We start from the raw sequence: 65,000 nt of genomic DNA, 5'->3' as shown, positions 1-65,000 counted from the left end.
ACAGTAAGCAGTGTTCCAGGGTCCCAGTGGTCCAATGGCATCTATTAGCTGGACCATGGAGTCTGATACTTACTGTAGGAAAGGGTTCCTGAAAGATAACCTATAGGATTATAGCCTGGAGAACTATAGCCTCCATTATGCAGTCCAGCTCTTGCACAGTCAGGATCAATGATTAATGGTGTCTACCTGCATGGGATGGGGCAAAACTCCCTGTAGAGAATGCAGCCCCATCCTGTTCCCTAGCTTCAGCCATAACCTCTACAAGAGTGGCACATTCTCTATGCGATATTGCTTCTCCTTTGGTGTCTCATTGAGACGAGAAGAAGGGAAACAGCATATGGGAACCAGACACCAGTGATGACTCATATGATGTGGTGTGGCAGATATACAGCAGGAAAGTAAAACAGATGCCACTAACACTACAGTACCTTGCTGTCTTGGAGCAAAACATTTGCATTTTCTACACATTCTGGCTATGCTGAAAGACAAAAAACATTGAACCATCACATAACAAAACTCGATGTGTGGATATGCAATTAAAAGTGCAACAGTATAGAATCTCTTTAACCCCACCACACACACACACATACACACACGCACACAAGCACACACACACACACACACACACACACACACACACACACACACACACACACACACACTTGTGCAGACACATACACACATACACACACACAAGCACGCATAGGCAAGCAAAAAGAAGCCTGAAATCATGCTACTTTAGTACTGTGTTAGCCTGTGGATGCCAGTTATACCAGGTCATACAAGCCACTATAGCAATTAGATCTGCACAAGCAAGGTAGGCCCTCCTAACAGCTTGTTAACTGAGGAGGCAGGTGAAGAAGAAGAGACGGAAAGCCATGTCTGATATTAAGGAGGCAACAATGTCTATGTCTCAAGTGACTGCAGAGCAGCTACCAATAAAACATGGTTGTTTCATTGTCAAGACTGTCATTCAAAATAAAGATGTTGAGTCACTATGCTCCACTGGTGACAACATAAAACACCTGTATTAAACATTCATTACTACAGACTCCATATGCAGACAAATGCATACAATTCTTGGCCTGTTGATGGATGCTTTTAACAGCATATTGAAGCCCTTATTCTACACACTGATGACCTCAGAAAGATACCACAACCTATTGATAACATTATCAGCCCTGAATGAAGCTGACTAGGAATAACATATAGAGCTGAGACCTGTTTTCATCATATTTCATTTAGAAAAATTGTCACCCAGTGTATGTGGTCAGCACTGACTAGCATGACTCCAAAAGTTTGCTAGCTATATGTTTTTCTGTGCCTAAGGAGACAACATCAGTGACATGGCTGGGTTGGGAAGTATGGTCAATATTTTGACATGCTAATTAAAATAAAACATGATGCAGTAATTAATATAAAAAAAAGATCATAGAACTGGCATGCATTTGAAAATGAATAATTTTCCAACCCATATAAATCTATTAACTGTCATTGTTAGGTCTGAGAAAAGATACATTCTAGGTATATGACAAAAATACAGGAAAAAGCAATCAGACAAATACCAAATCCTTCCATCGTATTCAATGTATAACTTTGGCCTTACCTGGTTTCAAAGTACATAGGTACCAAGGAAATGCAAGAGCACTGATGCAGGACTGCCAAACGGGGCTCTGAACAAGAATGAGCAAGTGACAGATATTTTCAAAATGATTTACTGTGTCTTGTACAACTTGAATGTTCTCATATGGATGTTCTTAAGGAAGGCGTAAGGAGTGGTCTAAGAAAGCTTCCAACACAAAGAGTGTACGCTGAGAGAGAAAGATGACTCCAAAGCATTGTAGAAACCAATACTTCTTACAATCCTACAGACTTTCTCAAAGACAAAGCTCATAACTTCTCCCTGTTATCCCAACAGCACTTAAAGAACAGCACTTCATCACAGAGAATAATTAAAAAAGTACATTTTACACACACTAGAACCTCTAAACACACTCCAAAGCACATTGTTTCATATCTCAGTCAAGAAAATAAAAACATTCCCTAAACACTATTGTATGCTTATGTAAGAGCATTTTTTCATGTATTATGCACTGTAGCCAGTTGCAATGTCTCCCATGCAGGCACACTTGTGATTGTGTGTGTGTGTGTGTGTGTGTGTGTGTGTGTGTGTGTGTGTGTGTGTGTGTGTGTGTGTGTGTGTGTGTGTGTGTGTGTGTGTGCTTTATGTATATACATATAGCAAGATGGTATAGAGGTAGATGGCAATGTTGAAAATATCTCCCCTTATGTCTCTGTTTCTCTCTTGTCTCTGTAAGTCTGTCTTCTTCAATGTTCCTTATTTAAAGAGTCTGCCACACAAGTCATTGCTAATATTATTTTTAACTGCCATTGTATATAATATTAAATCACTTTAATTCATCAAATTATGTTTTGTAAGAATAAAGTAACACATTTTAGTGATGTGAGCTTCCTGGCTAAATTTTCATGTAGGACATTACTCAGTGTTCTACATTTTGTCCATTTATTCCACATTATGAATCCCAGGGATTTATTAACAATCGTGTGGGCTTCACATTAAGCCTAAATGATGTAAGTATGTTAGTGCAACAAGCAGCAGTGCTAATCAAATTTGCATGCTGCTCATCACACCTACACATTTATTAGCCCTTTTTGAGGTCAGCCATAGTGTTCATGGCCATGGAAAGGTGCTAGCATACAGAAGCACAGAATGTAAACCAAATGGCTTTCTTATATGCAATGCAAAGATATGGGCATGTGCTCCAGCCTTGAAATGTTAAGGGCAAATACAGTAAAACAGTACTGAAGGAGTGGGAGTAAAATGGGGACTTGTACACAAATAATAATGGTTTGTGCTGCATAATAATGTATAGGGAAGGGGAAATGGGTAAACTGTAGTCATATACTACAGGCAAATGTGCTGAGGTGTCAAAGAAATATTTCTAACGTAAATTCCAACATTTTGATGTAATGATAATAAAAATGTCAATGATAATATCAGTGTTATGTAAATAAAAGTGGACATTACAACAGAGGATGTGTTAGGGTTATGAAGCTGCAGTGTAACAGAGAGGCCTCCACTGCACCCTAGTGGCAAGAGTGTGCAGTTAGAACTCATCTGATTGAAGGTTGCTGAAATGGGCTCAGTTTTGAGCTTTTTTATTGGTTAATTTATTTAAATCAGTTTGCTTTCATTTGCTATATAAGCAAATCCAAGTCATCTGTTTATCTCTGCAAAACTTAAGTAGAATTTTTCGGGTCTATATTACAAGATCGAATCACCTAAACATCGAACTTGTAATATCGAAAGCAGAAAATGGCAAACAGCTGATTTAATGCAGGGAAAGATTTCCCTTGGCCATTCACTGGATTTTTCCATTTTGTCTACTGTAAAGTGATCTCAGAGTTGGCATATTTAGTTAGGGGTTGTGTGGGTGGCATAGCCCCCCACTTAGTTTGGCTGTAAAGTTTTTTTTTTTTTTATTTTAGTGGCCAACAGACGTCTTTCCCTGGGACATTCAACGTTTTTAGGTTTCATATTACAAGTTCGATATTTAGGTATTCGAACACATAAATATTCGATTTTGCAATATAGACCCAACTTTGTCACTGTATATTGTACTTTTGAACTGCATTTTTAACATATCATTGCTTATTTTAAATTTTTTTTTTTGTTCTGAAATTGTTGTACTTTGTATGCTAGACTAGATTCATATCTGCTGAATTTAGCTCTGTTTGTATAACTTGAGCACTAAATAAGGCCAACTTTTGTTGGAGAGGTTTCCCCTGCACACTAGTGGCAGGAGTGTGCAGTTGCAACTCATCTGATTGAAGGCATCTGGAACAGTTTTGAGCTTTTTATTGGTTAAGTTGTTTAGATCAGATTGCACTTGTTTGCTTCATAGCACTGCATTTGTGCATCATGCACTGCCACACAGTGGAGGCAAAGTTGGTGGTTATAGACACAAACACTTTTGCCTGCAAATGTTCCCTTCATACTCTGCTGGTGCTCCATTGGTGAGTTCTAATGATTGTCCTCACTGACAGGAGATACCTTCAGCATAGTTCCTGAGGTACCAGCACACACCCTTCCACTAGCCCTTTGTATATTTTGTCTACTTCTCTTGTCCTCTACTTTACCTGCTTTTTTCTGTCTTCTCCCTGTTTTCTGACCACGTTGACTTACCTAGACAGAACAACTTGCCACCGTTTCTCCAGCCAGGCTGGTCAACATGGTCATCCTGAGGCAATGCAGCAATTGTCTCATGTACACTGGCAACCCACTTCTTCTAGTCCACACAGATTCATTATGTGAGAGATACATTTATATCAAGAGTCTAGAATCCAGACTCTCTCACTCACCAGTCAGTTCATCTGATAATAAGCAGGTTGTCAGCATGCACACCTCACCTCCTGCACATATTAAATCAACAACACATAACCCTACATATCTGGAGGTCCTTACAAGAAGCTTACCTAAGCATCAGAGACCTTGCAAACACAAACACAAGCAGACCACATAATGCAGCCTCTGCAAAACATAATACACATAATATATCACACACCAGTGTCTCAACAGTCAAGCTCCTAAGCCATAACACAAAAGCAAACATCTTAGTCATAGGAAACTCATTTGTGAGACACACAGACATCCCTCTCACCAGGATGGATGAGGAAAAGGTCATGGTCAGCTGTCTGTCAGGTGCCAGGATCCAGCACATCATACATGCACTCAAGTCTCTCAACAAATCCATCAAAATCTATGTTGGTGTGAATGACTTGAGACATACTTCCCTAAGCTATATGAAGAGAGACATGACTAACCTCTTGGATTATGTGTCTCAGGCAGGTATGACCCTAGCCTTAAGCAGCATTTTGCCTTTGCCGAGGATGATATCTCAATACAAACAAAAAAGGATTGACTTCAATAATTGGCTTAAAGTTTGGTGTCATTCAAAAGGGATCTAGTATCTGTCAGCATGGGATGACATGGTCGACAGACCTTGATGCTTTACCAGAGATGGTCTACATCTGTCACCCCTGGGATTTCAGCTCTTGCCATTCCCATAGTGCCTTTTTTAGGCAGTGCCACAAGAACAAAATTCCTGACATAAATACCCTCTAAAATCAACCTCAAGGTTATGTTGTTTAATGCTAGGAGTCTAAACCAGAAACTGCACTCACTGCAAGCAGTCCTCATGCTGGAAGATGCTGACATTTGTGCAGTCACTGAAACCTGGTTTAAGGCTGCGGAGATCACCCTATCTATACCATGTTACATTTCCTTCCATAAATTCAGACCACAAACTGAAGGCATCAGAACTAAAGGAGGTGGTGTATCAATATTCATTAAAGGTAAATATACCAGCATGATTCCCTTGAATTACTTCAGGTGCAATTGACTGTAGGTAAGAACCCTCTTCAGGTCATTGACAGCTTTTGGACCCCCTTCATGAATCAGGACATCCACTCAGCCTACTTGGATCTACTTGAGTCAATCAGGATACAACCAAACACCCTGGTTTTGGGTGACTTTAATTTCCCGTCCATAGCCTAGGGAAATTCTATGTGTTCTAACTCACTTGCCCAAAGATTCCTGGACTTTGTTAACTCGAGTGCACTTCACCAGCTGGTTGACACACCCACAAGGGGCTCAAACATCCTGGACCTGGTGCTCTCCTACAAGGTGGACCGCTGCACCACCCCCAGTGTGTTGCCATCCCTGGTGAGATCAGTACACAAATTGGTCATGCTAGAAGTAACTATAACACAAGCCCCCCCCCCCTTACCAGCAACTAGACTAAAACCCTTCTCCAAGGTCAATTACAACCTCTTATGTGTTGGCATAAATAGCTTCATAGCCCCTCCCCCCACTGATGGAACAGACACCTATGCTGAGTTATACATCAACGATTTATACAAGCACCTGTACAAATGTATTGACACTGCTGAACCTGATAGAACCAAAGCAAGATCGTCAAGGAAAAACAAACCTGACTGGTGGACAACTGACATTAATAGGCTATACAATAGGAGAAAGAAATTGCTGTCTAAGAATAAAAAGGAGCAGTCTTATAACTGGAAACACTCCCTCCTCAACTTAAACAAGCAAATAAGACTCCTAGTCAAGTCCGTCAAAGCTAAATATGAATGCAAATTAGCTTCCCTACCTAAGGACAACCAGAAGGCATTCATAAGTTACATTTTTATCCTCAAATGTAAGGCCCAGATATGTCTGAAATCGTAGTTAATGGTACTGTACATCTAGAACCTGGGGATGGATCTACCTCATAACACCGATGAACAAAAACACCGACAATGAGATCGCCAACACCACAACACCAACAGCTGAAAGACACGAAAGTTCACATGCCCGACAAACCATAATCCCGACAGTCAACAAAACAAAACAAATCCATTTCCAAAAAACACACACACAACACAAGCACACCAAAAATCTTACAAACCTACACTAAACCTTACATACACAACTATCTATGCACTAACCTTAACCCAAACTCTAACCCTAAGGTCCGTCACTATCGCACACTTACCTTACCCACACCATAACCCTAAAGTCCGTCACTATTGCACACTTACCTTACCCGCACCCTAACCCTACAGTCCTTCACTAATGCACACTTATCTTACCCGCACCCTAACCCTAAAGTTTGTCACTATCGCATACTTACACAGTCGGGCTCATTTCGCATGCCGGTGTTTTCAGCATCGGGATTCTGAACTGTCGATTATTTCCATTGTCGGTCTTCCAGTGTCTGTCTTTTCATTGTCAGTATTTTCAGCTTTCGTTGTTCTCAGGTAGATCCCTGGGGATATAGCAAACATGCTGGCTGACAAGTTCAGTGAAACCTTCACTCTCCTGTCCCTGCCACTTATACCTCAAAACATCCCTAACACCTGTCCCCTGCCTAAATTAAATGCCTTCTCCAAGGCTGTGACCAAAAACACAACCTCTATTGGACCAGACAACATCATGGGTTGTGTTCTCCATGGGGTAAAGCAGGAATTAGCATCACCATTGAGCTTGCTTTTCAATCATAGCCTAAGCACTGGCATTGTCCCAGCAGAACGGAAAACAGCTACCATCATCCCTTTGCATAAAAGGGGTACATCCATGGACCCCAGGAACTATAGACCCATTAGCCTGACCACCCTTATCTGCAAGGTCATGGACCTTATTAACACATATATAGTAAATCTCCAAATGCTTGACCCCACAATGTTTGGCTTTGTCAATGAGTGATGATGCCTGTTAAACCTGGTGGACTTCCTTGAGACACTCACTAAATCTCTAGACAAGTGAAAATATGTGCATATAGCCTATGTAGATTTAGCCAGGCCTTTGATACATTCCCTCACTCAGGCACCATTGATAAACTCACCCAGCTGGGTATCAACCCATATATTGTCAGGTGGGTTGCAAACTGGCTTACTGGCAGAACTCATATGGTCAAAATAGTAGACTCCACCTCATCCAGCAGACCTTTAACTAGTGGTGTTCCACAGGGATCGGTTCTGGGACCCATACTCTTTTGAATATACTTCCCTGAAGTACAGGCTAAAACTAAAATACTGTGGCTGTCAAAGTTTGCTGATGGCTGCAAACTGTGAGCGATCCTTGAACCTGCTAGTGATGTCAACATCTTGCAAGAAGATTAATGACTGGTGCCAATGTCATGGTCTTAAACTTAATGCAAAAAAATGCATTATCATCCCCTTCATCAAGGGTGATGTTCCTGCAAACTACCACATCAATTGCAATACACCAAGCACACAGTCAGTGGTGAGAGACATACCTACCAACCATACCAAATTCCTCAGTAAATACCAGTTTTTAGGGCAAATTGTTGGGGTGCCATAAATTCCTGAGTGACCCCTTTAATCTCCAAATGTCCCTGTTTTTTTTTATTTTTTATTTTTTAATTTGTTCCTGATGTATCACATGCACAGAGTGCATGATGATGTCGCTTCATGAGGCCTAGAATGACTAGCTGCCATATATTCAGTTTAACTTGCAAACTCAGACTGGTCAGATGTTGCCCAGGTACGGCAAAAAAGACTGTGCTCCAGCTTAGTCATTATTGCTGCTCTGTGTGTGTGAGAAATGTGCATCACTGCAGGCAGTCTGCATGAATTCTGTTAAGGAAATGGCAATGGTAAAGAAAAAAACTTGCTTAGAGAAATAGCATCCAGGACCATTTTGACTATGTACTTAATTCTGCGAGTCTTGCATTAAGAAGTGTGTGTACTCATTTTACTTGAGAAGTGCTCCAATTACTTTTTTTATGTGGAGAGAAATGGCCTTATGTGTGAACAGCAACAGCATCTTTGCATTGCTGATTTACTTGAAAAGTGTGTGCACTGCTACAGCTCCAGTGTATTGCCTATGAGAAACATGCATCATGGCAGACAGTCTGAGTACAAATTCTGTTAAGGAAACGGCAGTGGTAGGCATAACCTCTCAACCTGGAAACATCATCAATCTGGACCAAGGCCCATGAATAATAGGTACAAATCTGTACACTGATTAACATAACATTTGCATACATAATTATGTAACCTTACCCACTTTATTGGAATTGTTGGATACCAACGTTCAAATGCAAACCAAAGAACAGACAACTACACTATGACCCCAGACCCTGTAGTGAATGGTATGGTAACCATTTTTTTTATGTGTAGCAATGATGTTCACTGGGAAGGGAGAAGATGATGGACCTTTGGATTTTGTTTTTGGTGATTTGCAGTATGTGGGTTTTGTTGTAAAAGTAGGGCATTTAATGGTAGGCAATATTATAATCTTAGCAAAATAATATTATAGTTTGCTAGGACCACCAAACATCATTCTCCATGGCCTATTGATCAGTGGCATAGTTAGAGTTTGTGCCACCTGGGGCTGTCTTTGAGTTTGCTGCCCTTTCACCCTCACAAAATCATGGTCAAATGCCCCCCCCCCCCACATACACAGGCCCTCCCCCTGCAGCCATTCCAATGTCACATTACTTGGCTATTTCACCTCATTTACCATAAACACTGTAATGTATATACTGCTTTACTTCTACAATGATTATTTGGATTTCAGTTAAAACTTTTATTTTTAAATTTTATAGCACAAAGACTAATAGACATCTGCTAAACAAAGCAATACAGTCTCACAATGAAAATAGATTAACTTCTCTGCCCTTGAAACTCACCTTCATTGAGACAGCATTGAAACCCACATTAAAAAAATGCATCTGGCCGGTGTTGGATAAAGACTACCTTTGGGCTGTTTTCAAATCATATGCTCCTTGCACAGGAAACATACATATGTTCATTTGATACACTATCGTGACTGTATTAAATTATATTCCTTGTATAATACAGCACACTTGTTAGAGCATGTTTTAAATGTATTGTTTTGAGCATTTTTCCAGTAAGTAATGAAATAAAATTCATGAACCAATAATGACAAAACTACCCAATTCAGAACATTTCCATCATAAAAGTCTACTCAAATGTTTACAATCCACCAATATCACTAAATATGCACAATCTGTACAGAAGTAAAAGTCATCTAAAAATTTCTACATTAAAGAGATCTGTAACTGATGAAGATGTTTCTGCTAGCAAAAAACTTTATATTTCATTGTTTCAGCTTCAAATAAATAAAGTGCCTGTTGCCCTTGAGGAATAAACTGCCTATGTTAAATTAAAAAAATATAACCTAGTAATATTGCAATAGAGAATGGATGGCAAACTGATAACAGGTCCATAGTTACTAGGTGTCTCCACCAAAGTGGACATTCTCAGGACTGCAGCATCCACTCTTTTTAAAAAGTACAACACAGTACAGTATCAGGAATCCTTCTACATACCATGGCAGTAGAACCCACAGCCTTCTACTGCAAAAGCCTGTACTTTACCTGTTGTGCTACTAACAACTCAAACAGAGCTGGCATAAGCAGCACTAAACTTCTCTCCCCCTGAAGAAATATGCAGCACAAGAAATATGTAAAAAGGCAAAATTTATTGGGGCAGGGGACAAATGCCTAAAACCAGGGACAAATTTTAAACATTACTTGTATAATCTTAGAAAAGTTGCTAGAATAAAATTGTTTGTGTTACCATGCATTTCCTGAAAGATAGGAAGACTGAAACTTAAATGGCTATCATTACTTAGTGAATTCAGTTTTCACTGATTTGCCAGAAAATGATACATTTTAAGAGGAACAGACCAAACGTATGAGCCAAACATTCCAGACATTCTTTGAGTAGAACTATGGACTTAACTCCTTGAATCACAATTGGTGGTGGTACGGGTAGATAATTTAAGCTCTTGCTCCTTATCCCTAAGGTACAGGGTTTGAGTCTGAGTAACCCTAACTACCAGTTCTACCTAATTGGGGCATTTCACAAACACACACACACACACATACACACACACACACACACACACACACACACACACACACACACACACACACACACACACACACAAATGCAGTTTCTCTCCTTAACATAATTTGTAAGTAAGCACTTCTCCCACATACGCACAAGTGAATGCTGTTTCTCTCCTTACTAGAATTTGTAAGCACTTTTCACACAAACAATTAAGTCAAAGTGGATAGATTCTGTCCTTACCATAATTTGTAAGTAAGCACTTAAGTAACATGAGCACACACATCCTTCACAGAATCAATTCAAAGTGAAGGCTGGATGTTGTTTCTCTCCTTACCAGAATTCATACAGACTGCCTTAACAGAACTCAAGATGAATGCTGTTTCTCTCCTTACTTTACCACTGCCATTTCCTTAACAGAAAAGCTCACACACTTTCAAGTAAATCAGCAATGCAGAGATGCTGTTGCCATTCTCACATAAGGCCATCTTTCTACAAATAAGAAAAGTAATTGAGCATTTCTCAAGTAAAATGAGCACACACACTTCTCAATGCAAGGCACACACATGGCCTTAACAGAATTGTCAAGTGAATGCTGTATGCTGTTTCTCTAACCAAGATTTTCTCCTTACCTTACAATTGCCATTTCATCAAGAGAATTCATACAGACTGCCTTAACAGAAGTAAGTTAAGCTGGATGCTGATTCTCTCCTTACTTTACCACTGTTGTTTCCTTAACAGAATTGGTACAGACTGACTTAACAGGATTAGTACAGACTGCCTTTGTTTCTCTATGCAGGTATCTCTCCTTGCCTTATAATACAATTTACACTCAGTATATCAAGTATGTATACACACATACCCCATATGCATAAAATGGTTACCTATTACAACCTCAAAAACTTAGATGCGTGAATACAGAAACGTTGATACATAGTGTGCGAACCGCAAAAACACCGAATGTCCTGAAGCACAAAATTAAAAATGTCAAATTGTCATAGTTGGCTCTTCTCTGGTATAGCTTGTTAAGGTAAGTGTTCAATAGTTATGGACCTTATGGTTAGGGTGCAGGTTAAGGTAAGTGCATACATGGTAATATATGTAAGCTTTAGTTTAGGGTTAGAAGTAGGGTTTTGTTAAGTGTATGTATGTGGATTATTTATTTTGTTTGGTTAGGTAGTACATAGCGGGTGGTGGGGTTGGCCAATTAGCCCATTCAACATTTTGAATTTCGTAGTTCAGGACGTTCTGTGTTTTCACGGTTCACTCAATATGTGTCGACTTTTCCATATTCGCATATGTGAAGTTTTGCGGTTAGAATATAGACTCGCATAAAATACCCATAAAATGGTGCATGTGTGTGTGTGTGTGTGTGTGTGTGTGTGTGTGTGTGTGTGTGTGTGTTTTAGCACTGCATGGGTTTTAAAACTGTTTTCAGCAAGCACATTTTCACGACTATTAACACGCTTCAGAGTCAAAGCTATGAAATTTTTATTCATGATGTTTAAGGATGTACTGTGAAAGTAATGCGGTTCAAATAATAATGCTAAAATTCTGTAGCTGCTCCTGTAAATAGGTAAGTCTGCATGTTGTATTTTCCTTGATTAGATTATGATAACATGAAATTGTTTAGAATGCTGGATTGTGCTGTCTTCAAAAGCTGCATATCTGCTTCGCATTTATATGATAAAGCATGTGTATTTGCATGAAAAATTGCATCATTTTAAGTTTTAAATATGTTTCCTACACAGATATGTTTGTAGGACTGTCTTCTACCTGTCTGTATGATGCAAGTTTCTGAAATGTTTTAATATGACATGCAAAATCTCTTTTGTTTTTATACCATAAATAAGTGGGTTTAGTGTTGGGGGAACAATAATGTACATGATAGAAAATAGCACACGAGTGTGTTCTGGTACCTTATCAGAAAAATATGTCAGTAATGATAAACTACCAGTGATATAAAATAATAAAATCACAAATAAATGAGAACTGCAAGTGCTGAATGTCTTCTGGCGTGCTTCTTTTGATTTCAAATTTAATGCTGCATTCACAATCCTGCCATATGAAATGCCAATCAATGCTGCGTCTGGTATTCCAACGAAAGCAAGTAAGATGAACAAATAATTGTCAGTGATGAGAGTATGGACACATGCAGAATCGAGAACAGCAATGTATTCACAAAAAGCACTACGGACAGGGCCTGTCCCACAATATGGCAACTGTCTGGCAAGTATAGGAATTGGCAGGACAAAGCAGAGACATCTGGCTAAAAGTAACAGAATACCCTTCATTATAAATGTTCTGGTTAAAATAGATGAGTATCTCAAAGGCTGGCAGATTGCAATGTAGCGATCATAGGCCATGAAGAGTAAGAGGGATGATTCCATGACTGCAGAAAAATGAATGAAGAACATTTGCGCAAAACAACTATCAAACTGTATAACATTTGAGCCAAACCAGACAAGGGCTAATATCTTTGGCAAGAGAGCAACACTTGGAATTAGATCTACTCCTGCTAGTATAGCAATAAAAATGTACATGGGTTCATGGAGACTGGGTTCTGTCACCACAGTTATCAGTACTGTGAGGTTACCCACCAAGCCAGTTATAAACATACAGGTAAAAGGAACAGAAATCCAGTATTGTATTTCTTGAGTCCCAGGAAATCCATTGAGGATTAATCCAGTATCTTGAATTTCACTGTGATTAACTGAAAACATAGCAGTGGAGCTGGAATGGACTTCAGCAGTGATAAAACTTTCAGTGCTCTGAAAATGAAACAATAACATATCATTGAATGTTATATTTTAATATCAATGAAACAAGTATTATGCAGCTTCATCTCTATGTCTGTCTGCCTTCTCTAGGATGAAATTAAACTACTCATTTCTACTAACTCATGTAATGTCCTGAAAACTTACCATGACTTGTTTTCCATTCCACAGGGAAATACAGAGATTTTTTTCACTTCTGCTTCTTGATGCTTTCAATAAATTTTGACCTTCTGATCAAGTAAGCCATCTGATCTATTATGATTATCTTTTTTTTTGTTGATACTGTGCATATTTCCTACTCTATTTCCTAGTCAAGTTTTATAAAATGTTGTCCCCCCCACCTTAGATTTTAATTATTAAATGGAGCAGGCATGGCTGAGAGTGTTGTCTGTCTGCTTATGGTTGCATTTATAGGCATAAGTGTGTGTGTGTGTGTGTGTGTGTGTGTGTGTGTGTGTGTGTGTGTGTGTGTGTGTGTGTGTGTGCGTGTGTGTATGCGGGTCGGGGGTAATGCACAGCCAGATACTATGAAGTATGCATTGTGCATCTGACTGCATATACAGGGATGACTGTCAAAACTGTACAGAGATGAATGAATCTGCAATAAATATGTTTCATAGTATGTTTATGGTACATGACGACACAGCAGTCATATTCTTTGATACTGCTGTACACACTGATACACACACACACACACACACACACATACACACACACACACACACACACACACACACACACACACACACACACACACACACACACAACGCACACAATGCACACACACATACAAATGTGATGTTGATTTCAATATTTGTAGTAATTTATTTCATATTTGTTAGCAAATTTCAGACATTAAAGAGCTGTTCTAAACACATTTGCACTCTTTACTAGCACAACTGCAAGCATAAGGCAGGATAGGCCATAATGGTGTCCTGCATGTATTTCTTAAATTTATAGCATGCAATAACTTCTATCCATTTATATCTTTCCCCTTAAGCTTAAGATATTCAATATTATAGTTTAAATAATGCATACTATTATATATATTATTTTAGAGGAAAAATGTAATATACTTTTTAACAGTTTACATGCACATATGGAGATATAGCAATTAAATTATTTTCACAGATAATTACATACACTTAGTAGCAGTTCTATAATTAAGTCTTTACTATAACAGGTCACAAGATCAGTGAATTTGGATGACTTCTTGATTTATTTTCCATATTTTGATGAATTAGAGACTCTGACTGAAGATGCAGTCATGGCAGATTAAACACTCACTTCAGGTAAGGTACCATTTGGAAGTTTTTCAGTCACATTCATTAATTTAGAGAGAGTACTGACTGGAATATTTTCACTAACAGAGTAGTTGAATTTCAAGAGCAGTCACTTTAGTTGATATATGCCTCACTTTTTGTGTCTTACTGACATTTTCTTTGTCATTTCAGTAGCCTGAGCTAAGAACAGTCCTATTTGAGATGTCTTTGATTATTCTTAAATGTCAGTTCATCTCAGACCACAATGTAGAGCCTTAGTTTACCAGTTTATTCATTCACAGCTGTAACTGCTTGATGAATGGATTCTGAAGTCTAGCTATCAAACCTGAATTAAGGATAAAAGCTGTTTTAGCTGATCTGTCACAATATATGCTTTTGCAGACCTTTATGCCAAGCTGACTTCACATTCCATACTTTCTCTGATTAAAGTAATACCAAACAGGTAGGCAATTTGATCTTATTTCTTCTACTTTTCATCAACACCTGAACACGTGACAGTCAAATAATTTATAATGGAGTGTTTTCCTAACCAGGCAGAGCTGGAGAGCAATACTGCATTGAATTGGCAGCAGAATTTTCATTATAGGCTGATAGTTTGAATGATTAATTCTATTTACTCACTGGTTTACTGGTACCCTGATAAAGAAGTTATAACTGAAACTTCCAGTCATGTAAGAATGAGTGAGATGCATGATTACAGATTGCTTACCATTACTGGATATTTGGAAGTCAAGTATTTCCAGACCAAAAATATTGCTTTCGGACATGTAATGACTGAATAATAGTCAACACTGATGAGATACTGATCAATACTTTACTCTATGGCATGAATTATTTATTTATTTATTTATTTATTTATTTATTTATTTATTATTTTATTCTCCTACTCTTGTAAAGCTTTAATTGGAACCCATTGCTAGTCCCTACAGCATTTTCTAACTTAGGTTCTGACAGAAATGCTAAGCAGCTAAACCTCTTAGTGTGAGCTCTTATTATTTAAGCAGTTAGACCTGCAAGTTATCAACCTGACTCTGACTGATTGTTTCCAGCCAGTAAAGCATCTGGGGTATTTCTTCCCACTTAGTTCGCCCTGCAGGCTCACTCCACTCCCCTACCCTGCCCCCACTTCCCAGCTGCCCCAGCATGTCTACCTTTATTCTTCCCTTTCCCCACCTAGCTAGCCTAATTACCCAATAGGTACTCTTCCCTCATTACTCCACCTAATTACAGCAGTCCCACTTAAACACATCACTCTGTCTACCTCCCTAGCAATTAAAGTTCTCTCCTCTTTCTTATAATAGTAAGAAAAGCTTTATGTCTTTCTAAACCCTCTCTTCTTCATAGCCATATCTCATCTCCTAATCTATACCTATCATTCTCCCTTTGCACAGATATGCTTTCCTTAATTCACTGCACCTCCAGGCCCCTTGCATCCTCCTTGTGTTCCTAATTTCCTTATACTATGCCAGCTCATATTCCTCCAATGCTTGTTCAATATTACCTACAAAAATAACCACCATACAAACCCACCTTCATACTCAATCTTACTCTCATTTCCATTCTATCTCCTCTTCGCTCATTCAGACTAACCCTTTGCACTTATTGCACCCTATAATCTTCTCCACCACAGCTAAGATACTGACACCTAAACTAATCTTAGATCTACCTAAACTCTTACTTTGCAAACTTTAATGGCTAAAGGATATTTCCTTTAACAACTTAGTCTTAGCTGGAGATATCCACCACAACCCTGGTCCTAGTCCCTCTATTAATAACACCTACCCCTTATCCCCTTCCTCCCCCCATAACACCCTAAAAATCTTTACTATCAATGCCCAGAGTCTAAACAACAAAGTTCACCAATTTCAAGCTTGGCTAAGCCATAACCAAACAGACATCTTAGCCATCTCCAAAACTTGGCTCAAACCCTATATCTCCGACTCTGAGATCCTGCCTCCAGGATTTCATACTCTCAGAAATGACCAATTAAATAAAAAAGGTGGCAGCACTGCCTTAGTCTACTCTAACCTTCTTGCCTTAATTCCCCTCCAAATTCTAATTCCTCAATTCAACAACACTGAACTTACAGCTGGACTACTAAAAATGAATAAACACAAGAATATCTGCATCATTACCCTATATATCTCACCTGGTAACAATATCTCTACCCTCGAAGATATCCTCCTATGGGCATCAACTGAAATTAACTATGAAACTTAAATTCTAGGAGATGTAAATATTGACTGGAATAAAGTCAATAGTCTCTCTCCCTCCCTGTCCATCAACCCCTATAAATTTACTCAAATAATCCTCTCCATCACCAACCTAACAAAATAAATCCCCCTGGATCCACTATTGATTGGATCCTAGCCTCCAGTCCAAATAAAATAACTCTGGCACAATTCCTTACACCATTAGCGACCACCACCCAGTTTTCATTCATTGCTCAACTACCCCACACCAGCATCAATACATTTGCACTCGCAACCTCAAGTAGCTTCAACCCCACAACTTTCTCAAACATTTTCAAACAAATGAACTGGCAAATTCTAAACACCCTTCCTCTTGACAATGCTATAGACTACTTCAACTCTGTCTTCCTAGACACTCTAAACTCCCTAGCCCCACTAAGAAACAAAAGGATAAAAACTAATACAGCTCCTTCACTATCCAAAGATACAAAACAAATTATGCACCAAAGGGACAAATTCTGGAAGCTTTACCAAAGCAATAAACTGCCCAATACCTTGCTCCAATACAAACAGCTCCATAACCTTGCAAAACAGCTAATCACTAATGACAAAAAATCCTACTATATCAAGCTCCAGTCCAATAACAATAAAAACACCAAGCAATTCTGGAAATCAATAAACTCACTTCTCAATCCAAGCTCTAAGAATAACCCCTGTCCTGACCCAAGTAAATCCGACCTTGAACTAGGCTCTGAATTTAACTCATTTTTCATAGAAACTATTTCTGACCTGACCAAGACTTTCCCCAACAATAACTCACCAGTCCCTCATTCTCCTCCATCTAACTCCCCTAATAACCCCCCCTTATGTTTGAGCTCAAACCTGTTTCCACTAACTTTATAAAAATACTTATGTCTAAACTTAAACCTTGCTCTAATGCTGCTAAAAATATTCCCTCCTACTTCCTAAAATGTGCTGATGATGGTATAGTTATCCCAATCAGCATCATTATTAACAGATGTATAAAGGAATCATACGTCCACAAACTCTGACACTCAGCTTATATTCTTTCTCTTCACAAAGGAGACAAAAACACCAGCATCTCAAAATTCTGCCTCATTGCTCTGCTCTCACCAATCTCCAAAGTCCTAAAAAAGTACATCCACATCCAACTTATGCCTTTCCTGACCCAAAACCATCTTCTTGCATCTACCCAACATGGCTTCCACCCAGGCCATAGCACTATAACTGCTCTACTCTCTTTCCTAGAAATGGTCAATCAAGCCCAAGATTCAGGACACTTGGTTTCTACTGTTTTGCTCGATCTGTCTAAAGCATTTGAAACTATTTCCCACAAACACCTTCTCTACCATCTCTAAAATCTTCATCTCTCACCAAACACTTTATCCTGGTTCTCCAGTCACCTATCAGACAGATCACAGGCAGTCAAATGGAAGAACTCTACCTTTTCCTTCTTACCTACCCCAACTGGCATACCACAGGGATACATCCTTGGGCCTATGCTTTTTCACATCTTCATCAACAACTTTCATACTAATTTTCCTGATGCCAAATCATTCAATAAGCAGATGATTCACCCTTAGTCTGCTCTGCCTCAAACCTCTCTGAATTGCTGACTAAAACCCAAACTGCTTTTTAAACTAACGAAAATTGTATGTGCCAAAACCACCTCTCTCTCAATGCAAATAAATCAAATATTCTACTATTCCCTCCCACAAAGACCTAATCCTACAACAAACATGCTTTCAAAGTCCTTAGTCATGCCAACTCACCTATAGAAGTGGTTCCTTCCGCTAAACTACTTGGCATTACCATTGACGAACACCTCACGTTTGATACCCATATTCAACAAAATATTAAGAAAACCCACCAAAAGCTAGGTATGCTCTACAGGAGCAATCTCTTTCTCTTCAACTCTACTAGGCATACTCTGGCCACTACTTATCTTCTTCCTTCCTTATTATACGAAGCCCCTCTCCTAACCAACCTGTCCACCTCCATAATCTCCAAACTAGAAAACTGCTACAAAAAAATCTCTAAATCTGGCACTAAATCCAAAAATTCCACCCATCATTGCCTTACCCTACAGTCTCTGAATTGGCTAGAACTCACAAACTACCTAGACTACCTCCAACTCACCACTGCACACAGACTTGTATTTCACCCAACAAAATGTCCAGCTCTAACAAATATCCTTCCCCCTTACACCCCGAACAGAACTTTCAAATATGAACATCAAAACTTAATTGCTATCCACAAACCCAAACGTCCTGCTGGCCAACATCTCCTCTCTTTCTCACTAGGAAAGAAATGGAATTCTCTCACTTCCACTCTAAGAACTATACCAAACTCAGATAAATTCAGAACCCAGCTTTTCAAACACCTGTCCACTAAATGGAAATGTACCTGCCTTTACCCTACCTAAATCATTCTAAGTGTATGCCCCCAGGAGGTTTTCTCCCAGGTTCCTAAGCTTTCTATAACTCCCATAGCTATTTTCCTATGAGTGTATCTAAGCTCTCTGCAACTCCTATAGTTACTTATCACATGACTCAACTTTGTAAATGTTGTAAATAGCATCTTATTTAAAATGAGTGTATGTAAAGTGTTTCCACATTTACTTTAAATGTGTGTATGTAAAGTGTTTCCACACCTAATACATATAGTGTTTGCTCAAATGAATCTGTATAACCCTTAAGATCAACCACAATGAATTTTGTTGACTATGCATGACACTGAATGCACATATTTGTAAACTGTTCTATATAATGTATCTTTTATACTTTTGTATCTTTTGTATCTGCACCGTATAATGTATCTTGGGGCTTTTCTCCCCGGGCCTCCACTGAAAATGGGTCATTTAGGCCCAGTGGACTTCCCCGGCAATCAAACTGGAAATAAATAAATAAATAAATGTCAAGTATTGCCCAAAGAAGAGGTATTTGAGAAACAGGTATAGCTGCTAGAATCTGAGTATTAAACAGTATCAAGGAGTCAGTAATAAGTCAATTGTCTCACCACAAAGCCTGAGAAAAGTTTCTAAAATCACTCCAAAAAGAATTTATCATCTTACAATCCATTATTATGTGTAACCATTAAGAACTTCATTACCTCCAATATTTCATTTTCCTGTTTTATATATTTGTGTAATTTTATGAGATGTAAGAAAGACTCTATTCAGAAATTTCCATGTATATTTTTTTCAGTAAAGTGAGGACATTTACTTTTCTGCAGATTTTAACAATAACTTTTTATTTAGTTTTGGAAATGGTCCATTATTATTTTTTGTTGAGAGGTTCCAGATTGTCATATCTGGTGTAACAAATTCAGTTCTAATAATATAATTGATAGATATGAATTCTACTTGGGTGTCCCACTACAGAATAGGGCAGTGACTTTTGGAAGAGGTTTAGTTTGAAGATCTAGTGATATTTTGATTTTATCCTGCATATAGTCTTTACATGTGTGTATATCTAACCATTTTCCTTGCTCTGTGCTATATTATGCTATTAAATAGTCAACAGGATGTATTTTATTTCCATTAAGACATATTAGGTTACTATTTTTGAGAGCTGTCATTGTGTTTGCATTAAAAGATACTAACTTTAGTGAATGCAATGGGGAATACCAGGATTAGTAATTCCTTGACTAAGTTATTTGAATTAATAGACCTTTTAAAGATTGAAAGGATTTGGTTAATAAAAGTAAACTTGTGTTTTTCATTCAGAACAAAATCTTTTAGAGCACAGTAGAATATAGTGATACCCAGTTTCATATGGCACTCTATGATAAGTTTATTGTTGTCTATTGATATTTTCTCATGTAAATATTTCCAGCAAGAGATATATGAAGAATCTAACCACAATATTATTTTAATAATTACAGCATTAGTATGTAGCTCAGTGTTTGGAAACCCAATGACACCTTCTTCCCAACTTTTGACATGCCAGTCTAAAGATACTCTTTGTTGTTTTAGGGTACCATAAGAATTTAAGTAAGATAGAATTTATTTTTCTTACTGGGGGAGGATTAATGATTGACTATAGTACATGATTTTTGGTAAAATTATCATTTTAATCAGGGTGACTCTATATTCCATAGTAAAGAATATTTTGTTCCAATTGCCTGTCAACTTTATGATTTCATCCATTAAGTTTTTTATAGTTTATAAATATGAAATCTTTGTTCTTAGATTCAATAGTGATACCTAAATATTTAATTTGAGAATTTTCCCAGTTAAAAGTTTTATATAATTTTAACAAAGTAGTTATTTTTGTTTATCAGCAATGTTTTAGATTTATTATGACTACATTTCAAACCTGAAACATTTTCCTAGTAATCCAAGGGTTTGAGTATATGATCAAACAAGCATTCTATGTCAACAGTATATCATCAGCAAAAAAGCTGGATTTTTGATGAACAGTCTTCATTTATTTTGAAGCCTTTAATATTTATGTTAGCTCTTATATAGTTAGCTAGTGGTTCTATAGTTAGAGCAAATAATAAAGGGGAAAGAGGGCTCCCTTGTTTTGTACCTTTTCCTATATTAAAGGGTCTAGATAGAAAGGAATCTATCTTGACAAAAGATACTGAATTGCTATAAAGTGTTTTAATTAATGCTGTAAAACTAGAGAAAAATTATATTCATTTACTATTTTAAACAAATTGAAAGCTTTACTAGTATCTAGACTTATTATTTATAATTCATTTTTAGTTTTATTTACTATATCAGTTATTGAAAACACTCTTATAATATTATATTTTACTCTTCTGTTCATTATAAAGCCAGCTTGATCTTCATTTATTAATTCCGGGAGCATATGGTTTAGTCTTTTTGCTAGTATAGACATGAAAATGTTGTAGTCTATATTCAAAAGTGAAATAGGGAGATAAGAAAATTATGATAAGGATTTTTATCTGATTTTAGTGTAGGTGTAATTATATAATACAGGATCTTTATCTGATTTTATTATAGGTGTAATTATAGAGGATCTTCAAAAGGGAGGGAATAATAGAAGAGCTTTTGACTTCTTCAAAGATGTCCAATAAGGTTTTGAAAATATTATCGGGTAGGAGTTTATACAAGTCTAGGATGATACCATCTAATCCTGGACCCTTGTTGGTTTTGAGACTTTTAATTTGGTCTTTCAATTTTTTTAAAGAATAAGACTTATCAGTTTACTTTTTTGTTTATTAGTTTATTTATTATGTATATTTTATTTTAAAAAGCTATCAATTAGTTCATTATTATCTACGCTTGTCTATGTTTTATTATTTTTTTCATAATATTTACTAAACATTGTAATATGTCATTTAGATTTGTTATTTTGATGTTTTTTTTCCTCTTATTTTATTCATATTTTTTGATCTAATGGCTATTCTATGTAGATTCTTTGGGTTTACTGAATAAGACTGTAATTTATTTGTTTCCAGATTGATTGAGATCTTGTGTTGAAGTATTTCCTGGTATTCCTAATTCAGCTTTTTTAACTCCATATTTGCAGCATTGTCATTGGGTTTTAGGTTTATCTATAATTTGTCTATATTAGATTGAAGAACAATCAAGTCCTTGCCCCATTCTTTCTTTTACACATATGCCAGTGTTTAACTTTACCAAATACATAGGTTTTAAGGTGTTCCATAATCTAGCAGCTATCACCTCCCCATTGCTATTAAATTCCATTAATTGATTAATTTCTCTCAATAAAACAATCATTAAAACATTTTATTTTAATTACATATACAGGTAACCTCTGACAATAAAATAAGATATTTGAGCTAAAGGTTAGAGTGAATATAATGGTATTATAGTCAGACAAAGGGCACAAGACTATTAACACATCTTCTGTTTTTGAATAAAGCTCATTTGATAGAAAACTTTATCAATATTGGTTTATGTTCTATATCTGAAGGAATAATGTATATACTTTAAAGAGCTTTGTAGTTTTAATTCTAAAATATTCCTTATATTCATTAAACTGGTTACCTATTACAACCGCAAAACTGCAGTTGCGCGAATACGGAAACCTCGACACATATTGAGCGAACCGTGAAAGCACTGAACATCTTGAAGTGTGAAATTCAAAATGTTGAATCGTCATAGTTGGCCCTTCTCTGGTATAGCTCCTTAAGGTAATTGAGCAATAGTTATGGACCTTCGGGTTAGGGTGCTGGTTACGGTAAGTGCATATATATAGTAATATATGTAAGCTTTAGTTTAGGGTTAGAAGTAGGGTTTTGTTACATGTATGTATGTGGATTATTTATTTTGTTTGGGTATAGCTCCTTAACGTAGTTGTGCAATAGTTACAGACCTTAGGGTTAGGGTGCGGGTTAAGGTAAGTGCATACATAGTAATATATGTAAGCTTTAGTTTAGGGTTAGAAGTAGGGTTTTGTTAAGTCTATGTATGTGGATTATTTTGTTTGTGTAGGTGGTACATAGCGACTGGTGGGGTTGGCCAATTATGCCGATTCTACTTTTTTAATTTCGTGGTTCAGGACGTTAGGTGTTTTCGCGGATTGCTCAAATATGTGTCGACGTTTCCATATTCGTGTATGTCAGGTTTTGGGGTTATAATATAGTGATTTAATGCTTTACTGTAGAAGATAGTCTGACTTTCTTCTCATTAGAGGTGTCTTTATTTGATAAAATAAACTAAAGTCTCTGGCTATCACCACAATTCCTTTTGAATATAACATCATAATATATAGATACTTCCTGGCTGTTTTAGATCCTATTTCAGGAATCCAATAAGTATTTATGAGAGCATAATGATTTTTATCTGTTTCTTTTGCCACAAATCCCAGCTTACCATTCTTATCAGAATAATTGTGAACTATTTTAGGTAAACCTAGTGCTTTCTTCCAAATGAAAAGTATACCTCTTCTTTTCAAAGTAAAATGAGAACCTAATGGAATTAAATATTCCTTTATTTACAAACTGCCTAAAGCTTCGGTCAAATGATGTGTTTCTCGTAAGAAGACAATTTATTTTATTTAATTATTTATTTAGTTGACATTTGTTTACCACGGTGGTCTGACTGGGCCTACACAAACCATTTTCAGCAGAGGCCTGCAGAGACAAGCTCCACATACAGTACAATACAAATACACTATAATCCAATCCAATACAAATGATATTAGAAATCCTAAACAAAAATAAGTTAAAAGAAACAAATTATGTTACAAGATGTTACAACATATATTACACATCTAGACAATTCTATAGAGCTAAAAAATTATAAACAATGATAGTCACTCTCACCATGCATGATATAGGTAGTGTCCAAAAAATAGTGCATAGGTAGTGCAATGTGTGATATTGACTGTTGTAGTACATGAAAAATAGAATGTTGGTTTCAGTTAGGAAAAATAATAGCCAGAACGTCTGTGATGCTGAAAGATAGTGAGGGATCTAAGCAGTACTTAAGGATACGGTATAGAAACAGAGAAGGAGTTATTAGAGCCTTAGGATTTTGCAGACCTTGAGGGATTGAAATGTGACAGAAGAGGAGGAGGATAAGGCTAGTGTGGAAGAAGAGGAAGAGCTGAGCACTAGGCAGACTTTATGCAGGAGCAGATCTATGTATTTTTGAGATGATTTTTTTTAAGTGACTTTGAAATGGGTGAGGCCCGGCATAGACTTCGTAATTAGAGGTAGTGAATTCCAAAGTATAGAGACAGAATATGAATACAGAGAGTGACCTGGTTTTCTTGTGGGTTTTGAGATAGCTAAGAAATGTTTGTCTTCTGATCATAGAGATCGATTTGATGTGTAAGGTCTAATTAAATTGGCTAGCACATGGCAGGTAGTAGGCTTGAAAATCAGGTTGTGCAAGGTAGATACCTGAATAAAGACAAGTTGGTTGGGGAATTCAAGCCAGTTAAATTCCAGGAGTGGTTTACAGTGGTGTGTGTTATATTTGGTGTTTGTGGCAAACTATGCAACTTTGTTGTAGCACTGTTACATCTTGCTTAAGGTAGAAGTTTGTAAGTTAGTTAGGCTAAGGGCACCATAAAAAAAGGGAGGGATGGTAAATGTTTTTGCAAAGGTAGCTTTGGTTGCTGCAGTAAAGAAATGTTTATTTATATATGAGTCCCAGTTTTTTGATGAGTTGTCTTTATATATTTCTGTATATAGCAGTCAAATGAAAGTTTACTGTCAATGATAACTCCTAGAAGTTTGGTTTCCTTCACCGTTTCTATGACAGTGTTGCCAGATGCAAGGATGTTAAAATGATCAGTGACAGGGGAGGTGTTTTTGGAATGAAAGAGTACTAGTTTCTTCTTCTTTGGATTAAGAAAGAGTTGGGCATTTCTTAGACACCATTCAGTTGCTGTAAAGGACTGTTGAGATTTTGAAAGTAGTTCTGGTAGTGATTGAGCAGTACAGATTATGGTGGAATCATCAGCATATTGAATGAGGGTCCCAGTGTGAGAGGCAGTGTCAAGGTTGTTTGTGAAAATGTTGAAGAGTAGCGGTCCTAGGATGGAGCATTGAGGGGCTCCAGTAGGGTTGTGTAGAAATGGTGAGAGTTCATTGGACCATTTCACTGCTTGTTTACGATCCTTGGGGTAGCTCTGAAACCATTGTACTGTGTTATGTGAGAAGCCTAAGTTTGACAGTGTGTTCAGTTGTAAGGGGTGACATACTGTGTCAAAGGCCTTGGAGAGATCAAGGAATACTGATGCTGTATAGCATCCTGCATCCCTGGCCATGTTCATGGTGTCTGTAAAAGATTTTGAAATAGCAAAACGAGGGGTAGACAATGAAGATGCTGAAAACTCCACTCTTTTCAAAAATTTAATAGTAAGCACTCTCATTAATAACAATACCATGAACATCCCCAGGTCTGAGATCTTTTCTGAACAACTAGTTAGCCAAATGAAATAGTATTGGAATGTGTTGGAAAGGAATGCTGACTTCTTACAAAACAAAACAATAGGATTTTCTTTCAGAAGAGGCAGGAGCATAAAAGATTTTCTAATCCATGAAAAATTTAGAATGCCCCATATAACAAATAAAAAAGAGGTGAATATAAGGGGCACATGTATTTGTGAGAAAGGTAGTGTATGCAGATATGTAGTGAAAAACTTTACATATATTAATGGAAAGAAATTTCATACTAAAAATGTATTAGGTTGTAACACCGAAGGAGTAATATATGGCTTAAAATGTCCTTGTGAAAAGTACTATGTGGAGGAAAGCAAAAGAAACTTTTCTACCAGGCTAAATGAAGATGTGAGAGATATAAAGAAAAACAGACAAACAAGCCCAATAACAACACATTTTAATGAGTGCCACAATGGGAACCTGGATGGGTTACAAGCAACTGTGCTAGATAGAGTAGAAGTGAATAATGTTATGACTACTTTTGAAGTTAAAAATATATTGAGAAGAAAAGAAATTATGTTAATTATAAAATTTGATACATTGAGCCCTACAGGCTTGAATCAGGAATAAAGCTGGAAGTGCTTGTTATGATGTTATGGCAACTAATTGTTTGAACAATTGTTTTATTGTTTTATTGTACAATCGTATTAAGGAATGTGTATAAAAGTAAGGGATAAAGGAGATGGAGTTATACTCTGTTAAAGGCTGTAATAGCTCAGGCGGTAGAGAATTTTGTGCAAGTTTTATAATAAAATTTTCATTTTGTATTCACTGACCTTTTGTTTGTGGTGATTATTTGCTTACTATTTAATTTTGGAATAGAGTGGAGTTTTCAGCATCTTCATTGTCAACCCCTGGTTGTTATTTCAAAGTTGTGTGTATGTCTCTAATGTTTGCAAAAGATAATAGGGCTGTAGCTGTGCTGTGGCTAGGTTGGAAGCCATGTTGGGTTTTTGTTAAAAGATTGTTTTGCAGTAGATATTGCATTACCTACTGATGGATACCTCTCAAGAATTTTGGATATGGGTGACAAGATGCATACAGGACGGAAATTGATTGGTTCAAAAGAGTTGCCTCCTTTGTTGATGGGGACGATGTGAGATTGTTTCCATATGGTAAGTACTTTTGATTCAGATAAAGACCTATGTATAAGGATACTGACTGGGTAGGTGATGGAGTTAGCAGCCAGTTTGAGGAAGTGTGGTGGTAGATGATCAGCTGAGGTAGCACAGGGTTTTAGTTTGTGTAGACATTTTGTAATGGTGTATCAATATCTGCTTTATGTAATGTTAAATACTTATTTAAACCGTTTCTTTTTAAAAGGTTATTCAACCCTTTAACATTTAGTGAAATACATTTATACCTTGGCATCTTTCAGAAAAATGGTTTAAAAACTAAAGAACAATGGTTTGGCACAATGAATACAGATCTAATATATGTGCAACTTGTTATGGATAAACATTATAAAACTAGTATTAAAAAATCTAACTGTAAAATATTTTTATTCTCTAACATGGAATAAAAAAGCCCTTTTCTGATGAAAATTTCATAAAAAAACACACGTTAACAACCACATAGCTCTACCTAATCACAAATCTTTGCTACTGCTTATGTGGATATAATAAAACAACATGAATAAAATAGAATACACTCTTACTATATAGGTTACCCTTCTAACAGACATAAAAAAGAACTAAACAATTAGCTTAATCTTATAACATCACATTTTACATAGGAAGCCACTTTACTTATAACAATTGCCTTATTTCAAGTGTGTTCATATTACTTACTTACTAATATGTTATTCATTACTTCCTTAAAACACTATTCCCCTAATTCTATGACTTTTAAATATCCTACCTATAAAATAAATAATACATATATACATAGTATACTACATTGACCATTATAATTTATTACTGAATTTTATTTAGGGTATGTGGGATAACCTTTTACTTAAGCAATCCTGTATATTGTGTATAAAAGCTTGCTGTTTATGTCAGTGTTATCAAGTATCTGAAATAAGTGTTATCTTTAATACTGACAATGTTAACTGGGTATACTAGAATTAAATTCTTGTTTAGCTAAACTTAATTTAATTACCCGTGCTTACATTTAATTAATTATAGACAGCCATATTGCATACATATATTGTCACAAGGTTAAAATGTTATTTATTTTTATGCAAGCTATACTACCATGGGATTTCAGGTTTGTGTGTGCACTCCCCCTTCATCTCCACACTATCATACAGAACTATACATTTCACAGAGCTACGTGACCACATACATATGTGTATCTAAATCTCGCCTTCTCCATATAGTTACAATCTAATGTGAGCATGCAAGCATAAACATTCACACCCACATCTAGTAATCATCATAACATAATATAGGACAGGCTTTTAAGGTGTCTGTTATAAATCTGGAATGTTGTGACTTTAAAAAAAAAAATGTTAAATTTATGTTATTTTCATTCAATGTACTAACAGCTTATACTTTGTTTAATATTTTATACAAAAAGAAGTCATGCAGCAGTTTATTTTTACAGCTGTTTTAAAAATCAGTAAAGCTGTTGTTTAAAATGAGGGTGGGGAACCTCTATGTATTAAAAAATAATTAAAACTTTTTGTAACTTATAATGTATGCTGACCTTATTAATAAAGCTTTCACATAATCCCTGTAGAGCAGCACTGTATGGTTTATAGAGGCTGCTTTTCAGTAACCTACCTTCAGAGATCTCTTGTGTACCATGTTTCTTCCCCCAAGTCTTGCAGTTCCTATCACAAGTCTCCTTTAAAAGAAGCTTTTGCTTCACTGAGGCAGTAATATTGAGAAGAACATTAAAATAATGTTTTAACTTAAAAATCATTTCTAAACTTAATGATTAATGTAAACACATCTTCAAAACCTTCCAATAAAGTCTGTTTTAATGGCCCATTCAAACTTTCCCTTCATTTCCAGTTTCGGGAGGGGATAGAAGTCATGCAGCACTTCCTTTCTCATGAGCTGTTCAAAATGAAATTAGGCTGTTGTGCCATTAAGAAAAACACTTTTGAAACATTTGTAGACTTTCAGGCAGGAAAACAAGATAAAAGAAAGATGATAAAAGTTAAAAGGGCTCGCACTCACACTAGGGTACATGTATGCACAGCTAAGGAAAGGGGTGTGTCTGAGGCTGTAATGTCTTATTTCATGAAATGCAGATTGTGTTTGCGTCCAGGGAGGGCCATTTCTGCTTAAAAGAGCTTACATTAGCTAAAAGGGTGTGTGCAGCATGCAGCGGGCCAAAAAAAACAAACATAAAAACAAAGTAAATAGCAGAACTGTATAGATTTGAGCACCAGGTATGCGCGGTGCACCTCAGGGCTTAAATAAGGAAGATGTGGGAAGGGGAAACAGCAGTATGATGGCAATCAAGGAGAACTAGCATAGCTGGCAGGTGGAATGTATCAGAATCAGCCAATTACATATACAGCAGCCCAACACACTAATATAAAATATGCAAACACCCTACAGACTGTTTTTTTCCCCACAAACTCTGCACCATCAGTGTACTCAGACGGGGGATTTTTAACTGGCAAAAAACACTAAATATGTTACAGGCTGCTGCTGCTTTACTCCATCAATATGTGCTAGCGACTGAGGGTGGTGAGGAGAAGAATGCTGACAACTGACCCACAGTGAGGAGGAGGAGGAGAAGAGTGTACAGACCCAGGTAACCGACCAGGGCCTACATGAGCTGGAGATAGTAGAACACTATAGGGAGGACAGGGACATTTTACAGCAAATTGTTGAGTTGTGTCATACCTATATAGAATGCTTCGCAGGTTATGCATGAGGCCACATATACCAAATTCTTGGTGTTACAATTACAAACACCCGGGCAAGGTAAAGTATGTCCCCACCCTTTTACACACATATATGTTCCCTCTGCTATATACCTGCAACATCTACAACAACTTGTAACACTGACTCTGAAGAAGCCAATTATTTGGTGAAAGCGCTCAGTCGGTGTGTATTAAAGGATATACTTCCAAGGCTTGGTGTGGTTGCTGGTCTCTCGAAGCAGTTGTCGTGATTTCTCTATTTCCAGTTCTTTACCCTGTTTTGGGAGTTGTTGCTGTTTGGTGTTTTGTCAAGTCGACTCTGCTTCTGGTTATTGGGTATACTGTGCCGTGCAGTATGGAGGGTGTCTTAAAGGAGTTATCTATGGCAGTGAACAAATTACTTAAACTTTATGAGAAGGACAAAGCGGTAGTGGCGTCCAGCCCTACAGATTCACAGGTTGAATTATTTACTATGCATTCTCCGGTTGCATCTGTTTCTAATTTGCCGCCTGGGCAGAAACCTGCTGTTCCGGTTACTTTCTCAGAAGTGGTTTCGAATTCTGGAGTGAGAGTGTCAGCTGGCTCGAATGGGAGCACAGGGGCAGCTCCGGAGTTCCGTGTTCCTCCAGTTAGACCGGATGGTGAAGCAAGGGACCATGACTTACAATCATGGTTTGAAGAGCCTGAATTTGTTGACCGGGCTGTGGTTTCGAGGTTGGAGCCTGCTGTTTCACCAACACTGAGGGAGCAGATTTCCAGGTACGATAGGCTCTGTACCAAATACAGAGTGTTACAGCTTGATAATTTGTTTCTTAGTCATTCAAGGGAGCTCAAACAAGTGCCGAAGGGGCTTCGGGTATGGAAGCTTCCTATGGGCATTGAGGTTGATTCTGTGGCTTACAAGGAACTAACTGCTTTGTTCGATAAGACTGGCTTGGACATGTTAAATATTATTGTTAGAAATAATTGTATCAAGTTAACATCACTTCGTGAAGATATTTTAAAGCTTCACAACAATATTACTACTGACTTGTTATTTTTTCAGTATCAAGTTCAATTTTGTAAAGTTGTTAGAAATTTAAAAAGCTTTGTGGACAAAAATATGGCGCTCAAATTCAAAAAGCTTGCAAGGGATACTGCTGATTATCAGCATAACAGTGCTTATCCACCTGGCAACATTAGGGTTAGAGGAAACTCAAATTTTAATTTTAATTTTAATGGCAAAGGTCATCATTTACATGACAACCATTTCAATTTGGTCCAGGAAAATGAAGCACCTGAGGGCGTTAACAGTGACATGTATGATCAAGTTTTTGAAGGGGTTAATTTTTTGGACCCACCCACGGGACCGCGAAGGTCCGAGAGGTTATTGAACAAGGCACAAAAGATTGTATTGATGGACAAACTACACCGGGACCGGGGGAGAGAAGAATATCAGAGGGTTTATTGAATGAGACACATACTACTTGTTGTAGGTTTGACTCTGGACTTGATCGGACTGTTGACATGGTTGTTCCTGAACCAACTGTTTTTGTGAATGAAGTGGGTTTTGACGTTGGGGGGGGAGTAAAGGGGACAGTGGTTGGATGTGAATATGTAAATGAAAATGGAAATGAAAATGAAATTGAAGTTTTAGGTTCAAACACTGTGGCTGAAGTTATTAGTTTGGATTTGCATGATTCTAATATGAAATGTGAACAGGTTATTTTATTAGGTGAGTCAAACAATGTTATTTCTGATGTTTTTAATCAAACAATTGGTGACATGGGATCTTCTGTTACAGAGTTAGGTTTGACTTGTCAAATTTTGCAGAAGTGTGTTTTTTTCATTTACAACTACACGGACAAGGAAATCTGTGATGTGTATTTTGATTTATTTACTAAGGGCATTAACTTTGTGCCAAGTTTCAAATTGGATGTAGCCCAATTGTTAATTAACTTGAAACTGTTTACAAGGAAGTTAAATTTGGAGATGTACTTTTATGGTAATAAGTATACACAAACGAATGTTGAAGTGCCAGGTAACAAGGCACTTACAAGGAAAAGTACCTTTATTCCCCCACCATTTAGTGAGGTAGCTGCTCTTGAAAAATTATTGGACTTTGAATTTAGGAGAATATGCAGTACTAGACATATTGTGATTGACAATTTAACAGTACAAGAAAGGCTATTGTTAAAAGAACTAAGAAATTCTAATAATATCAGGTGTATGAAACCTGATAAAGGTGGGGGGATGGTGCTAATGAGTAAGATTGATTATATTGCATCTATGATGTCTATTCTTGAAGATGATGAAACATACAAAAGGGTATCGAGAAATGAAATTAATATTGCTTATAAAAGGATTGATTTGTTTCTATTAGATGCCCTTTTTCAAGGTGTAGTTACAGAAGTCGAATATGATTATTTGATGGTAAAAAATCCTATTATGCCTTGCATTTTTGGGATCCCCAAAGTCCACAAAGGTGTTGTTAACTTACAATTTAGGCCTATTGTGGCTGCTAAGGGTTCTAAAACTGAACCCTTGGCTTCCTTTGTTGACGTTATGTGTAAGAAGGTGTTAGAAGGGGTCCCTCATGTATTAAGAGACTCATGGCATTGTCTTGAGAGATTGAGAGAGGTTAAGGAAGACAATGGTTTGTATGTTTTTTTTAACCATAGATGTAGTGAATTTGTTTTCCACCATCCCCCACCTTGAAGGTTTAGAGATGTTTCGTGAGGGTTTAATTATGAGTAGTGGTGGCCAAGGATGAACACAGGATAGCAGCAGATTTCTTCAGCTCCACCAATTTCATTACATTGACGGGAATTAATTACTTAAAAAATTAATTCTTGAAGTAATTTTCTTTCTAAATATGTTTGTTTTATATAGTTCTTGAACTATATCTAAAAAAGAAAGGAAATCTTAATAATATTCCTGTCAGAAATTACTTTGGAAATTTTCCTGTCAGTTTATCAGTCTGAAATGAGTTCCAGTAAGACAAATTCTCAAGACTCCAGCATCAAGAAAGAACTTCAGTCTCTGATATAGTCCAGCAACTTACTGCTAAGATGGATAAAATGGATACTAAAATAGACACTTTCATAGAAAAACTACAAAACAAATAGACTTGTTACATATGGACCTGCAACAACAGAAGATCCAGATGACAGGCATAGAAGAAGCTGTGAATGACATGGAAAATAGAATCCAAGAAGAGGAAATCAACATTGAGTTTCTGCTGAAACAAAATACACATTTACAAACAAAGCTGGATGACCTGGAAAATAGATCTAGGCAATAACATTAGGATTTTTGGACTGCCAGAAAATATTGAAGGTAACAATATTACTTCTTTTTAACAACATGGCTCCCTAAAACTTTAGATTTACCAGAAGCATTCTCTTTTGGTATCGAAGAGCACATAGATCTATAGCTAATACTAACTCTAACAAAAACTATCCTAGATCAGTTATAGTTAGATTTCTATCATCTTTGATAAAGAGATGGTTCTTAAATCTGCTTGGGCTAAAGCTCCTGTTAAGTTTAATGAGACAACTGTGCTTTTGACAATGACTATTCTTCCATGGTAATTGCTAAAAGAAAAGTTTTTCTGCCACTAATAAGGGAGCTTAAAAAAGCACAGTTTAAAACATACCTTCTGTTTCCTGCCAAGCTTAAAATCTTCCTTCCTGATGGTCCTAAGGTCTTCGATGATTTAGACTCTGCTTTACTGTTTGTCAAAGAAAAAGGATTTTGGATAAAATAGAAGAAATGGAATGGGCTAGTTCTTCATTAAAGAGATTGGCAACTGAAGCTTCCTGAAGACTTCAGAGAAGAAGAAGAGACTAAAAACAAATGATTTGTTATATGTTTTTTTCTCTCATCATTTTAGTTCATTATTAATCTTTTTGAATATAGTTCCTGCATTTCCAGAAAGCCACAAGTATTTTGGAAAAGATTTAATCAAAGTTATTCTCTATGTGCAAAGAAATGTTTTGTTTCATAACCAGTCAAAATGCCTGGGGATTTAATGGCAGGCTGTGACTCGATTTGTTTTTCTTTCTGAAAAAAGTAAGGTTAGTAATTTGATACATTTTTTTATCTTTATCTTTTTTTCCTTCTTCTTTTATTATTTTCTTTGTTTAAACAATGACATTCTATTTAGATTATGTAGTGGGTAAAGGGTGCGGGAGGGCAGGCAGAGAACAGTAATGAAAATATCATTAATAGAATAATAACATATTTATTTCTTGTAAAAGTTTATAAGTTCTTCAAATGCTATTTCTAATTATACTTTCTTGATTATACTGCTTATGCTTGTTTGTAAATAATCTGTCATGCTTTAACTAATAATAATCAGAACTAAATAAGAGTAAATAATATGTTTTATTTTTAACTCTATTAATATAAACAGTAAGTAACATTCCATTGTATATACTTCTTACAGCTTTCTCTTACATTTTTTTATTTCTGCCTCACTCCCTTTTATTTTCTACTCTCTTTTTCTTTTCTTTATTAATATATAGAAATGTTTTTGACTGTGTGGGCACAGTGAATAATAGGATTTGTATGAAAATTGAGTTGGGAGAAGAATGCTGAGTTTTATTGCTTGTTGGTAATTTTGAGTTTAATTTCACTTGCATAGAGGCTGTGATGATCTGTGGAATACATTGTGGAGGTTCTGTCATGTTTAGATGCATTTACACTGCTAAATGAATGTTTGTCACTAGTTTTTAATAAGTTTCCCGTCAAAATGTTAAGAGAGACAATCTGGGATGTGGGCTGTCTTATGCACAATGTCCTTGAGTTACCTCAGAATCTTCAAATCACAGAATTCTCACAGAGAAACTGAAAGCAGTTAGTATAAACATTGACAAGGTTATCACACTGACACACCACAGATTCAGGAAAAATACTCTGTTCATAAAATATGTCAGTTATAATGAGTTTAAATGATGTAGTTTCTTGTAGTAAGTAAATGTCTTATTTTAGAAGGCATAAAAATGAAACATTTATTTAAATGTTTTTGAAAATCTACTTAACAGCAGCATAATAATCTGTGTTAAAATTTTGTGTTCCAAACATATACTTTACTATAACTCATTTAATTCATCTGATTGACAAACATAAATAATCTTATAACTCTATTCTGGAAGAAATGTCATGTGATATATTTTAAAGCAGTAGGTTAGCATGATTGTAAAATCTGGTTACCAATATGTGTTTGCTGTGCATTATTTTGTATAAAGCAGACAGATTTATTCTAGGGACAGCAAGTAGGATAGTGCTCTACAAAGACACAACTCAGTGAGATCAGATATATATATATATATATGTGTGTGTGTGTGTGTGTGTGTGTGTGTGTGTGTGTGTGTGTGTGTGTGTGTGTGTGTGTGTGTGTGTGTATGTATGTGTGTGTGTGTGTGAGTGTGATGGCTTTTTCTGAGAATCTGCATAACTATCCAATATGATTTATAATAATTTCTATGAATACAATATTTTACTCTATTGACAAAATGAATGTTTGCCACAAGTTTTAATAAGTTTCCCGCCAAAATGTTAAGGGAGACAATCTGGGATGTGGGCTGTCTCATGCACAGTGTCCATGAGTTTCCTCAGAAGCTTTACTCACAGAATTTTCACAGAGAAACTGAAAGCAGTTAGTATAAACATTGACAAGGTTATCATACTGACACACCACAGATTCAGGAAAAATACTCTATTCATAAAATGTGTCAGTTATGATGAGTTTAGATGATGTAGTTTCTTGTAGCAAGTAAATATCTTATTTTAGAAGGCATAGAAAATGAAACATTTATTTAAATGTTTTTGAAAATCTACTTAACAGTAGCATAATAATCTGTGTTAAAAACTTGTGTCCCAAGCATATACTTTACTATAACTCATTTAATTCATCTGATTGACAAGCATAAATAATCTTATAACTCTATTCTGGAAGAAATGTCATGTGATATATTTTAAAGCAGTAGGTTAGCATGATTGTAAAATCTGGTTACTAATATGTGTTTGCTGTGCATTATTTTGTATAAAGCAGACAGATTTATTCTAGGGACAGCAAGTAGGATAGTGCTCTACAAAGACACAACTCAGTGAGATCAGATATATATATATATATATATGTGTATGTGTGTGTGTGTGTGTGTGTGTGTGTGTGTGTGTGTGTGTGTGTGTGTGTATGTATGTATATATGTGTATGTGTATATGTATTTGTGTGTGTGTGTGAGTGTGATGGCCTTTTTTCTGAGAATCTGCATAACTATCCAATATGATTTATAATAATTTCTATGAATACATTATTTTACTCTATTGACAAAATGAATGTTTGCCACAAGTTTTAATAAGTTTCCCGCCAAAATGTTAAGGGAGACAATCTGGGATGTGGGCTGTCTCATGCACAGTGTCCATGAGTTTCCTCAGAAGCTTCACTCACAGAATTTTCACAGAGAAACTGAAAGCAGTTAGTATAAACATTGACAAGGTTATCACACTGACACACCACAGATTCAGGAAAAATACTCTATTCATAAAATGTGTCAGTTATGATGAGTTTAGATGATGTAGTTTCTTGTAGCAAGTAAATATCTTATTTTAGAAGGCATAGAAAATGAAACATTTATTTAAATGTTTTTGAAAATCTACTTAACAGTAGCATAATAATCTGTGTTAAAAACTTGTGTCCCAAACATATACTTTACTATAACTCATTTAATTCATCTGATTGACAAGCATAAATAATCTTATAACTCTATTCTGGAAGAAATGTCATGTGATATATTTTAAAGCAGTAGGTTAGCATGATTGTAAAATCTGGTTACTAATATGTGTTTGCTGTGCATTATTTTGTATAAAGCAGACAAATTTATTCTAGGGACAGCAAGTAGGATAGTGCTCTACAAAGACACAACTCAGTGAGATCAGATATATATATATATATATATATATGTGTGTATGTGTGTGTGTGTGTGTGTGTGTGTGTGTGTGTGTGTGTGTGTGTGTGTATGTATGTATATATGTGTATGTGTATATGTGTGTGTGTGTGTGTGTGTGTGTGTGTGTGTGTGTGTGTGTGTGTGTGTGTGGGTATGTGTGTGTGTGTATATGTGTGTGTGTATATGTATGTGTGTGTGTCTGTGTTTATGTGTGTGATGGCTTTTTTTTAGGTAATAACGCAGGTGTTTCTGAGAATCTGCATAACTATGCAATATGATTTATAATAATTTTTATGAATACAATATTTTACTCTATTGACAATAATGAGTTTAAGTAAATGCTCATATACAAACAATTCAAGATTTTTTGGAAGCTGTTGATAGAATTCACATGACAGAAAATAGATGCATCTTAATGCATGTAATGTCTGAATCATATTAGCCAAAGTTTTTGATTTAAATGAATGTTAGAACATAATTTTCTCTCCTCTTGATTTCTAACATTAAGATTATTTGAATGCTATTAGAATACAAGTGTTATATATTACATAGATCTATATAATAGTATGAACAGTTTTTTAAAAAAAAAAAAGTTTATTTTAGTTTATATGATGCTGTTTTACCAAATGTGTAGTTTTGTCTTGATAGATAATTGAATTGAAAACTGTCAACCTCAGTTAAATATAACTAGTATTAAATTGATAAGGTGGTAGCTGAGGTACTGCTGCTTAGGGTAGGGGGTTAACTTGAGTAGTAAATACTGCTCTAAGTTGGAGTTTTCAACTCCAGGCGGGATGCAAGGTTTAATCCTTACATTATTTTCACTTGTGCATTGTTATATGTACATAGTTTTGACATCCACAATATATTTTGTACACTCATTGTCACTACAAACAAAATTGAATCCTATACAAAATCCCATAAGAGATTTAATAAATACAGCTATATTTAAAGGTACACCTAAAAGAGGAGATGTAACATTATTTATCTTGTTATTTGTTATTTCGATCATAAGATTCTTGAGTTTTAAAAATGCCAAATGACATCTTTAAAAGGAATTTCTTTAAACATTAATGGATTGAATAATCCGTGTAAAAGGGCAAGCCTAATAAGATACATTAATCTACACAAGGCCAATCTAGTCTTCCTGCAAGAAACCCATCTCTTGAAAAGATATTGATAAACTAGCCACTAATAAGTATACAGTATTGGTTAGTTCAGAGCACACTCAGAAAAAAAGAGGCGTGACTATTTTATGGAATAAAAGTATGCCCATTCCTAAAACCATTAAGTCTTATCAGGATGACAAAGGAATGTTTTGTATGGTTACAATACAAATTAATGGGAAGACTTACACTTTAATTAATGTATATTGGATACCTGGAATTGGTATTAATACAGTGAAACATCATATTGATAAGATCATATCATTCTCTGTAGGGGATATTATTTTAGCTGGTGATTTTAATTGTATACTACATGAAAGTGATACTACCACTATAAAGAAAAGAAGAATTACATCTAATGCAAAACATTTAAATGATTTTGCTAATTCTTATCATTTGAATGATATTAATAATCAGACAGAGTCAAAATCATTACCATACACCTTTTTTTCTAACAGATACAAAACTTATACAAAAATAGATAGGGTCTTTATTTCTAACCAGATGGTAACAGATTTAATTAATTCCAAAATCATTTCATGTCCTATATCTGATCATAACTCAATTGTTTTTGAATTCATGATACAAAATACTCATAATGTTCAGATCAAAAGGATACCAGCATACTTAACTCAGCTAAAAGACTATAAAGAATATATACTTTCAGAAGTACAACATTTTCTAGACATAAATAATACTCCTGAAGTCTCCATTGTCTATGTTTGGGATGCCTTAAAATCATATCTATATGGACAAAGTATCAGATGGTATAATAACAAAAGGAAATCTTGGGATAAGGAATTGTTAGATATTCAAAGTAAACTAGACTCTTATAAACATAATAATAAAGAAAATATTATGGACAAGAAAGTTATTGAAGAAATAAACAAACTAAATGAGAAATACAAAGAAATTTTAACTTATAAAGTTAAAATAACTTTAGAGAAATACAAGTTTTTGTCTTATTCAATAAGCCCCAAATACTTACATAGACTTAAAAATATAACAAAAGATTGAATAAACAAAACCATATCAAAGAAATCTTTTCTCTTAGGAAAAGAAGAATGTTTCTAGTATACCAGAAATACTGGATGAATTTAGAAATCACTTTCACAAGATTAACCATAACAACATTAACATGGAACCTAAAGATAAAATAAAGGAGTTTATAACCACAAACATGAATAAAAAGCTTAATAAACAACAGATTAAACTATTGGACAAGAGTATTTCATATACAGAAGTTATTACACAAATAAATAAGCTTAAATCAAACAAAGCACCGGGTAATGATGGTATTATACCAGAGATATATAAAATCCTTTCTAAAACTACATATTCATTAATACATAAGGTTTTTATTCTGGCCCAAACTGAGTTAATAACCCCCCATCTTGGCAATATACATTTATTTCACCAATTTTAAAACCTAATAAAGATCCAACTAGATGTTCTTCGTATCGACCCATCTCATTACTTAATGTTGATTATAAAATGTTTATGAGTATTTTTGCTGATAGATTGAAGACAATTATCCCGGCATTATAGACATAGATCAGACGGGCTTCATTGTAAATAGAAATACTTTTGATAATATAAGAAGAACTTTAACATTAATTGATTTTGCAAATAGGAAAAAGAAAGATTTAACACTTATTAGTCTTGATATAGGTTGAGCATTTGATTCAGTAAGTTGGGACTATCTGTTTACCTTACTGAAATGCACAAATTTCTCTGATGCATTTGTAAATTTAATTGAGCATTTATACAAAGGAACGCTGGCTTATATTAAGGTAGGAACATATGTTTCACAAAAATACCCATTCTTAAAGGTACAAAGCAAGGATGTCCACTTTCTCCACTATTATTCACTTTAGTAATGGAGCCTTGGGCTAATTTGATTAGAAACAGTACTGACATAGAGGGTTTTGAAATAGAAGAAAATACAACATCAAAAATTCAACTTTTGCAGATGATGTTCTAATTACATCAGCAGGATCTAATTCTTCTATGCAGTCTTTATTTGATAAAATGATGAATTTTAAAAGTATTTCTGGTTTAATATTCAATGAAGAAAAACTAAAATACTACCTATATATACACTAAAAATACTCTCATTAGTGATTTTACTAAATATGTACCCAACTCAGGTCAGATAACTTATTTAGGTATAATACTATCTAAAGATATTAAATCTATTATATATAATAACTATAATACCTGTTTTCTTAATATACAAAATCTTTTTAATACCTGGAATAATATGTTTTTACTATGGAGGAGAGACTTACAATTATTAAAATGATAATATTCCCCAAGATTTTATACTTAATACAATCAATAATACTTTCACCTACAAAAATAACTATCAAGAAACTGAATACACTAATGTTAAATTTCTTATGGGCACCTAATAGACCTAGGATTGCATTAAAGAAACATACTAATAGCTGGTCTCAAGGGGGTATTTCTTTTCCAGACTTTAATTTATATATTATCTCTTCTATTATAAAAGTTATTACTTTATTAATAGATTGGTCATATGTCGCAAAATGGAAAGATTATTGGGAGCTAATTAGTATGCACTTCATGAAAATCTCCTTAACACATAAAAATATGATTATAAATAACTCCATGTTGTGGTTGCTAAAGGAATTTTGTACTTCACCTATTACACCTAAACATATGGTCTGTTACCCATTAAATATTATTATTAGTTATCGTAACTTTATATTCATGCACCCTAAGTATAGGGAATGGAATTTTATTGTATTCCTATAATTTATACTCAGGGTATGCTTATGTCATCTACTTCTGAAGGAGCTCATTTAGCTATAGATAATAATCTAAAGTACTGGTATCAGCTGATATCTGATAATAAAGTTAAAAATCTAGATTTCTTAAAACAAGAATTTGATCTAAGAGAAACTTGCTGGTTAGAGGTTCAGATCTTTAGACAACATCTCATTGATAGAATAGATCTAATGTCTATAACAGTTAAAGAATCTATTCCAAAACTGATTGATTACTTGATAATAAATTTACAGCATAAAGTTTCTGATAAAGGTAAACTTTCATATATACATAAAATTATCAGACAAGAAACTTTTTACAATGTAGATTCATACTGGAATTATTTCACCTCTATTAATGGGGACCCACCAACTCAACAAGATAAACAATATATATTGGAATCTGCTTATAGAACTACATCTTCCATTGTCTGGAGACTTTATACATGGAAATTTTTACATAGATCTTTTATACACCTTTGATGATGAATAAAATTAATAATAAAGATAATCTATGTAAGAGATGTAATGTAGAAATTAATGCTGACTGGGCTCATATGTTTTATGACTGTATGAAGTTGAAAGAATACTGGAAGTAAATTAATGAATTTTTGCAGGCTCTTTTTACAGATAATTTCATTATTTCTAAGTCTCTTATATTATTCAACACACCGGTACCTCAATGTGTTAAAAGATTAAGCTTCCCTTGTTATGGTCTATCCTAGCAGTGGCTAGGAAAATAATAACTAGAAATTGGATTTCAGATACACCTCCTTCGTTCAATGAATTTAAAAATGTTATGAATATAATGTGTCATATGGAAATAAGCACAATTAGAATGAGAACAACTAGAAAAACATCACATTTTATTGTATGGGATAATTTACAAAATTTGTTAAAAAAATTCTAATTTCAATAGCACAGTATTTTAGTTTAATTAATTGATCTGATTGTAGTGGATGTCTTTGTAAATACTTTAGTTGTTTTGTTGAATATTATAATAATACCTATTTTTAATTATTTGTATAAAATTGTTATGATATTTCTCTTATATGTTAAAACAATAAACTTGTTTTGAAAAAAAAAATTATGAGTAGTAATATTGACAAGAGCAGGATTAATTTAATTTGTGAATTGATGGAGATGGTTCTCTTGAACAACTTCATTAAATTTGAAGGGGAGATGTTTCAGCAATGCTCAGGTGTTGCAATGGGCGCTAGGTGCGCCCCTATTTTTGCGAACATGGTTCTTTTGGCATGGGAAAGAACATTTGTTTTTCCAACCAGATTTATGGAGAACATCATTCTATATAATAGGTTTCTGGATGATATACTTATTATATGGAAAGGGGACGAGGTTGGGGCAGTTGAGTTTGTTGAATATTTGAATAGTACCACTAGCTTTTTGAAATTTACTTTTGAGTGGAATAATGATAGTATTAACTTTTTAGATATTGCAATTTTTAAGAGTGATTAAGGCTTATCTAGTACTATATACAGAAAAGAAAGTTATTCAAATTCATTATTGCACTTCAATAGCTGTCACCCATACCACCAGAGGAAGGGTGTGGCTAAGGGGCAGATGGTGTGGATTTCTAGGCTAGTGAGTGATGAATGTTTGTTTAGACAGGAAATGTTCAAATTGATCGGTATGCTTATGGATAGGGGGTACCCGCTTAAGTTGTTATTGAATTTAAAAAGAGAGGTTTGTAGAAAGAGAATCTCTTTATATTCACTAATTTTGAAAATCTCAGGTGGGGTGGACGATAGGGTGAATAGTCAGGAAGTACCTAATGCACTAACTTCTTTGGGAGCATGTTTTATTTTAAAATTCAATGAAAGAGCCACAGAAGTTACAATGGTTTTACGTAAGATGTGGGAATACTGTTTAAGTAGCACTACGAAGGAGATAGTAGGAATGAGTCCTAGGATAGTCTTTAGTAAGGGTGACAACTTGAAAGGTATCTTGGAAAGGGAGGTAAGGAATAGAACATCTAAGATGTCTAAATGTGGTTGTTGTAGATGTTGCAGGTATATAGCAGAGGGAACATATATGTGTGTAAAAGGGTGGGGGCATACTTTACCTTGCCCGGGTGTTTGTAATTGTAACACCAAGAATTTGGTATATGTGGCCTCATGCATAACCTGCGAAGCATTCTATATAGGTATGACTACCCGTAAATTACGTGAAAGGATTATTGAACATGTTAGAGCAATTAAGAACAAGGACTCACATAATGCATCATATCTTCATAGTGCTAGCTGTAAGGGGTTTAAAAAGTTTGTATTTTTCATTATTGATAGGGTGTTTTCAGAGCAGGGAGGTGATGTTAGCAACAGAGTAGCCTTGTTAGAAACAATTTGGCAGTTGAGATTAAATGCCACGAGGCAACCGGGTATTAATGACTATATTTCTTTAAAACCAGTTTTGAAATATAGGGCCAGTATTATATAATTAGTTAATGCTGTTCAATGTCTAAGTAATAAGGATGTATATTATGGTTTAAAATGTATCGTATTATTTGTGAATTTTATATGTAAATTTTAAAATGTTATTTTAAATTATTTAAAAATGAGAAATGTTTATTGTTGAAATGAATTGGTGAATTTTTGGTTTTAAATAATGGGGGGATAATTATTATTGTTTAATTGAATGAGCATGTGATGTCATTAGGTTTAATGTATAAAAGGTTTGTGCTTTCTTTGTAACACTGACTCTGAAGAAGCCAATTATTTGGTGAAAGCGCTCAGTCGGTGTGTATTAAAGGATATACTTCCAAGGCTTGGTGTGGTTGCTGGTCTCTCGAAGCAGTTGTCGTGATTTCTCTATTTCCAGTTCTTTACCCTATTTTGGGAGTTGTTGCTGATTGGTGTATTACATAATATGATCCTGCGGAAACAGCTGCAGTGGGAACAGCATGGGGCAGGGCCTCACAGCTCTCCACCATTGCCAAGGCCAGCACAGGCACTGAGGGGCTCAGAGAAAAAACATCCTGAGCCTGCCCCTGTAGGCAGAAGGAGGCATGCACAGTATGCCCATGCCTTGGCAAGGAGACAACGCATAGCACACACACTGACATTGTAGGGACCTAGGGACTGATAACTCTCTCCAACTCGCACAGACAGTAAAAGGGATGCCAAACATGACAGTGCCTGAGACTTACCATGTACAGAGAGTGTACTATGTGCATCCAGCATAGTCAGCCCTCCACCACAGTCCTCAGTACTGGCCCATCAACAAGGTAAGTCACTCTTCCTATCAATTACTGAATGGAGTAGTATGTTCTCATACTTGTATGTATGATATGGATGCAAGCATGCGAGGGAAGTGCGTGGTTGAATGGGACAGCAGCAGACAGCTATATGGGACAACAGGAAATTCATAACAAATACTGTTGCCAGCATACTAGGCAGCACTACACAAGATGACATATCCCACTGTAGTACCTGTGATGGCCCAAAGAACTGTGGGTGTCAGTAGATCACACACATGGATGTCAATGAGGGTCACATGTCCACTACCAGCCTCACCCAGCAGGACAGGTGTAGATGACCATGAAGAGAGGCTGGGCTAAGGCCTGAAAATGATGGCAATGGTGAACAGCTCCCCAACAGACCTACACAGATATATTACAACAGGTCTGCCAGTTGCATTCCAGTTCGGAAGTGTAAGAAGTCTGAAACTGAAATATATGCTATTAAGATCTAACATGTGTACTCTACTTATATGCCTCCTGTCTGCATGATAGGTCACAATACAATATGAAATGGATGCCAACAGAGTAACTGAAATGCCAGTACTGTCATTTCAAATGTTAACGTCTGCAGGTGTGCAGCCCTCCCCCCACAATCCCATCTAGAAATGCAGTAACAGATGGCCTGCAGCACTCTCAAATGGCCTACAGTCCTCTGGCAAAGGACCATGCCTCACCCATAGTGCTAATGTATGGAATGTTAGTGGGTCCCAACAAACAACCTAACAGTAAACAGAAAAGAAATGCAAGGCCATGTTGACAAATGCCAGTAGCATGCCTCCCCATGTCCTACTGCAAGGGCTGTGGATCAGGCCATAAATATTACTTGGATAAATGCCCAACTATAGGGATACCTCTGAGATATTGCTTACATAATGTTAGGTGGAGGAAAGAATAACAGGGGGGGGGTGTAGAAGCATGGATGTCATGGAGTGTGTGAAGTCTGAAACTCTAATGCCCACCTAAACCACTTCCAACTGCAAACCCATGAATGAATAGTCACAAAACCACTTGTAAACCACAGTGTGAAGGTAAATTGACCAGATATATGAGTCCTGCCTCTGGATAACTTGGGTGTATCTGTACAGCTGAGAGGTATGGCTCCAACAGGATATGGCCATTCCTTGAAGTTGAGAAAGACACAAGGAGGGTAACCCCAGCCAGCACACTAACCAGATGCTGCACAATTTACACAGAACCAGCACTCTATTGTCTGCATCTACCCCTCCACAATGGCAGGTGTGTGCCAGAATGTGTAGACTATATGCCTCAGAATATTGGTCTCAGCAGCATTCATCTCATATTTCCCAGTACCTAACTGTGAGCAAAGAATGATAACTGTCAGTAGTCGACGACATGACACATCACAGTGTAAAACAGTACATATGTCAGAATATCTATGCTACAAACAAACGTCACACAAGCAGCACAGATAACAATAGTTACAGAATCCCCTGTATGTTAAGCCCATTGTGTCTCCATATTGGCAACCTATCTACAGATATCCTGCAGAAACAGTTTGCTAAGTGCAGCTGTAGCACACAAAACCCTGAACTGGAGAATAACCCTCCCTGGAATGGATGCCCACACTCAATATAGAAGGTCATACTGAGCATGCTCCTACACTTAGAGAAATGAAGCTCTTGTCTCACAACACAGTGGACTACAGTTAATGGTTATTCGCAGCTGCCTGTGTACATACACCAAATTGTACACCATTGACACACACACAATGGATAGGAATACACACACACATCTAAGCCAAACACATTATATTATGTCAAATATATACACACAGAGATGTGGGGAAAAGAAAGACAGACAGTGACAGAGAGAACACCATTGAGAGGTCTCTCCCACCCACTACACATTCCATTGGCCTAACCCACAAAATGTGCTGATGTCATTCACTGTAGAAATACATTTGGTTAGCCCTCAACCGTATAGTATCAGTGGTGCTTCTGATAACTATGTAACATTACAGTACAAATAGGTATCCATGTAGCAGTAGTGATCGCAGTCCTGTCAAAAGTAAAGTTTTGTGTGTGTGTGTGTGTGTGTGTGTGTGTGTGTGTGTGTGTGTGTGTGTGTGTGTGTGTGTGTGTGTGTGTGTGTGTGTGTTTCTAGATGAATGTGGTTGAGGCCATTCACACTCACTAAATCTCCCATACCCCTCCTTTGGCACAGCTGCTGATGTCACTCACCTTCAAAGATACCTTTGAAGAGCTCTCTAACATATAAGCTCCGTGGTGCTTGCAATAACTGCATAATACTATAGTGTAGCAAATTAGGTAGGTAGGGGTTCTGATCTTGGCAACTGTATAAATGTGAGTGCTTGTTTGAGAGAGTGTGTGTAACCTTGTAGAAACCTGATAGTGTGGTCATTCACACTTAAAACAATTCTCTTACCCCTCCTTTACCACTGCTGCTGATGTCACTCACCTTCAAAGATACCTTGGCACAGCCCTCCAACATGTAAGCTCCATGGCATGTATGATAAATGTGGAACAATGTAGTAGCAGTAACTACATAGGTATTAATTTAAATCACATCCCTGGCACATGTTTGTGTCTGTACATATGGATGTCCATAACTCAAAAATGGCCCCATTTACATCTCAGTGCTTGACTTTAGCAGTCCTGCAGATATCATCTACCTTAGAAGTACCTTTTGCGAGTCCTAAAGCATGTAAGGTCAGTGGTGCATGTGGTAAATGCATAACATAATGGTCCCAAAAGATTGTTACATAGAGGTTTGAACCTCACCCCTGGCAAATGTAAATGTGTGTGTAAGGTAAATTACTTTTTGGAATCTCTCACCCACTACATCACCCAATGCCAGCATTTACAAGGGCTGGTGATGTTCCTCACCTTAAAAGTACCTTGGGACAGCATGCAGCAAATAAGCTCAGTTGGCATGCGATAAATGTGGTACACTGTAGTAGCAATACATAACTAGGTAGGGGTTTGACTCACAGTACTGGCAAGTGTGTGTGTGTCATCAGTATCCTGTGTGGGGGTTGGTGTGATTGTGTAATAACAGGGTCCATTGGGGGCGGGTTTTGCTAAATTATTATGTTGAGGACCTAGTATATGTCACAATGTCCACATTACAAGGCCAACAGATGTCACACACCAGAGAGGTTAGTGTAGACAATCCACAGCCCTAAATGTGGCAGTATGGATTAGTAAGCAATATAGGAAACCCTTCTATTACTCACTGACCACTCTCCTCCCACGTATCATACACACACACACTTGGCTAGACAGTAACCACTATATTGGTAGTTCCCCCTGCATATTGCCTCAAAGATACTACCCATGGTGTGATAGTAGTGGACTACATGCCTGTTGAGCACAAAAGTGCCACTGACATCAGAAAGTACTTTGATGTGTTACATCTCCTGACTGAGTGTGTGTTATCCAACAAAAAAAAAAGGGCATGGCACCCTGTTCCATCCCCTCAGTAGCCCAATAAATGTGTACAGTGGCCCTTTTGCCATGTTCCCCACTGGACACGTGCAACAACTGTAGAGTCTGCAAACATACCCCCCAAAGGGAATACCATGCCTTATACACATGCCCTGTATGGACAGATGACACTGACTCCATTGAATACCCATATCATACTGTCAATGTAGGTACAATCATGACCTCAGTTACATAGCCAGGTCTCACCAAATTAGGTCAGGAATGCTAGATCAAGAGATACCAATATGTCAATACAACATGCCCCAGAGACCTCAAGCACCATTCCACATGTCAAAGAACACAACCCAGACACTGTCCATGTTATGGAATATAGATCACTTACATGGGAAGCAGTGCACATCACAGGCCAACCACATTAGAAACCTGGATGTGTGGATGGGGAATACAATACCCACCCCTGGGGACCACTCATTGTCATGTGGCCTGATGCCATGGTATTCCCTTGGGATAGCCTTGTAGAGCCTTCAGGCCTGTTCATCTACTACACACCTATGAAACAATGAACCTGTGGATCTTAGTACTGGCAAATGTGTGCATGCGTGTGTGTGTGTGTGTGTGTGTGTGTGTGTGTGTGTGTGTGTGTGTGTGTGTGTGTGTGTGCGTGTGTTTGTGTGTGAATAGTAATCCCAGTGTGTTTGGTTGATGAATATTCCCTGTGGCTGTGGTTATTAGCAATCAGAGGTGTGTCTAAACCAGGACATGTACCATTCTCCATTCTACAACAGACGTTGTACATCAACATGTACCTATGTCCAACCCTCAGCCCTATAATCCGAGGCAAATGCAATCACTGTGTTACAGACCGAAAATTACCATGCACATACTGTACCCTGCCTATGACATGGTGGATGTGTCACCACACTGCCATACCCTGTGGCCTTGCTGCAGGGCCACATCCTGGTGACATATCACCACACTGCCATACCCTGTGGCCTTGCTGCAGGGCCACATCCTGGTGACATACAGACCCCTAGAATGAACATGGGATACATCATGTGGGCACACATTCACTCAGCAGTTAACTTGTGGGGGGAGAGAGGGGTAAAGCTGGCACTGAATGTGTTGCCAAGACTGTGGCCAATATCTGTTGTCTCAGGATATGTATTAGCTTTGTGCAGTAACTCGCAGCACTTGTGTTTAATGCTGTGGAGGTTGTTGATGTAACTATCATGGCTGTTGTGACTGTCATCAGTGTCTGCTGCATCAATGCTGCCATAGATGCCTGTCATGGACTCCATGAGGGATCCAAAGTTGTGTTTGAGGCTAATAAGGGAGTTCAACAGTCGTGTGACACCACCTTTCCCTGCAACAGTGTCCTCCTTCTGATGTACACTTCAGTAATGGCAGAGGACCATCTCATTGTCTCTCAGTGTTTGGAGGACAGTGTCTGGGTTCTGTTGGCTCTGGCTAGTGCCATGCATTCATGTACCTGTTTGTACAGTGTCTATGTGTATGATTCCACAGTCATGCAGCTACATCCCATTGCCATGGGTGCAGTGAAGACATCCATCCCTGTTTTCATGGCTGCAAATTCAGCTTTGGAGAGTTTTTGCAGGTGGATATCTTTGTGGGGAGAGTGGCTGACATGTTGAGCTCCATGTTGATTACAGCCTGTGTGAATCTCAACATGCAGGTATTGACATCTGGGGATGAGCAATGGTGCCATATTTAAGTGATCAACACAGGTCATGGTTGTTGCATCCTCTACCATGGGTCAGTATGAGCTGGTATAGGGCAATGGAAATGAATCCCAGAAGTGTTGGGCCACCGCACTGGCGATTGGCTACATTCCCCAGGCAATGGAGGGGTAGTTGAAGACTAATACTATATCAATGTGTTGCATTGGACCATCAGAGATGGCAGGGTGTTGAGGAATGTGCATTGACTGTCTAAGGACATAGATATGGAACCATAGTAGGCTATGGTCTGGATAGCATCATTACTCCAAAGCAGTTGTAATGGAAGTATCTCCAGTGCATTATGATGGGATTCTAGTCTGGAGGTTTTCCTATCCATAATGACTATGGAGACACCATCACCTGTGGAGGTGTGGTGTGGTCCATGTTTGAGGGCTGACAGCTGTGGAATGCATCGTAGCCTGATACTGCAGGTCTGCTGTCTGCTGCTGTAAACCACCTCTCCATCACAGCAGACATGTGTCCTCCACTCCAACGACTGCTATGAGTGACTGCATCTTGACAGTTAGATATCCACTGTTGAGCAGTATGACCCTCAGATTGCATACATGTGTAGCTGTTATGGTGGTAATAACATTAGGAACACTGTCTAATAAGGCACCATAGGGGTGGCAAGACACTTAGCCAGTACATGGCAATCTAGTGATGACAGATGTAGGACATCCATGGCAAGTCATTGGGTTCTGTCAATTATGTCATCCCAAGCGGAGAGGTTCTAGATCCCTTGAGAATGACACATAACACCTAAGCCAATGTTGCAGTCAATCATCTGTTGATAATATCGCAGCATCATTTTGGGTGACAGCGGTCAACTTCTCAGGGCTACTGTCACACTATCCTAGACCACATAATCTGAGAGTTCAACCATGTCTCCTGTCATGTAGTCTGGGGAGGTGTGTCCCAAGTCATTCACACCCTCATGGATACTGAGTGATACACGTAGTTGTTGTGAAGTGACATGACTGGCTGTGCCATGTGTTAGATGCTGGCATGTGATAAATATTTGGCTGTTACCTGCTCCATATTCAACTTACTGAGTGGGATGTGTGTGCCTCAGTATTGAGTTACCCATGATCACTGTATTGTGCAAATTGGTTAGCCTTAGGAGCTTAGGATGGGGACACACTGTGTAGATAAAATATGTGTCCCTTGGCATGTGCCATGTCACAGTGTCTGAGTGGATGTCTGCCTTGCTGGTCTGTGCTGTTTGGGTAAATGTCCATTGAGTGCCTCTGGGAAGGTGGGTGTGTGGCTTTTTCACTGTATGTCATGGCTGTCAAAATGGTTGTCATGGTGAGCTACATTTTCCACATGGTGTGGTGCAGGTGTTGATCTTCTCGTCTTGACCTGCTAGTCCAGTCTTTGCTGGAAAGTGCATATGTCTACATTGGCTGATATATGGGTAACCCTCACAGGTCTGAGTGTTTGGAGTTTAGAGGGGAGGGTTGTCTGTGTACATGAGGCAGTTGCAACAGTACCCCAGAATGGACAAGTGCACCAGGTTAATGGGTGAAAGCACAGATAACAGCCAGGAGGAGTAGACATAGCTAGTAAGTACTGGGGCTACATTTGTGATGAAAAGTAATGCTGACAGTTGCCAGGTGTGCCACACTTCTTGATACAATAACTTGGTGAAGTATCAAGCCATAATGCTAGTTGAAGTGCAAGACAGAAAGAACTAGCATGATGTACTGGTGGAAAAGAAGGCAGACTGTCTGCTACATGTAATACTTTATCACAGCTGAGCAGTTATCAGCAGCTTTGGCCATGTGAAATTTCTGTAAGCTCTGTAGTGTGTGCAGTAACTGTGTAACACTATAGTAGAAATACCTAGAGAGGCAGGAGTTATAATCCCAGTAGTGGCAAGTGTGTGTGTATGTATGTGTGTGAATCATGTACTGTCTGGCTCATACCATTTTTGAACTGTATACTAACCTTTACACTTCCCTTCACTCCAATTTATTAGACTTGCTGATGTCATCTACCTTAGAGGTACCTTTGGAAGAGATGAAAATGTATAAGCTCTGTGGCGTGTCTGATAACTGTGTAGCACTATAGTAGGAATACCTAGATAGGCATGAGTTCTACTCCTAATGCTGGCAACTGTTTGTATATGTGAGAGACGATCATATCATGTGTGGTTTATATCATTTGATGTGTAAACCATACATGGCTGGTGACCATCTCCCACTGCCATTACTTTATATAGTGTGCTAACAGCATCTGTCTCACATGCAGCAGGTTAAACCACTGTACAGTCTTCTGTACAGATGTGTCTGGAGTATCCATATATTTGAAACCTAGACGTGGCTGGAAGTGGTCTGTGTGCCCTAACAATGCCCATGCATGTGATATTATAGCCAAATATGCCACAGTGAGTGTACTGACACACATGGCAGCATGAGGTGTCATACCTGACTGAAACATCATGCTGATAGGACGTCTGCTGCCTTCACAGGTGACCAGCCCTGTAGGTGCAATACATGAGTCCAGATTCTTTGTTTTACAAGTGACCTGTTATGGGTCACATTAAAGGCTGGAAGAGGTGTGGACTGTCATATTGTGGTCCTAATTAGTATGTAACAGGAACACCTTGCATCTTAAGAGGGGTATATACATAATTTGTATCCACTGTATACCAGTAATGTGTCACACATGACCTTACCTTATGCCATTTCTCCTGCATAATTTGCTGGCCTCTGTCCAGATGTCTTGGCACTGACAAGTTGTGAGGTATGCTACAGGAATGTTGAGTTCACATTAAATAGGCCCCAGTGGTGACCACTGTGATGCAATGCAGTTAATCCCAGCACAAGTGAACATGCACAACAAGCAATATAGCTATTACATAAAGCAATATAGCTATTACTCATAGTTGTGTGCATGGTAAATTGCATGCGCTTACATGCCTAGGGTATTGCCAGGCAACAACAGAACAATTTCATACTCACCAGCTTCAGGCTGCTGTCCCATATGCAGACCAGAGTGTCCTAGGTAGTTATGAGAGGGTGTTATTGACAGCAGACAAACATGTGGCCTTGGTACAGGATGGATGCAGCATGTCTGCACATCTAAAGTACTAACCAGAATAATACACAATGTCCTGTCCTTACCATAGATGTGAACCTCTGTGCATTAGAAAACCCCATCCACAACTGTAATCGGACCTGACACATGCATGTAGATACAATACAGATACATGTATGTCTGATACATTAGTGTACTAATCCCCACTGGGCCCTTACCTGCACAATCCTCATTGTGTGTGTGTGTGTGTGTGTGTGTGTGTGTGTGTGTGTGTGTGTGTGTGTGTGTGTGTGTGTGTGGGTGTGTGTGCAACACACCTCCACAATGCTTCCCTCAGTGTCATGGCCTGTGTGTTCGGCATGTGGGAGAAGTGTGGTGAGGAGATCCTCTGTGGGTGTCACTGGAAGCTGGATAGCTGGGCCCCCACCTGTGTCTAACTGGCCCTTTGCTACAGCAGCAGCCCATTGATGGGCATGGCATTTGAGGTTGGTGGCCTGATGCTGCACATGCACGTAAGCTCTGCTGTGCAGTTCAGCATTATTTACCCTGTGGACCACACTATTCCACAGGTCAGTCCTCTTCTGCACATCTTCTGCTCTCCGTTCACATGACAGAGCATAATGTCCAATCACATACTGGGTGATGATGTCTGTTCTCCTAACAGAGAATGCTGGTAGGTGAACACTGTGCATGTTACCTGGAAGACATGAACAGGAAAAGGTCACAGGACCTCATACGGTTGTCAAAATGCACATCAACAGTGGATATTACTTACAAAAAATCCAGACTACCCAGGAAACCTCCAAGTGATCATGGCTATAGCAGCTTGCATTACACGCCTGTCCCAGAACTATCTTATTTACCCCAGTGTTGGACACTTGATTGTATAATCCTCTATTTTCCATTCATTGATTTGTAGAGGGTAGACAGTGGTCATCTTCCATGTGGATGGTGTGTGTGTATGGTGGCAGGTCTGTGTTTGACAGTGGTGTGTGATGGAGCTCTGAGCACATGCCTGAGTTCATGTAGGAGGCAGACACTGTTGTTAGTATGCCCCATGGAGATATGCTGTTGTTGCCATCAGTATGCAATATGTACATGCTCACCATTGCTGTGGGGGAGGAGGGAGTGTGCTTGATTTGCATATCTCCATGTACGACTGGGGTGGACAAGGTGGTGATGTTCCCATGTTACCTATGTGATGCAGGTTGTCTATATCCATGGCAAGTGTGCATAAGGTGTTCTTTATCCTCAGTGCAGGGTGAATTGTGTTGTTTCATCTGAGGCTTACAACATATGCGGAGACACGGTTGCAATTATTCTTGGTGGTGTGGGTATGTCTGATTCATAGTCATAGTCAGCTTTGCAGGACATCACCTGTGAAGTTATCTGCTTGCTCAGATATAGATGGACTCACCTCACAGTTGTTGCCTGCACCTATGCGTCCCTGTACACCGAATGTATCAACCTATTATGTGGTCTGTTTATTGCTGCTGTCCCCCAAAGGGGATTGCTCTACCCTGGTGGAGGCTGGATATGCAGTTCAGGTACTGCTATGCCCATATAGCTACAGTGGATATAAAGTCTACACACCCCTGATACACTGTCTGGTATTTGTGCAATAGAACATGACACTACAATAACTCATTTCATAACAATTCCCATTTGTAGTGTGACCTATAGCCTGTACAATTCAATTGAAAACATAACAATCTGGTTTGTGAAAACATATGGAAAAAATACTCAGTACAATAAGCCAGTTGAATGAGTGTGCACATCCTTAACCTTGTGTATGCACCTCTTGAGATGGTTACAGCATTCATCCGTCTTGGTCTGGACTCTAACATTGTGGCACATCTTCACTTGGCAATAGTTGCTCACCTTCCTAGAAACACCTTTGATTGTATTGCAATGGAATTGGACAGGTTAGGGCTCACATTCAAGATGAGAAGCATTTTGAAATGATCTTCTGTGGTCTGATTGTCATACAGCACACAAACCTGGCATTCCAGGAGGGGTGTGTGCACTTGTAATATCCAAAAAACCAGCTGCAAAACGTTGTGAAAATAATGCACTATATAAGCATATCAATATTCATGGCTCTGAACATTCTTTTAAGTTTAGAGTTATTGATTTTAATTGTCCTAGTGCCAGAGGTGGAGATTTGAATAATCCTTTGAGACTAAGGAAATTGAATGGATTTTTTAACTAGCTGCTGATTCACATCCAGGAATTAACAGCAAAGTCAGTTTAAAACCAATTTTAACTAGATTACGTAATATTATTAATTGATTTTTTAAAAGTTTTTTATGTTGTTTGCACTTTTTAAGATTTCTTCTCGCCATGATTCTTGGCTGCTAATCATGTGACTTCTAGAGACTAATATAAGCTTCTAGTATGCAGACTTTTGATTGTATTAGTATTGAAGAAGGGTTCTGCTTACTTTATTTTGCTTTGTGTTTTTTAGGTGTTTTTCACAAGTTTGTGTCACTTGTAATATCCACTATATATAGGTGTTGATATAGCTGGTAGTGGCAGGCATGGACAGAGGCTCATAACACAGGTGGACACTTCTCTGATTAATACCTGGTAATCATACCTACTCCAGTATCCACATCAGTGTCAGGGCAATGCAACCACCAGTAGCTGTACACATATATGTCTGTTCTATGCAGTGGCACTGATATAACACACATGCAACGTGCACAACCTATTTACTTGGCTCCTTGAAACCCATGTGATTAATTCTGTGCCTTCCAGCTGAACATTTGCATACATACATGTGCTCAGGGAATACCTGGTATACATTTCTATTGAATTTAAGTATGGCACACTGTATTCACAGTCTTGCTGCTCAGTCATACTTCTCAACCTGTTACAGCAGTATGTCTGAACAATGGCACACATAAATGGGTGTCAAAGGGGACATCAGTATTGATACTGTATTAATATAGTTGTACCATACATTAGTATGTTGATTGCACAGTAGGGTTTGACATCACTGTGATAACCTGGAAGATCTTCAACAGTCATAAGTAGGCTATTATGTTACAATGCCATTGCTCACAGACCTGCCAATGTTTTGGGTGACATAACACAGGTATATGTGCATGTGACTACAGATATCAGTCACAAATGTGTTTACTGTCCAGCAGAACACTGTACAGTTTAATGTTAAGTCAATATATCACATGCAGTTCAACACACGTCTACAACAGTACTCTACTATGCACATGCCCTCTATAGGAGTGTTAGCTTTACAAGGCAAAGATGTGTCATACTCATAACCACAGGTAACATGGATATGGAAAACATCGCATTAACTGGCCTAAAACTGGCACAGTCACAACTGTTTGACAGACACCCCTGCAGTTGTCATATATGAGCTGTCCTTTCACAGGTGAGTCAGGCTCATGAGCTGTGTTCCCACCTCACAACCTCTCAGAGCATCACATCTGGACAATGCCTAAAATGATGGGGGGATAAATGGGGACAAACTTTAAATATACCTGCTACACACATAGGAAGTTTGTATAATGATACATTTACCATTACAGTGAATATTCTTAAGGATGTGCAGTCTCAAAGTCAAGTGTTTGTCATTACCTGATGACTTCAATCTTCAGCTATTTGCCAGGAAAGTACAGATCTCAGGAGAAGCAGACAAAAATACATGATGGTAAACTGTGGACATTCTGTGAGGATCTGTACAGTTGAGAGGTATGTCTGTGATATCTCCCACTGCAGAGAGGGCCTGATGCTATAGCCATAGCAACTGTTTAGTAAGACATCAGTACATCATGTCTTGTTGGGACATATATTCCTCCAAACCATATTTCCCATTATTGTTGTTGTCTCACAGCAAGAGGTTCTCCCATTCGATTCTTTGCTTGGGTTGGGAGTTCCTACTGTATGGAGTCTGCATGTCCTCCCTGCGGTCGAGTGGGCATTCAAAAGACATGTGTTGAATGGGCGTGCCTTCGTTGAAGGTTGGGTGTCGGGCTGGCAACTCATCACCATAAAAAACAACTGCCAATCATTAGCGGACCAGAGTTCCGCTGTGGCGACCCCTAACCAAGAAAAGCCGAAAGACAAACAACAACAACAGACCAAGTACTAGATTCAATTACTTGCTTACGTCTTTCACTTACCTTTTTTCTTTCTTGTCTTTTCCACTTTGTCTCTTTTGTTATTTCCCTCTCTCTCCCTGTGTACTACAGGGATAGAGTTGGCTTGAATAGGTAGCAGCATGGCTTTTGTAGGTTATGCTAATGACCAGGTGATGGCCTGTGCACCTATTGGGGTTCCCCACTTGCTAACCGCATGCAGAGCAGCTGTGTAGTTCTTCTAATAGCCAATGTCATGGCAACACACTCCTATAAATGAATACTCCAAGTGGGCATTGGCCCTTTCCCTTACTTGTGAGGAAGACATCCTGGAGTTGTGTGGGCTACTATCTCTTACAACAAGGCTTGTGGAGACAAGCCAACTAAATGGTGGGGAAGGTTCATGACTTAGGAGCAGAATGTGAGTATTGCTGTAATATGTTCGAGATACTGCTAGTTTAACAGGGTTTAGAAGACAAAACGGCAACTGCAGTCAGTAAAAAAACACACTTTATTCCTTAAGCACTCCAAACAGCTTTTCGTACGCACTGTGTACGAACTTCATCAGAGGATCAATTAATTAGGTAAACACACCCTTTAAGTAACTTTCTGCTAATCAGCTGATGTTACGCTGATTGTAATGTTAAAATTTTAAGAAATTTAAAATTAACAATTTAAAAACCAGCATCAAACAATGACTTATAGTAAATCAAGTGACATGGTAGCAATATGTCAATAAATCATACAATATTTATATTCATATTATTATATATGAGGTAAAAAATGCATGTCTAATATTATTAAAAATAGAATATAGTAATACTTAATCACAATATATATAAAAAAACTTTTCAATTATATAATTATATATACAATATATGTGTATAATTTATATGTATAATGTATATAATTAATAATTTACCATATATAATATAATAATTTATAACAAAATTACACTACTCCAACCTGCCAAAAAGGCTTTAATACTTTAATATTTAAAGTTGTTTGATAGACCATAACTAAGGTCGTGGATAAAGGAAAAGAAGGGAAAGAGAAGGGGAGGGGGGGAGGGGGGGAAGAGAGGCAAAAGGGGGGAAAAAACTGGGAAAGGGTAGAAAACTGGAAAAGGGGAAAAAAGTTATCTAGTTAAGCTACGTAGCTTTAAAATAGGCATAATGGAACAAATGTCATTTAACCCAGGTAGGCAATACGAAAATAATCTAATTTGCCAAATTAGTTCCAAACGTTCCAATTGTAATTCAATTGGTCCCCCTCTAATGTTTGGTATAAGTTGGTCCAATATCCAGAATTTAAAATTGTGGTCTGGAAATTCACTAATATGCCTGGCAAGAGCATTTTCAGCATTACATTTTTTAATGTTATACACATGCTCGTATATTCTATCTTGAAGTCTCCTAATGGTTTTACCCACATAGAAACAGTGGCATAGCTGGCATATTGCCACATAAATAACCATCTTTGAATTACAGTTATTTTTAAATTTACTTCTTAAGGTAAACCCATTTATTTTAACAGTATGTCCCACGTAAATATATTTACAATAGGGGCAATTACCACATACCGATATGTTTTTAAAACATGTAATTGTATTTGAATTATTATTGATAGTATCCAAAATTTGTTTAAAATTTTTATCATGTCTTACTGTAATTTTGGGTCTATCCCCTAATTTCATTATCAATTCTTTATTTTCCTTCAAAATGTTCCAATTTTTATAAAAGATGTTTTTTAATAATGAAAAATCAGAACAATAAGTAAGTGTCAAACTGTATTCAAAAGGTAGCACGGTCGAATTCAAATAAAAACTAGAAGAATTTGACTGGTCTGGACTTACTACTGAGGGTGTACTAAATTCAACTCTCTGTAAAATAGGTTTATAAAACCCATTATTTCTTTTACCAATTACTTCATCCATGATGTTATCTATGAAGTTACTTGGATATGCTCTATTTAGGAACATATTTCTTAAGTTATTACACTCATCTACAAAATCTTCTAGATTGCTGACCATTCTGGCTGCTCTCACGGCCTGGCTTTTGACCACAGATTTCTTTTGATGGATAGGATGTGCACTTGTAAAATGCAGGAAAGTATTAGAGTATGAAACTTTCCTGTATATTCTAGATTCAAATCTACCTAACATTACATTCTTGGTAAGGAAAATATCCAGGTAGGCTATTTCTTTAACATTAAAATTAAATGTAAATTCGAGAAAATTTGTGGTCGAATTAAAATAGGCAACCAAATCAGCTGCTTGATGGGCCGACCCTTCTAACAGGATAAAAATGTCATCCAAATACCTCGTGTAGAACTTTATATTAGAAGTAATTTCTGTTTGAGCTAGAACATATTCCTTTTCCCAAAAGCTCATGACCAAATTTGCAAAACTCGAACCACAAGGGGAGCCCATGGCTACCCCTTTCTTTTGATGATAGAATTTACCATTAAATGTTATAATATTGTGAGCCAAAACTATTGTTAATAGTTCCTCAATAAGCCAAATCTCAGAGCCTGATGCATTCATATTTTTCAAATTTAATGATATCCATTCTATACCCAAATCTTGTGGGATTGACGTATAAAGATCTTTTACGTCTATAGTTAGTAAATTATAATTTTGATTGAAAGGTAATTTATTAATCTTACCCAGAAATGACCAAGAGTCTTTGCAAATAGTAGATTCCAGTTGAACATATTTATTCAAAAGTTTGTCTACCATTTTGGCACAGGCATAAGTCATGCTGTTTTTTCCACTAACTATTGGTCTAAAAGGTGGGTTTGCCACATTCTTATGAATCTTAGGTATTCCAAAAAGAATGGGTACGACCGGTGATGTTAAAGTTAAATAATTAAGTTGGTCCAAATTTATTCTCCCTTCTATAAATAAGTCATTAATATAGCCCTTTACCCTTTTAATGGCTTGATTGTATTCATTTAAGGAGACTTGTTCATAAGCATTAGTTGACAGCATAGCTTCTATTTTATTGATATAATCACACTGGTCCATAAAAACCAAACCCCCACCTTTGTCCGGTTTCATTATTCGGACTTTAAAATTCTGTAAAGCATTCAACCAATCTAGTTCATCTGGATTCAGGTTACTCTTTCTTTTATGTTTATTATTATAATAGTAGTTCCTGAGGTCCAGTTCACATATTTTTTCAAATAATACAAGATTACTATGCAAAGGGGGGTTGAATGTACTGGGGACTCTATGTTCATTATTAGTACCAAGTAGAGTATTGCCCAAGGTCATTGCTAGATTTAATTTACGAACATATAATTTGAGATCAATGATACAATTAGTAACGTTCAAATGGTTGAGGGGAACAAAAGTAAGGCCTTTTGCTAATAAGTCTGCTAATTCAGTGGAAACAGACATAGTGGAATAATTATAAATGGTAAAGTCTCCTTGAGTGTTTTTAGTAACATGGAAATTCATAGGAGAACTATATTCTGCTATTTCCATTTGGTTGTTCTCTTCCTCTGATTCCATCTGTTCTGGCCCCTTCCCCTCTGAAAATTTGACTGTTTGTTGTTATTACGGTTGTTATTAGATGGCCCTCTATTAGATGGGGCAGGTATTGAATTTCCAGTGTTCTTATTTAAATTAGTTTAACAGGGTTTGTCTGCACATGCAACGTCTGCATGGCTTTCAGTCTGACAAAGTTCAGTCTCTGCATTGCTCTCAACTGTAGGGCCATCCACAAAATGGCCACAGGTTAGCCTGTTATGTGTGGGCTGTTCCCCAGACAGGTGTTGTCCTTGGCAAATCAGTAGCATACTATGGTGATTGCACTATGCAGATGGTAACAACTATTTTTTTTCTGACTTTATATCCCTCAGAAAAGATATGTTACAACAAACCCTGTAACACCAGCAACTTTCTCAGTGTATAACAGCAATATTTCATGTATGGCCGTGTATTTGGGCTTCTGTCCACTAATTATGTCAGGCTTTGTCCAGAGGTCATACAGTAGTAGGTGAATAGCTATACTGGTCTGTCATTATTTACTGTTGTAATTCCTGCTGAGGGGAATGGCTGGGAAACATGTTGAGGTCTGTACATTCCAAAAGTGGGTGGATAGGGAATGCTCTTGGATGGCCTTATAACATATTTTATGTGGGGGAAAGTAATACATGTTAAAACTAGGCTGTTAGAACATTTCTGACATATTATTGATAAGAAATATGTCAGTTCTATAGCTGTACATTTGAAAAATCACACCATGGGGATAGCATTGGGTCTCCAGGTACTGTTTGTGAAAACGTCTGTTCCTCAGTGTGATGATACATTCATAAAAGGACAATTGTTATGTACATGCTTCAGTGTATTAATATTAACTGTGATACTTAATCCCGTAGGGGGTTAAATGACAAGTGTAATTAGAGGCTGTGTAATCATTTATGTAATTAGGTGTTAATTGCTTCTTGGAATTAAGGCATGTATTTCTGGTGATGTTTAATCCGTGAAGGCTTTGGCCAAAACATCAGAGTATAATAAAAATGTGTGAATTACTGGCTGGTTGTATTTTTATTTGCTATGTCCAGACATTTTATTTGTTTTGCTAAGAGATTGTTGTATATCTGGCCATTGTGCATGGCCTATAATGATTTTGTAGCAGTGTACTGTTCACTCATTTATTTGGACTGTGGAGGGGGGGGCAGATGTGAGTGTCATGGCTGCTATTGTATACAACTATGCATGCTGCCCAGTTGTGGGTGTTCTATCAGCAGCATATGTTTGCATGGGCATTTTGGGACATGTATGCATATATATATATATATATATATATATATATATATATATATATATATATATATATATATATATATATATATTATGCATATGTATATATATCTATATATATATATATATATATATATATTTATCTATATCAAACAAATCCAAGTCCCTCTCCACCAAAGGTAAGCATCCTGTCTGGTGGACCTCAGCCATAAACAAATTGTATAACAAAAGAAGGAAGCTACTGCACGTCAGAGCAAAATCCCATGAAGGGAAGACATCTCTGATCAACATTAGCAGAAAACTATGTTCTCTCATAAAAACATCCAAGGCCAACTTTGAGAGAAAAATCGCTAAGGACACTAAAGATAACCACAAAGCCTTCTTCAGCTATGTTAGAAATCTGTGCAGAAACCCTCAGATATGCTCAGAGTTGGTTCAAAACAACAAAAAATACACTGAACCCACAGATATTGCCAACATTCTGGCTGACAGGTTCAGTGCAAATTTCTCCCCTCCTTCACCCCCAAAAGAAGAAATACTTATCCCAGCTGAATGTAATCTCCCTGTCATCTCAGATGTCCAAGTGAAAACCGCCCTAAACAAAGCAAAAAACACAGCATCAATGGGACCTGACGGTATCCCGGGTTGCGTGTTACGTGAACTCCAAGAGGAGCTAAACCCACACATAAAAATGCTATTTAACCTTAGCCTTACTTCGGGATATGTACCTGAACACTGGCGTACAGCAACAATGGTCCCACTCCACAAGGGGGGTGCCTCTACAGACCCTGGAAACTACCGCCCCATAAGCTTAACCAGCCTGGTCTGCAAAGCTATGGAAAGAATCATTATGGAACTCATAAACAGAGACATAGGGGACCTACAGACACTTGACTCAACCCAGTTTGGCTTTGTAAAGTGCAGATCCTGCCTTTTAAACCTGGTTGACTTTTTTGAAACAGTCACTAGAGCCATTGATGAGGGCAAAGCAGTCCATACAGCATACCTGGACTTGGCTAAGGCCTTCGATACAGTACCCCACTCAGGCATCATAGATAAGCTCAACAGCTTAAAAGTAAACCCTTATGTCACTAGATGGGTTGCAAACTGGCTAAAGGACAGAACCCATAAAGTTAAAATCACTGGAGCAATGTCAGACTCAAAGCCAGTCACAAGTGGTGTCCCACAGGGATCTGTCCTGGGACCCCTCTTGTTCGGCATTTATTTCTCAGATGTTAAAGCAAACATGGGAGGGCTGTGGCTGACAAAGTTGGCAGATGACTGCAAACTAGGTGCCATAGTCAATACACCAGCAGACACACACATCCTACAAAAAGGCCTCACAGAAACGGACAACTGGTGCCGGAGTCACGGCCTTAAACTAAATGCCAAAAAATGTATAGTCATCCCCTTTGGGAAAAACAAAGTACCCACAAATTATCACATAGACAGCAACCCACTGAGTATGGAAAAAGTAATCAGAGACCTAGGGACCCAAGTCGACAGCAACCTCTCATTTGACACCCACATTTCCAAAGTGGTTAGAAAAACATTCTACCTTGCACACCTCATCATGAAGGGATTCACATCCAGATCCAAGGATGTCATTGTACCCCTATATTCCTCCCTCATCAGACCCATGATTGAGTACAATGCCCCATTTGGTATGTACCTCACCCGGCATTTGCAACAGCTGGAGAGACCACAAAAGTACCTCACCAAGAGGATCAAGGGTCTCCAACATATGTCTTATTCTGCCAGACTAAAGAAACTTCAGCTCTATTCAGTAGCATACCGCCTGCTCAGAGGTGATCTCTGCCTGACGTACAAGGCCATGTCCAATCAGGATCTGATGGACATGCTCCACCTCAAAAAATCCAAATCCATCACGACCATGAGAGCTAAAGACTTAAACCTCGGCACAAGTATGAATAGGACATGCTGGAGGGATAGATTCATAACCCAGAGGCTTCCCATGCTTTGGAACAAGATCCCAGTTCGTATTAGGCAGAGCCCCTCAATGACTCTCTTTCAAGAGAAATCTTGATGAGTGGATGGGAGATTGTAAGTTTACCCCAGGGGGTCACATCTGTGTCACTGCAAGACAGGGGCACAGTAAACTAATTCTATTATATAAGGAGACCTTCATTGTGTCACTACTAGACAGAGGCACAGTATTCTAAATTTATTCTGTACATTTTTGTACCATTTCATGGGGTGGCAAAAGCCACATCGCTATGTCTAGGCTTACAAATGCCCCAGGGCAGATAGCCTAGTACTATACTACGAAACTATGAAACTATATATATATATATATATATATATATATATATATATATATATATATATATATATATTCATATATATATCTATATATATATATATATATATATATATATATATATATATATATATATATATATACATATATGGGTCCACTTTGTAATTTCGAAATACTGAAATCCAGAATTTCAGTATTCCGAAACCACAAAGCCGAAAACCCAACCAAAACTCAAACTCGAAAACACACAACCGCAAAATTCAAAACCTTGCACTCACGCTACACATACAGCACACATATAGACATACACAAAACTCCCCCCCACAATCAAACAAACTAATCTAAACCCCCCACTTATATATTCTAACTCCAAAATTGCACAAACAGTAGCACAAATGAAACTCACACACATCGTACAGTCCCTCAAACACACACAAGAGCCACAACACACACTTACACAAATTAAACCCGTAACCAACATACTAACACACACAAACTTACCAAAATAAAACCTAAACATCCACATTCTATACCACCGGAAGCTGAAATTCAAAATATCGGTACTTGGGTATTTTGAATTTCGTGCTTCTGACGATTTCGGAAATGTGACTGTTCGAATTTTGAAATTACAAAGTGGGCCCATATACCCATATATATATATATATATATATATATATATATATATATATATATATGTATATATGGGTCTACCTCAGAAGATCGACAGACCATTTGATCGACATTCATTTGGTCGACAGCTCATTTGGTCGAAAACCAGTATTCAAGGCACATAACAGGGATTTGCCCCCTCCCCAATGTTGTGCGACCCTGGAGTTGGTATATATAGTTAGGGGGGGTATGGGGGGCACAGCCCCACACATAGGAGGGTGTGGGGTGCGAATCCCCCCATCTATTACCATTTAAAAACATGAAAATACAACAAAAAATACACATTTTAAACCCCCCTAACTATATATACCAACTCCAGGGGCACACAACATTGGGGAGGGGGGCAAATACCTGTTATGTGCCTTGAATACTGGTTTTCGATCAAATGAGCTGTCGACCAAATGAATTTCGATCAAATGGTCTGTCGATCTTCTGAGGTAGATCCCTATATATATATATATATATATATATATATATATATATATATATATATATATATATATATATATATAGATATATAGATATATATATATATATATATATATATATATATATACAAATAGCATTTCTGGAAACACTGGGAAACATAAAGGTGTTTGTGTGACTTCAATTACCCAAACATTAACTGAGAGATCTACTCAAGTACTAGCTCCCTTTCCCAACATTTCCTAGAATTTATAAACTCAAATGCCCTGGTTCAACTGGTCAACTCTCCAACAAGAGATGACAACATATTGGACCTGGTCATCACCAACATGGGCGACCGGTGTTCCACACCAGACGTCAACCCCTCACTGGTTAGATCTGACCATAAACAAATCACTTTCGATATCCACATTCCTCCCCCACCCCCAGACAAGGAATCCACTGTGAAAAACTTTTTAAAAGCAAACATCACGTTACTTAAGACTGAGGTGGAACATTTCAAAGCCCCCATGCTGGAGGATAATGCTGTCCAAGCTGCAAAATCCATTACTATTGCATTCTACGGGCATCTATAAGAATGCATGGATCGTGCCATCCCAAGCAAAACCAAGACTCACTCCTCCAAGAAAAGGAAACCAGTCTGGTGAACTCCTGCCATAAACAAGCTATACAATAGAAGGAGGAAACTAGTACAGAAAAGAGTAAAATCCCAAGAAGGGAAGACATCCCTGATCAGTATCAGCAAGAAACTAGGACCCCTCATAAAATCATCCAAGGTGAGCTTTGAAAGAAAAAATTGCCAAGGACACCGAAGGTAACCTCAAGGCATTCTTTAGCTATGTCAAGAAACTAATTGGCAATGCTCAGATCTGCTCGGAGTTAGTGTAGATTGACACAAAATACACTGAACAGACTGATATCGCCAACATCCTGCCAGACAGGTTCAGCTCAAACTTCACCCCTCTCTCCC

At 37.4% G+C, this 65,000-nt stretch overlaps 1 protein-coding gene across 1 annotated transcript; it reads right to left on the bottom strand.

Moving 5' to 3' along the window:
* Window positions 1–6,770: 6,770 nt before the first annotated feature.
* LOC122802196 (olfactory receptor 52K2-like) lies at window positions 6,771–28,343 on the bottom strand. The gene is made up of 3 exons (XM_044071861.1): window positions 28,320–28,343; window positions 12,242–13,193; window positions 6,771–6,832 (listed from the first exon to the last, which is right to left on the bottom strand). The coding sequence occupies exons 1-3, from the start codon at window positions 28,341–28,343 to the stop codon at window positions 6,771–6,773; spliced, it is 1,038 nt and encodes a 345-aa protein (XP_043927796.1).
* Between the last annotated feature and the right edge of the window lie 36,657 nt (window positions 28,344–65,000).

The sequence above is a fragment of the Protopterus annectens genome, chromosome 5.part0 (genome assembly GCF_019279795.1).
Source record: "Protopterus annectens isolate FY-2018-M chromosome 5.part0, PAN1.0, whole genome shotgun sequence".
Taxonomy (NCBI): Eukaryota; Metazoa; Chordata; order Ceratodontiformes; family Protopteridae; genus Protopterus; species Protopterus annectens.
Note: the sequence above shows the minus strand (reverse complement) of the source record. Positions and strands in the feature narration are given on the sequence as shown.

What these genes read in the sequence shown, in the direction of transcription:
- LOC122802196 (XM_044071861.1), bottom strand. Translation starts at nt 28,343, where the DNA reads ATGGTACACAAGAGATCTCTGAAG. An exon ending in TACACAAGAGATCTCTGAAG is followed by an intron (nt 13,194 to 28,319) that starts GTAGGTTACTGA and finishes TTTCATTTTCAG; the next exon opens with AGCACTGAAAGTTTTATCAC. An exon ending in AAAAACAAAAGAGATTTTGC is followed by an intron (nt 6,833 to 12,241) that starts ATGTCATATTAA and finishes CTACCTGAGAAC; the next exon opens with AACGAAAGCTGAAAATACTG.